The sequence below is a fragment of the Lontra canadensis genome, unplaced genomic scaffold (assembly GCF_010015895.1).
Source record: "Lontra canadensis isolate GAN:19392208 unplaced genomic scaffold, GSC_riverotter_1.0 scaffold72, whole genome shotgun sequence".
In the NCBI taxonomy this organism is placed as follows: Eukaryota; Metazoa; Chordata; class Mammalia; order Carnivora; family Mustelidae; genus Lontra; species Lontra canadensis.
In genome coordinates, this window is record NW_022631066.1 from 6262818 (window position 1) to 6334906 (window position 72089).

Genomic DNA, 72089 nt, shown 5'->3' on the forward strand with positions numbered 1-72089 from the left:
AAGGACATTAGCTGAAAGCTGATCAAATCCTAAACTAGCCTGTAGTTTTGCTAAGAGTGTTGTTTCAATGTTAATTTCTTGTTGTAATCATGTATCACTGTTATGTAAGATGGCTAACATTAAGGGAAGCTGGGGGAGAAGTAAAAAGAGAACTCCCTGTGCTAATTTTGTAATCCTGTGCATTTAAAATTATTTTAAAATGAAAATGTTCTTTAAAAGACTAAAAAAAAAAAATCTAGCCACTTAGTATTTTACAGTGGGGAAAAAAAAAAAAAACCTTCAATCTCCTCTAGCTGCCTCAATACTACTTCTCATCATTGTGTTGTACGTTCCTTGTTAAAACATCTAATTCAATTTTTTTTTATTTGAATTATTGACCTAGGTCACGAGAATGAGAAGACACAGACTTAGAGAAATATTTGCAAAAGACATACTTGATAAAAGATTGCTCTCCAAAATATACAAAGAAGCCTACATCTCAAAAATAAGAAAACAAACTGATTTAAAAATGAGCAAAGGAACAGGCACCTTACCAGAGAAGATGTATAGATGGCGGGCACCTGGGTGACTCAGTGGGTTAAAGCCTCTGCCTTCATCTCAGGTCATGATCTCAGGGTCCTGGGATTGTGCCCCGTATCGGGCTCTCTGCTCAGCAGGGAGCCTACTTCCCCTCCTCTCTCTGCCTCTCTGCCTACTTGTGATCTCTGTCTGTCAAATAAATAAAATCTTAAAAAAAAAAAGATGTATAGATGGCAAATCGTCCTATGAAAAGATGCTCAATATCATACATTATCAGGAAATTTCAAATTAAGCTACAATAGCACACTACTATATACCTATTAGAATCACCAAAATCCGAAACACTGACACCACCAAATGCTGACAAGGATGTGGAACAACATGAACTTGTATCCATTGCTAGTGAGAGTACAGAATGGTACACCCACTTTGGAAGACAATTTGGCAGTTTCCAACAAAACTAAATATACTCTTACAATGTAATCCAAGAATTATACCACTTAACTCTTTACCCAAATGAATTAAAAACCTCTATCCACACAGAAACCTGCACACAGATGTTTATAGCAGCTTTACTCATAATTGCCAAAACCTTGGAAGCATCTGTCATTTAGAATATATAAGCGTAAGTTAAGATCCCAGAGGAGAATAAATTACCTTAACGGAAGATACAGTCCTCCCTGTCCAGGGGGAGTCCTAGCAGGTTTAATGTGGGGCAAAGGGAAAGGCTAGGTAGGGCTGACCCATTGCTTTACTGAAAAGCATTCCTTTAATCAGTGGCAAAGAGAAGGAAGGAACAGGAGAAGGAACAACAGAAAGAAAGAAGAAATAAGGGCTGATTTTGGCCCTATTTATTTGAAACTTCAAGCGCTTCTTATTACCAGTAAAACGAGCTCCAGTCTTCTCTCTGGCTCTTCCTCCAGCAATCACGAATTCCGAGGCTGCAATTGCCGGGCATGACTCCCTAGGTTCCAGTTCCATAGACTCACTCAAGTTCTCCAGACTCATTCTTCCCCTTTCCAGCCTCTAAGGCTTTCCTCACCTATTCCCACACCTTCAGATGTCCTCATTGAAGATGGAATGCAGGGGGGCCTGGCTGGTTTAGTCATTGAGCGTCTGACTCTTGGTTTCAGATCAGGTCATGATCTCGGAGTCATGATCTCAGAGTAATGACTGGGGGGGGGTCCCTGCTCAGCAGGGAATCTGCTTGAGATTCTCTCTTTTCCTCTCCCACTTCCCCTCCCCCAGCTCGTGTTCTCTCTCTCTAAAATAGGTAAATAAAATCTCAAAAAAAGAAGGAAAAAAAAATCGAATGCAAAGGCCAAGATGGCTGAAAGGCTATCCCAAATCCTATTTCATTCTCCAGCTGAAATTTTTCTTTTCTCTATTACCAATGCACTTGATACATACGTAAGAGTATGTATCACATCCTATCTAACGCAGCCATTAGCTGAAACTGTCTTCTCTCCACTGCAGGTCTGTAATCTGAGAGCAGAGACCACATCTCTTCATCTGTACTCCCCAGCACACCTATTGCAATGCCTGACATATCAAAGAATCCAGAATCTTAAACTCAGAGTTGGAAGGACTCTCAAAGATGAAACAGGAAATGTCATAAGGTGTCAAGACGTGTTTGAGGGGAAAGGTTGGGAAAAGAAAATTAGAAAGGGCAAGAGGAATAATAAATATTTCTTGGGAATTTGTTATGAGCCACATAATTCCAAGCCCATTGTATATGTATTCTGTCATTTAATTTTCACAACAGTTTGACAAGGAAAATGCCATTATCTCTCTCTTTCTATCGGAGAAGCAAACCGGGACACAGAGGTTAAACCAATTGCTGAAGTTGAGCAGTTAAGGAATGATGGAGCCAGAACGCCAGCCCAGGCAACTGGGCTCTAATGTCTACTTGTCAGCAAAATCAAGCTGGGCATCACGCACATACCACAAGGAGAAGGAACCTTCAGGAATGGGTGACTACGATGTACTTTCCATCCTGCTAACCTCGGGATGCCCACACCGAGTACACCGTGTGTGATTATCTTGAAGTTAAAAACCTTACCCAAAATGGTCAGCATTCACAAAATATTATAAAACATTCATATAATATGACATTTTAAGAAGGAACCTTTCTGTGATTTTTAATACGCAAATCCCCACAAAGGGAGCACATTTGGTAACCAGCCCAAGCATTGTAGCCACAATAGAAGAAACTCAGTGAATTTAATCAAAAGCATGTACCTAGCCACCAGGGCCCCTTTGGGAATGCTTGCTAGAAAAACCACATGTAGCTTTCAGTTTCTATCATCTGGCCCTAACACAGCCCTTGTTTTTACTGCTTAGTAATAATTCAAAGCAGGTTGCCTGTAGGAACAATTTTTAAAAGACTTATTTTTTATAACTTCAATGTTACACATTTTTTTCAGAATTTCCCATTACAATCAAAGCTTAATGAAATATTTATGAACTACAGAGGTTGATGGTTTGTTAATTTTCATTTTTTAACCAGAATGGGATAATACCGAGTATCAATTTCCCATACATTCTCTGTGGTCACATGGACAAGTTGTTAAGTCTCTTGGACTTCAGGAAATAAATGGGTCAGTTCGGGTGGCAGAAACCTCCTTGAACTCAGCCCGGTGTAAAAGAAGGGCACATTTTAAAGTTGAAAAAGGAAATGCCTTGGAAACTGCTGTAAGAAGTCTTTGACAAAGAAGCAAAATATGCTCTCAGTTCATCTTCTGTTACACACACACACATGCACAAGCACATGCACACGCAACCCCAATTTCCTGCCCACCGCAGTGTTGGGTACTTCTGGGGACACCACTCACATTATAGTCTAAATAAATGCTCCCACCTGATGTAGTTTTGGAATATACATGAGGTTTGGTGGGGCGGGGGGTGGGGGGGCATCCAGAGCCAGCAGCCAAGAAAGAATTCTTGAGACATCTTTGGTGCAAAAAGGTGGTTTTATTAAACCACAGGGACAAGACCCATGGGCAGAAAGAGCCGCTGCACTGACTATATACTTGGGAGTTGGAGAAGGTAAGGAAAAGGGAGGTTTCAAAAGGATTTTGAAATCACAGGATACAGAAAACCTCGCCATTGTCAACTTAAGGTTGTTTTTACCTCTAGCAAGGCATTAACATTAAGACAGTTGGGAGCCTCTGGGAGGAATATCACACAGATCCTATCCAGGAGTGGGAAGACAGGCTTGCTGGGTGTGGGCTTGGGCTTTGTCCTCAGCTTGCCTTCTGCTCCCTCATCACCACCCTGTGACCCCCCCCCACCCTTTCTTGCCTTAGTCTCTTCCATTCAGTGGCCTCACAATGCCCCCATATCCTGGAAAACACAAATCTCTTACCTTTCATTCACATTATACAAATACCACTACTTATTTAGGGCTTAAAGATCTCACCTTCCTACATTTTAACAAGAAAGAGGAAAATGCTCTGGCAGGATTAAAGCCTAATGTTTGAGGCTTTGGAATTTCAGGCATCGGTTAGCAAATAGCAGAGAATATCTGGGGATAGCCAAGCAGCTCGTCCTTAATACACCACATGGACGAGCACCTTGACCTGCTATATAATAAGCTCGCCCTTCTTCCTAGTGTTCCTGATACTTTCAGGATCCTTCATCCCCTGTGTTGCTGTTGGTGAGCTGGAAATGTGGTGTAGCATAGAGATGAGGGCAGAGAAGCAGGACCCTAGGGCTAACATCACGGTCCAGCATCATGGTCCTCAGCAGCACAGCATCAGCTTCGGCATCCTTGGGCCCTGTGTGCGTCTTTGACTTCTGCAGCCCCTCCCTGTTGACGGAGTTCCAAAGGTAAAGGGACAATGACAGTATCCCTTCTCACAGGGCTGTGGTGAGCTTTCAGCAAGGTCGCACACGTCAACATTGAGCCCAGTCCTTGCGGCACTCGGTCAACCCTAGTTGGTACGGTTAAGCAGCTCTAAAGTTACATGGAATCCAGTCCCTAAAGAAATCGACCCCCCGCCCCCGCCCCAACGTGTTGTTTAACAGAAGCTCGCATTCACTCTTCCCCGGAATGAAGCCCGTCTCTCCCACCAAGATGACAGGGCTCCAGATGTTGTTTCTCCTTTCCCAAATTACATAACACCTTTGATCCCTCACTTTCAATCAGAACTAATAGGCTCTAATTGCAGACATTATCAGTGCGAATGGTGCTGGTTGCTGATAAATGAGCTGCAGGCACAGTTTGTTCTGCCACCGCGGGTAGATGAGCGTGGGGAAAGCAGTGTCATTCCACGAATCTCTCAGCACCTGGGACTCAGGCTGATGGCACCTGGCAGTCTCATTTCAGGGCACCCGGCCTCGCCTGCCACTGACTAGCATCGAACAATACGCTCTAATACTATTCTATGGTTTGCTTTTAAAAAGATCCTTCCTAGGGGCGCCTGGGTGGCTCAGTGGGTTAAAGCCTCTGCCTTTGGCTCAGGTCATGATCCCAGGGTCCTGGGATCGAGCCCCACATCGAGCCCCACATCGGGCTCCCTGCTCAGCAGGGAGCCTGCTTCCTCCTCTCTCTCTGCCTGCCTCTCTGCCTATTTGTGATCTCTGTCTGTCAAATAAATAAACAAATCTTTAAAAAAAAAAAAAAAAAGATCCTTCCTAGACCAGGCCAACTGATTCATTTCCAAGCCGCTGGCAAACATAATCACCTAGTACAGGCAGAATAATGGACCATTTCGGTAGCTCACGTTTTCCAGGATACAATCAGGAAAAATCAAAGATCGGGTTTTAACTAAAGTTTGAGAATGAGAGTTTCCAGAGTCAGGGGGTAGACAGACACACAGCTTTATAGCGGTATTTTTTTTTTTTTAAACAAGGATTTTGAGTGACTCCTTTGATTAACATTTGTACTGTAAATGTAACATCATCTTTACCACAGAATTTATTCTACAATGGTTTAAAGCCTCAGGCTTTAATCTCTCAGCTTCCCCAGTATGTTCATATGTCACAGATGATGCCGAAAAAATAAAATGGCCAGGAATGTACTTGGCTTGAGCCAAGTACCCTAAAGTCAACCATCAGTGAAACTTGAGAAAGAAAAAAAGAAAGAAAGAAAGAAAGAAAGAAAGAAAGAAAGAAAGAAAGAAAATAGTGCATTCAATCAAGTTCATTTTATAGAACATGGACAATATGGAAGAAAGCAGTCAGAATCAGAAAGGAAAAAACTTTTCTTATTTTCCCTGTTGAATTTGGAAATCCTTTCTGCCAAGTTTCTCCAACTATATGATGTATTATCAAGGTTAGGCCCTGAAAGACCCAGCTACCTCCAGCCACACTGGTATGATTTCAGTTCCTATAATTAATTCATCCATTTTTTGCCTCACCTTGGAGCCTTTACCTTTGATGTTCTTTCAGTGCAGAACTTTCTCTACACCCTTCCCTCCCGCTTACCCTTCAATTTCAACTTAAATGTCACTCTTCTCATTCCGGACACTGTGTCCCCTTGACCCAGGTCTCATTCCCTCACACCCCCAACTACCACCTGTTGCCCCCCCAATGCCTTTGGAATGCTCTTCATGTAACGATTCCTCAGCATAGCTTTTTTCCTGTGGCCTCTACTGTCCCTGATGACTGAGACCAGGTCTTCCTTATCTTTGTGTCCCTACCACTTACCATGAAGCCTATCACATTTTAGGTATTCGATACATACTTCCTGAATTAGTTGATTAACATATGAATGAATAACAGGCATTCTGATTGGCACCAGGAGACTGTTCCTTTTTGAAACATGACATCATAGGGATTTCAGAGTCTCCATAATGTATTTCTTTTTTTTTTTAAGATTTTATTTATTTATTTGACAGAGAGAGAAAGATCACAAGTAGGCAGAGAGGCAGGCAGAGAGAGAGAGGAGGAAGCAGGCTCCTTACCTAGCAGAGAGCCCAATGCGGGTCTCGATCCCAGGACCCTGAGATCATGACCCGAGCCTAAGGCAGAGGCTCAACCCACTGAGACACCCAGGTGCACTCCATAATGTATTTCATGTCTAGAAACAAGGTGTTTACATGTGGCCTAAAAGATAAAAGTAAAGCCAAAGGGCCACCATTTGTCCTGGGCTGTTTCCACACCAATCAAGACTAAGAAATTGTGGGGTGCCTGTTGGCTCAATTGGTAGAACATGTGACTATTTATTTCAGGGCCCTGAGTTCAAGCCCCACATTGGGCATAAAGATTACTTTTTTTAAAAAGACTAAGAAATTGTTCTTTATTAAAACATTTCTTGGGACGCCTCGGTGGCTCAGTTGGTTACCTCGGTGGCTCAGCTGGTTAAGTGTCTGTCTTAGGCTCAGGTCATGCTCCCAGGGTCCTGGGATTGAGCCCCAATTTAGGCTCATTGCTTAGCGGGGAGCCTGCTTCTCCCTCCCTCTGCCTGCTCTGCCTGCCGCTGCCCCTGCTTGTGCTTGCTCTCTCTCTCTTTCAATCTCTCTCTCACAAATAAATAAAATCCTGAAAAAAAAAGTTCTTTATTAAAGCACGTACTTTTCCCATTTGACAGTTTCTTTTTTTTTTTTTTTAAGATTTTTTTAAAATTTATTTGTCAGAGAGAGAGAGAGAGAGAGAGAGAGCACAGGCAGACAGAGTGACAGGCAGAGGCAGAGGGAGAAGCAGGCTCCCTGCCGAGCAAGGAGCCCAATGTGGGACTCGATCCTAGGACGCCGGGATCATGAGCTGAGCCAAAGGCAGCCGCTTAACCAACTGAGCCACCCAGGCGTCCCCATTTGACAGTTTCTAAAGAGCTGAAGGAATCTAAGAATATATCTATATCCTTAAAAAAATGAAAAAAAAAAAAAAACCCAACCAAGCACACAAAACACTACCAAAAAATACATAAGTTTCATATACCAGTAACTCAAATGCAACAGGAGTGAAATATGCAAGTGGCACTGACCTCCAGGACACAGATCGCATCTAGGTCCCCTCTAGACTGTGTAAACAAACCACTGCAGAAGAGGAGAAATGTGTTCTCTCTAAGGGAAAAAATAAAAATATATTTCCCTACAAATTAGACAGGAGATAGTGTCTCCAGTCAGGATATTTAAAAACTGTTATTTCAATGGACATGCTACACTTTACATTGTAACTATTGCTGGATATAGTAGCCAGGGTATGATAGGCTACACCATGGTAACAGATAAAATGTGAAACCCTAGTAGCTTAATACCACTGAGTTTTTTTCTCCCTCTTGCCACATGCTCCTTCCATCTTGGGGTCTCACCATCCTCTGGCTTCAAGTTGAGCCAGGATATTGGGGGAAGAAATCAACCAGAAATAGAACAGTTTACTTCAACTTATGTTCCACTGGACAGACCTAGCCACCTGGTGAATCCAGCTGGAAGAGAATCTAAGAAACGAAGAGCTGCACATGACTGAGGGTATAAACAAGTCGTTTGGTCTTAACAAGTAATTCTGCGTTTTGACACATGGTCTTCATGATTTAGCTAAAAGGACTATTTCCTTTATGATAATTGGATTCAGCCCAGACATGTTTAAAATATACTCTCAGAAGCCCATTGTTTTGCATTTATATTCTCTGGCATTGTGCTCCAGGATATACTTAAGGTATTATATTATTTATTGCCATATAACAAATTACCTCAAAAGTTAGCAGCTTGAGACAGACAACATTTATTATCTCAGCTTCTGGAATCAGAAATTTGGATGTGGCTGGCTGAAGGTCTTTCCTGACCTTGCAGTCACACTGTTGGCTGGAGTAAGGACACATCTGAAGGTTTGTTTGGAGAAGGATCCACTTCTTAACCCACTCATGTGATTATTGGCAGGATTCAGTTCCTCATGGGTTGCTGGACTGAGGACGTCAAGTTCCTCACTGGCTCACTGGTTCCTCCCTGGCTCAGTTCCTCACTGGCTGTGAGGAGACCGCTCTCATTTCCTTGCACAGGTACCTGTCCACAGGGAAGCTTCCAACATGGCTGCTGGCTTCCCTCTGACCAGGTGAGCAAGAAAACAAGAGGGAGAAGCCAAAGATGGAGGCCAATCCTTTGTAATCTAATCCAGAAGTGGCAGTGATAGTTGTCATCTCCATTCATTAGAAGTGAGTCTCCAAGTGCAGTCCACATTCGAGGGGAGGGGATCATGCAAGGACATGAATACTAGGGGGCTGGGATCATTGGGGGTCGTCTCAGAGACCACTTAACCACTGAGGTTCTTCCAGGACATCTTAGGTTTGGTCATCCTCTTTCAACTGTTTGTTCCTTATTTTGTTTTCAAGTTTTGATTGATAGGGTTACTTTAGTGGTAGAAATCAGATAAGATTTAGAACGGTGGCTTTGGTATTCTTCTCAGGCTATGATGGTGAAGATGGCCTATAGATGATGGAAATAGTGAACAAGCAATTTATGAAAATTATAGTCGATTCAAGTTGTACAGCCATCTAAAAAAGGACAAATATAGCCTTTCTTCAGCTATCTAGTACTACTTGTGTTGTGTTGTGTATACTTTCCTAGTTAATCCTTTATAGGACTAGCTAGTTTTTAAAATTCCAGCTGATACTGCTCTGTCAATTAAAATATCTTTGGAGAAGTGAAATGGACGTACATGGCTCCCATCCATGAGGCGTCAGGAAGTTCAATTTTTTCACATGCCCAGAGTGGGGAAGAACCAGAAATATTTGCAAACGACACTAATCGCCCTCCCCTCTTAACCTTATCAAATATTACTATGAGGTGGTCTCAGGGTCCTGGGATTGAGCCCCGTGTCGGGCTCTCTGCTCATCGGGGAGCCTGCTTCCCCCAACCCCCCACCTGCCTCTCTGCCTACTTGTGATCTCTGTCAAATAAAAAATTAAAATCTTTTTAAAAAAGTACTATGAGGAAATCTCTTTATTTCCAAGTTGAAGGGTAAATAATCCTATTTCTATATTCATATTTGGGTTTGTAATAATAACAATTAATATTCTTTCTTAATACCCTATATATTCTTAGAACTTCCATCCAAACTGCTTGGACCTTCAGGTCCCCAAATACAGGTTCTGATGAAGCCTAGATATTGTTTGTTTGTCACCAGTAATCTCAAGCTGAGCATCATTGGTATTTGTGCAAAATCTGGTAGGTTGGGCCCTGGATGTTTCTTATGTGTCTCTTAATATCTAAATTCAGAAATCACTGATTTTTATATGTTTTCTGAATTCTAAAATGTTATATGATGTATAGATATTTGAGCTATAGTGTATTAAACAATATAAGGGCTAACTAGTTTAGAATTTCTTTTAAAATACATGAAGTTTTAATCTCTGAGAATTTTGATAATTATATATAGTTTCATAAAATGTATAAAAACAAAATATATTGTTTTATAATAATCTTTATCACTCTTTACAATAGAGTTTTATTTTCTGGTCTTCACGCTTAATCTAGTTCTCTCCTTGGCTTATACTCTATCAGTGTGAATATTTTGTTTTTTAAAGATTTTATTTATTTATTTGAGAGAGAGACAGAGAGAGAGAGCATGAGAGGAGAGAAGGTCAGAGAAAGAAGCAGACTCCCCGTGGAGCTGAAGCCTGATGTGGGACTCGATCCCTAGATTTCAGGATCATGACCTGAGCTGAAGGCAGCGGCTTAACCAACTGAGCCACCCAGGTGCCCTCAGTGTGAATATTTTAACACGAATTGAGATTGTATCATTGCTCTGTGCACAACCCTCCAATGTCTCCCAAAAAAAACTTTGAATAAAAGCTGAAGTCCTTACCATTGCGGTGTATCTGGCTGTATCTCTAATTTGTTCTCTTACCCCTCCCCTGTGGTATTCTGGGGCTCAGTGGTTGAATCCATGGCCTCCTCAGGGGGCGCTGTGCTCATCGAGTGCAAACCTCATGACCTTCTCTCTGGTTTTAGCCTTCTCTCTCCTCACGGGACTTCACAAAGATCTCCATTCATACCTCTGAGTCAAGCTCATGTTTTGAACTTGTTTGTTTAGCAAATAAAAAATCCACAGCGAGAACTTCCCTGACCAGCCTTTCCCTTCCTATTACGTTCTTCTGCTATCCTTTATGACACGCATGATTGACATTATACTTGTATATTTAACCGAAAGTTTCATGAAAGTCAGAACTGTGTTTTAGTCACTGTGACTGGCACAGCACCTAGAATACCAGCCGGCACATTCTGGGAGTCAACTGGACTTCAAAGGTCCTTCCAATAAAGTAACTTTAAAGAAACTCAAATCTGAAAGGATTCCCCAGGACAGTGAGAATGTTCTTTCCCCCAGCAACTTAAACCCCGTCCCTAACACAGTGCCCTGCTCTCTAATATCTGTAGGGGAAATGAATGAACAAATACCTAAATTGAAAGGAATCAGTGCTATTGCTTCTTAAAATGTGTAATAAACTAGTTTTTCTCAGCTAATATCCCAATGCATGCCCAACCAAACCAAAACAAAACAAACCATTTCAAAAATATGTAACTGGAGAAGGTCTGGCAAAGCTTTCTGAAAGGCATCCCTGAAAAAGCCTTCTTAGGGAAACTACTCTAATCCTGTAGTACAAAAGCCACATATCACTGAATTCCCTTGAAGAAATGACCCTGAGATCCCTCTGACATCACAGTCAGAACTCAGAGGAGAAGACAGATTCCTGGGGTGCCTGCCCTGCTTCCCTGTTCTTCTACCATGACAGAAAAAGCTCATCAATCCCAGGGTCTTTCCTTCCGCAAGCAGACTTGTCCTCAGAATCGTGAGCAAGGCTGTCTTAGAAGCCCCAGATGCCCATCCTCTAGGCAATGGTTATTTGTCATTGTTGCTTGGAGTCATCATTCATAGTCAAAATGACCAGAGACAGAGAAAGCACAGACTTCATCACTTTTGTCTGCTACCTAAAACAAAATATACAGACCTTGCACCTCATTATAAGCAACCCTAAAATCTAGATATTGGTCTTTGTTACTTTCTCCATGTTAGTGGATACAGTGGTCTTCATTTTGGAAACATGCGATCCAAGCTTTTTGTGGGGGAAATGTGATCCCTCTCAGATTCATCTCTTGAGATGTTTCACATCCAAGTTCTGACGGTGACCTGTGTTCGAGTCCATTCACAAATATTTACTGAGTGTCTGCTCTATGGAAAATGTATTCCCTGGTAGGAATCCGTACTAACAGACGGAAGAAAGCTAATAGAGCCCCCATGGCGATTGTGTTCAGAGATGACTTTCCATAATATCATAAACTCTTATAAATGATGGTGTAAGGGGCTAATGTAAACCTCATCTTTCAGATGTGACCAATCCAAAATTCCTAATAACTAAGGCAAGTCTATTCTAAAGTTTGTTTTTGAAATGTCTTTGGGAAAAATTATGTTAATAAGCAAATTTGCAACAGAAGGGCAAATGTAACAGCATTTTTAACCTATATAAGAGAATACTCTTCAGGGACTCCACTCCAGCAACATTTATTAAGTAGCAACAATAAAGGTCAATTAACAACAGGCCTTGTCTGTCCATTAAAGCCAGTCTTGCAGGATCTACATTTTGGCAAAATAATAAGGAGTTTATTCAAAATAATTTAGTAAGTAGCTTAAGAACACCAAATATTTTGGATTTAAAAAAAACTCATTGTTCAGATTTTCTACTAATGCACCTTGATTCTTCTTCTTGCAACTTTGGATTGGTCAACTTGTTATCTGGACAAAAGAAATTTTTAGACATATATTGAGTCTTTCGGTTACAAAATCACTAAGAACTTTCTGCAATAGGAAACCTTCAATTAATGACTAAGAGGCTTCAACAGTGCAAAATGAAATCCTGTTCTGCCATCTAGAGGACACATACTAACTGCTAGAAAATATTTTAAATCATTTTTTGAACATCTTAATTTTATTTTTTTCAGTGTTCCAAGATTCATTGTTTATGCACCACACCCAGTGCTCCATGCAATATGTGCCCTCCTTAATACCTACCACCAATCAAAACCACATTGAGATATCACCTTATACTAGTTAGAATGGCCAAAAATATTTTCAATCTTAATGGCTCCTGAAGTTTAAAATACACAGATACTCTGTTTAAAAGAAAGTGGGTGGGGGGAGAATTGTGAAAGAGATTGTTTTTCTCTGAGACACTATCAGATTTCATTACACAGAAAAAATAATTTGTTTAAAAAGCACTTTTTAAAAAACTGTTGATTAGAGGGGCACCTGGGCGGCTCAGTTGGTTAAGCATCTGCCTTCTGCTCAGGTCGTGATCCCAGGGTCCTGGGATTGAGCCCCACAACGGCTCCCTGCTCAGTGTGTGTGTGTGCGGGGGGGTCTGCTTCTCCCTCTCCTCTGCCCCTCCCACACTCATGTGTTCTCTCTCTCTTTCTTAAATAAATAAAATCTTTAAAAACAACTACTGTGGATCAGCATCAAGTTGACATGTACACCTTGCCAAATGCGCTTGGTCCCATCTAGCTTCTAAGGCCTTGGCCCCCTGCAAATGCAGAGCCCCACCTTGGGTACATCTTCTAAGAACATGGCCCTGGCCAGTCATTGTTGATGCATCAGCTAAAACTGAAGCTTTTTAGTGATGGTTTCCACTGAAATTTTTAGTCCCACATTTTAAAATTTTCTAAATTACCAGACCTAATATATAAACCGAGCATTAAGCGGTATTTTAAATTGCAGAGTGGCATTTTATAGGTACAAAGTATTTGCTTTTCAGAGTTTATTACAACCGAATATATACTTTCTTAAAAAATCAGGGAACATGGGGTCCTGGGATTGAGCCCCGTGTCGGGCTCTCTGCTCGGCGGGGAGCCTGCTTCCCCCTCTCTCTGTCTGCCTCTCTGCCTACTTGTGATCTCTCTCTCTGTGTCAAGTAAATAAATTAAATCTTTAAAAAAAAAATCAGGGAACAGGTGGCCATTCATATAATCAAAGAGCTTCGTAATTAAAGGGACAGTGAAGATAATCTTCAATCTCTTCATTTCCAGTGGAAGAAACTAAAGTCAACAAACATTCTATACTCTGTTCGACATCATACGTTGGTTACTGATGCTTTCACTCCTGCCCACATTGCCCAATCTAAGTCCAGGTTTTTTTGTTTTTGTTTGTTTGTTTTGTTTTCAGGTCATTTATCTATTCATTCAATAAATATTTAATACGTGCCCACTATGGGCTAAGCATTGTGATAGGCACTGAAGGTGAAATGCCACATGAAAGAGACAGAGTCCTTGCTCTCTACGAGCTAATAGTCTGCTAAGGACGAAACATTAATCAATCATATAAAATTATAAAAATACAGGGAACTAAGGAAAAGTTTACTGGAAGTAGGACTTGGTCTAGTCATGAGATTAGGTATGGCTTCTCTAAAGAAGTTATTCTATGAGAGATCCATGGAGCATCTGGGTGGCTCAGTTGGTTAGGTGACTGCCCTTTGCTCAGGTCATGATCCTGGAGTCTGAGGATCGAGCCCCACATAGGGCTCCCTGCTCAGTGGGAAGCCTGTTTCTCCCTCTCTCACTCCCCCTGCTTGTGTTCTCTCTCTCTCACTGTCTCTCTCTCTCTCTCTCTTTGTCACATAAACAAACAAACAGAGATCCAAAGGATAAGCAAAGCAGAAAGAAAGAGCATTCCCAGAAGGGTGCACAGCACTGGCAAAAGCCCTGGGTTGGAAGGAGGTTTCTTGTGGAACTAAAGATTAGTGGGAAATGGGTATGGCTGAGTGTGCAGGGGTTGCCTGGGGTCTAATCATCTGGAGACAGATGACAGACAATGAGCCAGTTATGAAGAGTTTCAAGAAGAGAGAATTAATCAGATTTGCGCTTTTGAAAGACTAGTCTGGGTCCAGTGAGTGACAGAGAGAAAGGAGCCAAGAATGGACCAAGCACAAGACGCCTCAAGACGCCACCTGTGACAACAGTTTGCTGTACAGCAGTGTCACGGCAGAAGACAAGTCCCATGGGACTGCAGTCTGGGTCAGCAGTGTCTCCTGGAGCTGGGCAGCGGCCTCCGCTGGCGTACTTCAGTCCTGGGGGAGGGAAAACAGGTAGTGATATAGACTGTGCCCCTCCCCCCAGAATCACGTAATGGTTTAAGGAGGTGGGGTCTTTGGGAGGTGATTGATCATGAAGATGGAGCCCTCAGGAATGGGATTTGTGCCCATTAGGAATACCAGAGCTCCTGCACCCCTTCTACCACTCAAGGACACAGCGAGAACATGCCATCTGTGAACTTGCAAGTGGGTCCTCAACAGACGCCAAATCTGCCCGGACCTTGGTCTTGGACATTCTGTCTCTACATCTTCGAGAAAGAAATATCTGTGTTTCAGGTCACCCAATCTATGGCATTCCATTATAACAGCCTGAACGGACTAAGACAGATAGGGACTTGGTCATCCCAAATGGGCGTAAAAGGGTGTTCTGGGTTAGCATCAAAATGACCTTGAATTGTCCAGCTTTACACCTAGATAACTGGGCCATTCACTAAGATGAAAAATCTTCAAGATGTCCTCAGAGACATCTGGAATGTACTGGAATGGTGGACACATGACATTATGCACTTGCCAAAACCACAGAACTGTGTGACACAAAGAGCAAACCCTAATGTAAACTACACATTTTAATAATAATGTATTGATACAGGTTACCGAATTGTAACAGAGGTACCACACCAATGCAAAGTGTGTAGGGAAAATTGTGGGAGGTGGAGAAAAAGACTATATAGGAACTCTACTTTTGGTTCAATTTTTCTGAAAATCTGAACAATCTCTAATACCACGGGATCCAGGAAATAAAAGACACAGACGAGAGATTAGAGCTTTTTCCCTGACACAATACTGTAAAAACCCTTCTCAGAGGAGTTCTGTGGGTTCTTTAGGGGAGAATCAGTCACAGCCCCAGGTCCAGCCTTGAAGGCAGAAGATGGTCTTGAATACATTCAATGACAGTGGTACCCACAACCCTACGAAGGTGGCCATTTTCAGGGAGGAACACTGCATAGACTAAGAAGACAATGACTTACATAAGTTACAAATTCACAAAAACAAGGAAATTATAATGCCAATGAGGAAGGAAGGAACAAAAAAAAAAAACAGGTTTCAAAAAAGAACCACTGTTTTCCTTGTTTCTACTTCTGTTTCATTTTTAAGCAGAGAAATTTAGAGAGTCCTTATGTAGTTCCGTCAGGCATAGAGTTAGGACTACCCCCAGGATGAGAATCCTTCTTCCAGTCTTGTCTCTTCTGAGCACAGGATCTATGTTCAGAATCCAAACTCTAGCCAAGGAACTTCCATGATGTCTGTGCCTCCTTATCAGGCAAAGCATATTTATAGGGAACGTTTCCATTTCCCTTTCATTCTATTATTAGGAGGAAAGGAAGCCAGTGTGAAAAGCTTCTAGAAGTTTCTCCATGACTGTTAACAGCTTTAGAATGACCCATACCTGTTTTGAATCCTGGTTGTGCCACTTACTAACCTTGTGACTTTGGGCAGGTCACTTCACCTCTCAGAGTCTGCTTCCTAACTGTGGAATAGGAATAAATACTTTTTTGCCTTCGTAAGGTTGTTGTAGCAAAATGAGCTAATATAATAGAGTGGTTAGCAAAGGGCGTGGCATGTGGAATGCTCAAAATGGCAGATGTTATTTTAACTCATGACAGTTACCTGGTCCTCTCAAACACATTCTTAAAAACTGTGGCTTCCATCTCATCCATCTACCAATTCCCCAGTAACTGTCTATAGGCTTCCCATTTCCCATTGACTCAGCAACTGGATCCAGTGCCAGAAGCAATCCCATTTTTTAAAAATGGGCAGAATTCGGGGCGCCTGGGTGGCTCAGTGGGTTGGTGCCTCTGCCTTCGACTCAGGTCATGATCCTGGGGTCCTGGGATCGAGCCCCATGTCGGGCTCTCTGCTCAGCGGGGAGCCTGCTTCCTCCCCTCTCTCTGCCTGCCTCTCTGCCTGCCTCTCTGCCTGCTTGTGATCTCTGTCTGTCAAATAAATAAATAAAATCTTTAAAAAAAAATAAATAAAATAAAAATGGGCAGAATTCAATCAGCTGTAATTTAAATAGAACATGAAATTAACTCAGAATAGAATCAAGCAATAAATAGATTAGACAATTCCTATCAAGTATAGAGTTTCCTGACTTCAAGTTATAAACAATGCCATCTACCAAAAAAGTAAGGTGCTTAATGAGAAAGAAATGACAGAATAACCAACCTCGTTTGGAAAGTATGGGTTCTCTACCACGGAATTCATGTTGTATTTGTTTCTGCACCAGAAGAATCCTCTTGGGTAACTACAACACCAACTCGCAAAACCTCCTCAAACATCTCAGCCCACTAACATGAGAAGTCAACTTTGCTTAGGGCTATAAAATTGCTTTCTTAGTGCGAAGCGCCCTTTTTAAACAAAGAAGGGTCTTTTAAACCAAGAATCAATAGACAGGGGTTAAGTAAAACAAACCCATAGTATAATGCTTTTGTGTGAGGTTTAAGAAGAGCCTATGCCAGGGCGCCTGGGTGTCTCATCGGGTTAAGCCTCTGCCTTCAGATCAGGTCATGATCCAGGGTTCTGGGATGGAGCCCTGCATTGGGCTCTGTGCTCAGCAGGAGCCTCTTCCCCACCCCCCAACCCCCACTCTCTGCCTGCCTCTCTGCCTACTTGTGATCTCTTTCCCTCTGTCAAATAAATAAATAAAATCTTAAAAAAAAAAAAAAAGAATAGCCTATGCCTACTTAGTATGTAGAGTACGTATAATATTTAAGATTTGTCGTATTAAATAATCTAACACACTAACTTACAATTCTAATGTAAACTACATGAATGGATAAATGATTTTAGATTTGTTGGTTTTAAGTTAAGAAGTTATAGGAAAATTTGCTAATATTTAAGAAAGAGAGGATCTATTACATTTAATACATTTGTTAGATTTACTAGAATTATCTAAGTACATGGGAAGGTTTAGTCAGATTTGAAGTATTTAAAATGTCAAAGCTATCTTTAGATACACTGAAAAATTGTTAAGATGATTTAATTATGTATTTTTAAAGATTTTATTTATATTTATTTGAGAGAGAACAAGTGGGTAGGGGGTTGGGGGGAACGGACAGAGGGAGAGGGACAAGCAGACTCCCCACTGAGCACTGAGCATGGAGCCCAGCTGAGAGGTGGGCTCCATCCTGGGACCTTGAAATCATGACCTGCGACTAAATCAGACGCTTAACTTGAGTGAGCCAGCCAGGCACCCCTAATTAACTATGTTTAATGATCTCATCCATTGATGAAATAATAGTTTCCTTGAAACCAACTCTTAGAACAATGAACATTTCAATGGTTATTCAAAAATGAATTTAAGATTATAAATTGAACTTATGAAGGTAGTTCAAAAGGTACAAACTTCCAATTACAAGATAAGTAAATGCTGGGGATGTAATGTATATCATGATTCCTATGGTTAATACCGCTGAAGTGTATATTTGAAAGCTGCTAAGACAGTAAGTTCTAAAAGTTCTTATAAGAAAAAAACTTTTTCCTTTTTTTTTTTTTAATATCTATATAGGATGACAAATGTTAACTAAACTTATCATGATAATCATTTCATAGTGTATGTAAGTCAGGTCACGATGTTGTATACTTTAAACAATTACACAGTGCTGTAATGTCAATTACATCTCAATAAAATTGAAACAAAAAAAGTTGAACTTAAAAAATGTAAGGGGGGGGCACCTGGGTGGCTCAGTGGGTTAAAGCCTCTGCCTTCGGCTCAGGTCATGATCTCAGGGTCCTGGGATCAAGCGCCCCATCAGACTATTTGCTCGATGGGGAGCCTGCTCCCCCCCTCCCTTTCTCTGCCTGCCTCTCTGCCTGCTTGTGATCTGTGTCTGTCAAATGAGTAAATAAAATCTTAAAAAAAAAAAAAAATGTAAGGGGGGTGCTGCGCCTGGGTGGCTCAGTCAGTTAAGCCTCTGCCTTTGGCTCAGGTCATGATCCGAGGATCCTGGGATTGAGCCCCACATCGGGCTCTCTGCTCTGTAGGGAGACTGCTTGTCCCTCTCCCTCTGCCTGCTGCTCTGCCTACTTGCGTGCTCTCTCTCTCTGACAAATAAATAAATAAAATCTTTTAAAAAAATGTAAGGAAAAATTAGGTTTTAGAATTGATAAAGCTCGACTCATTGAATACCTTAATAGTTTTTTTTCTGTCTGGAAGAGCCACGCAAACCACACACACTGAGTCTCCCAAGTAAAATCTCTGCTAGATTTTCTCTAGTTTCCTGATCTTTAATAGTTTGGGAAAACACATATGGTCCTGTCATCATTTCCTCCTGCTGATGTAACAAATTATCATGGATTTAGTGGCTTAAAAGAAGAAAAATATATTCCAGAACTACAGTTTAAAATCCAGTTGCCAGCGGGGCTGCATTTTACGTGAAGGATTCTGGGGACAATCTTTTTCTCTGCCTTTCTCAGCTTCCTGAGCGAAAGGTGTCCTAACCCAAAACCATCTCTGATGCTGACACATGGCGGTTTCCTGAATCAACTGTAATATGGGGCAAGTTCTGGGGAGCTACCAAACCACCGCCCAGAGAGCGCTCTAGTTTGGTTTCCCAGTAGCTGTGGGTTGCTGAAGATTGTGGGCATCATTGGTCTGGCTTGAGCCGTCCTGGGTTTTGAGAGGGCAAAGTCAGAGAGCCTGTTTTGCACTAGTTGGATATTTATACTGCATTTCAACCTTTTCACCAAAAATGTTCTGTCCCTTGGTTGGCCGATTCTCTTCCCCATAGCCAACTTTGTATCCCATATTTCAATAGGCCAGGGTTTTAACAAAATAGAAAAAAAAAATTTTTTTTAATCCAAAACTCAGAAATAAGGCAGAAAGATTACTATGCTCTTTCAGTCTTACTAGGGCATTGTCTGCAAGTCTCTGAAGGGACCATCCAACTTTCTACGAGGTGATGCAGCTCTGTTTGATCTCCTAGTTACGAAGAGTTAGGATCCAGACTCTATATATAGTTAGTTGGAAACATGTAGCCAGTGTAAATTCTTCTGATGTGTAATCCTTTGAATCAGATTTATAGCCTGCTGTTTCCTTAATTACCAACTTAAATGAATCTTTGACAAGTGCTCACTTTATAGTTTACGAGAGAGTTTTGTACTTTAAAAAATATACTTCGACATCAGACTTTTTTGGTTTAGAGAACAAACAAAAAACTCCACTCCAATGAAGCATGTGCCCAGCAAGCTTAGGCTAGGGATGAGAAAATGACATGGATATTAAGAGAACTACATATAAATTGTACATGGAAGCTACAGAGGATTGTTAAGTCAGTTTAACCATGTGATTAACCTGAACTCCCTTATTGATGCCTCTGTATTTGGCTCATCTATAAATGAGGAATAGTTGGGCACCTGGGTGGCTCAGTCCGTTAAGCGTCTGCCTTTGGCTCAGATCATGATCCCAGGGTCCTTGGATCGAGTCCACATCAGTCTCCCTGCTCAGCGGGGAGTCTGCTTCTCTCACTCCCTCTGCTGCTCTGTCAAATAAAATCTTTTTTTTTTTTTTTTAAGATTCTATTCATTTATTTGACCGACAGAGATCACAAGCAGGCAGAGAAGCAGACAGAGAGAGAGAAGGAAGCAGGCTCCCCACTGAGCAGAGAGCCCGATGCAAGGCTCCATCCCAGGACCCTGGGAACATGACCTGAGCCGAAGGCAGAGGCTTTAACCCACTGAGCCACCAAGGCGCCCCTGTCAAATAAAATCTTAAAAACAAAACATATATATATATATATGCGTGTGTTTGGTGATGTGTATATATATACATCATGTGTATGTATATATATATATGTGTGCTACTCTTCATATATATATGAGGAGTAGCAGTAAAAACAGAGTGTTTTAAAAAGATATTGTTAAGCGGATGAAAAGGCAAGCCTTAGCCTGGGAGGTAACTTTATTTTTTATTTATTTATTTTTTGGGGGGAGGTTACTTTAAATAACATATCTAATAAATGATTTATAGGCAAACTAAACAACTCTTGAAACTCAGTCATAAGAAAATGCAATTAAAAATGAAGATTTGAGGGGCGCTTGGGTGGCTCAGTGGGTTAAAGCCTCTGCCTTCGGCTCAGGTCATGATCCCGGGGTCCTGGGATGGAGCCCTGCATCGGGTTCTCTGCTAAGCAGGGAGCCTGCTTCCTCCTTTCTCTGCCTCCCTCTCTGCCTACTTGTGATCTCTCTCTGTCAAATAAATAAATAAAATCTTAAAAAATAATAAAAATGAAGATTTGAACCAACACTTCACCAAGATATAGGGATGGCGGACAAGCACGTGAAAGATGTTCGTCAGCAGTCATTAGGGAAATGCAAATTAAACTCACAACGAGACAGCGAGAATGTCTAAAATCCGTGACCAGGCCAATAGCTGGCATGAATGAGAAGCAACTGCGATTCTCATACACCAAGAGTGGGGATGTGATCAAAGGGACGAGGACTCTGAAAGTGTGGTTGTTTCCTAGGAAGTTCAATGTACACTTACCATATGACCCTGCCATTCCATTCTTAGTTTTTGTGCTTTACCCAGGAGAAATGAAAGCAAATGTTTCTACAAAGACTGATCATGAATGTTCTAGCAGTCTTGCAGCTAGCTTCATTTGTAATAGTGAAAGACTAGTCGCACCCAGATGTCCCTAACAGGGAGAGGACAAACTGTGATCTATATCGACACACACAATGAAATATTTCTCAGCAGAAAAAGGAATGAACCACTGATATATACAATAAAATGAGTAAATCTCAAAGTAATTGTGCTGTGATGGTATAAAATTCTATGAAAGCAACACAAAGTAACTCAGAGGTTGGGATTTGAGCAGAAGGGAGGAAGTAAAAAGGACAGTAGGAATATTGGAGTGATAACCAAGGTAATTCATTATCTTGATTGTGGGGATGGTGTCATGAGTGTATACACATCAGCTTTGCAAATTGTGCACCTTATACCTATATAGTTTATGTGTTAATTGTACCTACATAAAGCTGTTAATAAATAGGTTACTGATTTTGGTGTTTCTCAGTAGAAATTGGAATGTTGGAATGTTTGGCTAATGAAGTCCTATAGAGTAGCATAACTCTTAAACTAAGGCATCCTATGTTCCCAACCTATACAACATTTGTAACTTTGTGTGGATTGGAGAACAGAGGCAAGAGAAAAAAAATTAAATTTCCTTTGCAGCTATTGATAAGTATTTAAGATAAGCACGGTGAACTACCTCCAGAAATTAAACTGCTTCAATGTTAATACTTGGCTAAAGGCAAAAGGCAACCTTAGCTTGACATTAGCCTGACCTCCAGGATGCTGCAAATCTTCCTTAACATATAAAAATCCTTTTGGAAACTTCCTTTTATCTCTACTCTCCCCCGCCCCCACCCCATATATGTTGGAATCATCCTCCAAGCATATGGCCCATTGATGTACATCTGAAGGGTCTCATGACTAAGGGTTTACTAGACATATTAAATGACACCTTAAGGTTCTGGAAAACTTGCTTCCAAATTCCTTAGAGACCTTTGCTTGAAAGTCTTGAAAGCATATAGTCACCTGTCACAACACCAGTGCAGCTCTTTTTGCCCATGGGTCCTGTCCGTGTGTTTTACAAAACCATCTTTTTTCCACTGAAGACGTCTCAAGAATTCTTTCTTGACTGGACCCCAAGATTTTATATCAGTATGTATGTTCAATTTTTCAACGCAGATATCTTGAATCACGTTCTCAAAGAAGGCTTTGAAATAAGGAGGAAGTCTACTTTCGAGGAATGAATATAATTAATTAATATAATGAAATTGAATTAATGAATATTAATGAATGTAATGAAAAGTTATGAATATAATGAAAACTTAGATCTTATTCAAGTTGAGATTATATCTCAACTTTTTAAAAAAATAAGAACACACAATGCGTAGAAGATCCCAATTACACTTCACGGTGGAGTACACACGCAGGTGTGTTTTTCCAACACCGCCAAGCAATTCCAATTCTCAGCAGACACTGACTTAGCTGTCCTAAAATTTAGCTCAATTCTGACACTATGCACGTGGAGAATGGGGCAGACCCCACAGATTAATGGCTCACTCCCAAATCTGCCCCCTTCCCATTCTGCTTCAGATGCCAAGTCGATTGTCACCTCTATCTCTGACTGGCTCCAGACGTGAGGTTCCTTGCAATCTCTTTCTTGGGTTTATTTGCTAGAGTGGCTCACAGAACTCAACCTTTACTTATATTTACCAGTTTACTATAAAGGATACAGAACAGCCGGATGAAGAGGTGCATAGGGCAAAGTCTGAAAGGCTCCCCATGGAACTGACGTGTACCACCAACCCAGCATCTGGATGTGTTCAGCTTATCAGTCTTGTCCAAGAGTTTTCAGAAGGGTGCCTGGCTGACTCAGTCAGTGATGCACGGGGCACTTGATCTCAGGGTTGTGAGTTCAAGCCCCATGTTGGGTGTAGAGATTAAAAAAAAAAAGGTGGGGGAGGCGCCTGGGTGGCTCAGTGGGTTAAAGCCTCTGCCTTTCGCTCAGGTCATGATCCTGGGGTCCTGGGATCAGCCCCACATCGGGCTCTCTGCTCAGCAGGGAGCCTGCTTCCTCCTCTCTCACTGCCTGCCTCTCTCCCTACTTGTAATCTCTGTCAAATAAGTAAATAAATAAAATCTTAAAAAAAAAAAAAAAAAAAAGCTTTCACAGAGGTTGATCAGCAGCACCCCTCCTCCATCTTCCCCTTCCAGAGGCTGGCAGGCAGAGCTGAAAGCTCCAACCTTCTAATCATTTGGTATTCCTGCAGACCAGCTCTTCTTGAGTCTGTCAAGAAGCCCACTGAGTCACCTCATTTACATGAGCTAAAGAGCCTCCTTATGAATGACAAAAGACACTCCAATCATTCAGGAAATTCCCAGGGTTTGAGGAGCTTTGTCTCAGGACCAGGTTTCAAAGACTGAATATATTTCAGTCTTTGAAATATATAATATATAAATATATTTATACCACACACACCCCTCTTGGATTGCTTGCCTATAGTCCAGGGATTCCCCTTCTCTAGTAAGTGTACCTTCCTCCAAACCCCAGCTGTTCAGACCAGAAAGAGAAACTGACCCACTGCAGGGAAAGGAACAATGTTCTTGGGGAATATGAAACTGTAACTGAAACCAATTAAAAGCATAAAGCTGAAAAAAAAAAAATGGCCATATTAAGGTCATGGGCAAGGCTCAATTTTAAACTAAGTAACCTTTTCTTCTCTTCCACACCCCTTCCCCCCTCCCTTCTTGGTCTTTTGTCTCAGGAACCACGAACCACCCTGAAAACCTGACCAACAAGGCTGGCAGTAGGTAATCTTAGCCCGACCCCTAGAATCCTGTAAGTCTTCTTTAACATAAAAAAACATTCCTTTGGAAACTTCCTTTATCTCTACTCCCCAAGATACATGTTGGCCATCAGCCCCCAAGCATATGACCCACCTATCGATATACATCTGAAGAGTCTCAGGACTGAGTTTTTACTAAACAGTAATAAAGGACCTTTTCCTAATGGTAGCTAGTTCCCGCAGGGTCCTGGAAACCTTGCTTCCAAAATACCTGGGTGGCTTAGGCTCTCCCTAATCCCCTCCCACCTTGAAAGTGTATAATGGGCCACTCCTCATGACAGGGTTCCCCCAGCCAATGCAGCCTTCTGCCCATGGGTCCTGTCCCTGTGTTTTAATGAAACCACCTTTTAGCACCAAGTTGTCTTAAGAATTCTCTTCTTGGCCATCGGCTTCAAACCCTAACATCTTTTCCTACATCGTTGTTGTTCCTGTTTATCCTAAACTCCGTCTTCGCATTCTATTTTGACTCCAAAGCACGGAGGTTGGTTTTCAACACCGCAACTAAGAACCTAATGATGATCTGATTTCTTATTTGTACAAAGATAAAACTATGGTAACTATTTGGTTTGGACATTATCTGCCATGTGGACTTCCTAGGAAACAAGTGAAAAAGAGATGAGTGAGAAAAAGAGCTTTTTGGTTTCTCCTCAGTATCCGGAGTCTGGGTCTCTGGCCCTAGCCTATCCCAAAAACCCAGTTGTATCCCTGACTTCCTTGGGTTCCATTAGAACCCACAATAGGACCTTACTCTTGTAATAAATTCCCATCACTTTGTTAGCTTAGGTAGGTTTCTATTACTTGCAACAGATTGTTAAGACAGATTATCTTTAAAGGAAACCACTGGGCTCGTGTCATATTGGAAAAGTAATTATTTATTATGACAAAAATAAAATTGTTGACTGAAAACAAATGAATGTTACACTGTATTGCACCATGATTGCAAATGAGCCAAAACCTGTCTAAAAGATGAACATTCCAGAGCAAACAGCATCCTTTTTACTTGTGTGAGCAGGCATGCAAGCAACTCATTATAACATAAATGCAGAAATAAAAAAATCCGTTAAGTACCAGCAACCTAAACTTAACATATAAAAGAAGCATTTTATGACAGTAACAAAGCCATTAAGAAATTTAAAACATGTCTTTAAACAGCCCCACCATTAGTAGAACATGCTTTGAACCATTTTCAAGAAGTGATGATGTAAATGCACTAAGTAATTGGTTTGCTCTTTTTATTAATGCTATATATTAGACCATTCACACACATTTCAGTTGCTTTGTTGGGGTTAAGAAGCAGTTTGTGGCATGAAAAACATTCTTTTTTCCCTTCTATGCAATACCAAGGGACCCACAGAGAGATCCAACTCCTAATTTTGTCCATATTAACACCATCTATTTTGACCAAGCTGATTAGCAAAGATACTGTTACAGCTTTTGTAGAAAGCCTGAAGCTTGATGGATAACAAGTTTGTATTTCAGCCTTAAGAAATGAACATAAATATAAATACACTTTAAAGTAGTTTTACATTCTGAGGCAAGAAGTATATTTTACAGGGCCTGCTGTTTCCTCTTTAATGCTCTAAAGCACCAATTTATGTGAAGATGGCAATGTGTGATTATAACCATTATATTCTGCTTAGGAGAAATCCAGGGACAAGGCTGTAATAGCTTTTAGTTTTTGTTTTTCTTTTTAAAAACCATACTCTGTGCAACAGATATAGAGTAAAATGTAATACTATCACATAATTGGAAAAAATCAGAACCATCATTTTATAATTCACGCTTTTAACGAAATAGCAGCTAAACTTTTTTAAAATTGAAATTAAAAATTTCATAACTACACTGAACAGTTTACTCCAAGAGAATAAAAGAGGGGCTTGTCGAGTCCCTGAACTTCCTGAGGGAAAACATAAGGAGGATTAAAATAATCACTTATGAATAGGGACAAAATATGCAAAGAAATTAGGCACAACTAAGATCAAATGATAGTCATTTGACATCCTCCCAACACGTAATGAAATATGGTCACAGTATAATATAATTGATCAACTTTTAGGGTTCTTCCTTGCCCTTATTTGATTTTTTTTTTTTGCCCTTATTTGATTTTTAATGAAATGAAGTAAGTACTGACTGAGCACTTGCCTGTATGCTTTAATGAAGACAGTACGTGAATCTGCTATACCATGCCAGCCCTGCCAGCGGCAACCAAGAATAAAATGAAATAGAATCTCCAAACAATGCTATCCCTTACATGTGAATTTTGCATATTTCAAATACAATTGGAGTGAAGGGTGAGTATTTATGGGTGTAACATCCCACAAGCTTCAGCAAAGCACCTTATGGACTGAAAAATGAGGTAACTTCTTAATTAAGATTTTACAAGTTTGTGCAAGAGAACATTTCCATTCTTCTAGAACTCTGTCATCTATTCCAAAAGATATGTACGGCACATTTTATTATTTCTCCATTTCTAGGAGATGATGCAGATTACCAATTTAAGAAAAAAATAAAAAAGATGTGACTGACAACACTAACAAATTCTAAAAACCTGATCAGTCTTTGGTCGTTTGGCCATTTTAAAAGTAAGATATCTCGCTCTACAGTAAAGAGACTATACTTTCTAGCAATTTTAAGTGCCTTAAATGAGGGAAATTCACTGTTTTCATTCACATTTTGTCTTACTTAATATCCTTTTGAAGGTTTTTCTACCTCATGTTTATCTTTACTACCAAATGCTTCTACTTCATTTCTAGGTACGACTCTATACCCCAAATTAACCTTTCCCAAACATTTTACCAAATCATATACATTTAAAAGTGATTTTGGATCTGTTGAACACAATATTTTTTCTACTTTAAATGGAGAATTAAAAAAAAATAAATGGAGAAAAAAAATTTTCTTAAATTGATCTTCTCTATTTACTTTTGGCTACCTGGAGTTCTTTCAAAAATACTTTCTGGGAACCTTGGATTTCAGGCTTCACAGTAATGCTAAATGAGTAAGGATGAGACATTACTGAAGGAACCAACCTTGAATGTAAACTACTCTCAGATTTACAGAGACGTTTAGTAAAATATTGACAGCCTGGCTACACGCTCCTTTCAATACTGAAAAGTCAAACAGAACTGGGAGTTTGGGGAAGCATCTAACGCCAATAGACTCTGAACAAACTGACCACTTCTAATTAATAAAAGCCAGGAAAATAAGCAAGATATTCTCTGAAAGAGAGTACTTTAAACACAACACTGGTGTTGTATTATCAGCAGCTTAAAATAATTTTCTTAGCAATATGGCTTATTTTTTCTTCTGCATTATCATTAGCTCTTAGCTCAATTTAAGCTGAGTAGCAGTTACTAGTTGATACTTTGTTTTCTTATTTGATTGTATTCATGAACTAAATGAAATGAAAATGAACAAAGAACAGACAAAAGTGAATTTAATTTCATATTACATGTCCCTTCCTGGTATTTTAACTTTTGGACTTTAATGTAGTATATAAGGAATTAGGACTTTAAAACCAAGATAATGGAGTTCTAGTTGGCTTAAGTTTCTCAATATGGGAGAAAACAAAAAGGCTGTGAACAGTAACCATCTAAGGTCAACTAGACAATTAATGGCCAAATTAAGATTCAAATCCACCTCTTTCGACAGCCAGCACAGTATTCTATTAGATACAAGTTAACAGACTACATCCTGAAGTGACTTTATCCCAACAAAACATAAAATATCCTCTTTTAGAATTGAACTGAATAGGAAATATTTTAGATCCAAAGCCACAGAGAAAACTTTAGACTCAGGAACTTGGTCTTCAAACATAAATGTCAATGGAATTTACCCATCCACAGGCATAATATCACTACATTTATCTACTGATATAGTTTTCCATAGCTAAGAATTAAATGAGTGCTAGTCACAAGCAATCCCATGTCTAAATTTGTCCTAAGATACTACACGAAAAAGACTTTTTAAAAATATAAAGATTTATTGATTTCCTTAAAACTTTCTTTGCTGACTCCCCATAGTTCTTCAGAGATTATTGTTTACAGCACTGCCTGTATCACTCACCATTTCATAGGAAAATAATTTTCTCTTTATGCTATAGAAAATAAAAGTTAATTTATGCTTAAACAAAAGGACTTTGGCTATAAAGGTAAGTGCCCATTAAAAAATTATTTTTAACAATAAAACTTGAATTTATTATCTTTCTTCTAAGGAATATAGAATAAAATTATACCTTGAAGCACACCTAACTCAGAACCTAAAAGCAAAAATTACATATTTAACCATGAGTTTTCCAATAGATTATATATATATATATTATTTCAGATTTTAAGAAATTAAATTACACTAAGAATACAAATTATGTAGTATATTCCCATATAAAGGGGCCTGTTAATTCTAAGAGTTCCCAAATGCGCTGCAGTAACAACAGTGGGTTTAAACATTAAGAATGTAACATGTTCAAAATGGAGAAAAATACCGTATTTGGGTGGCAGTTACATTTCAGGTCTAATAAAATATTTAAACTTTCATTGCTTCATCCTCAAAATAAAAATAAAATCTAGAATAATCTCCCAAAAGTAATGTGGGTGGGTCCCCTGCTTTCCACTTTGCTAGGCAACTGAAGGGTTGGTGGGGAGGTGAATCTTGAATTATTTCATTGTCAAGTTAATCAGCTGTTAATCTGACTTCTAGAGAACAGGTATAGTACAAAACTGAGAATTCATCTCAAAATGTGAATAAAGGCACTAATTACAAATTTACATTTTTCATCAAACAATATTTTATAGTTGATTGACAATGAATGTCCTATTCAATGCTTTAGTAGGAGGTACCCGCTTGGGTCAAACAAAACATTCTCTTGGAGTAAAGGATAATCAGTTTTCTTATCAATGTAACAGGAAATCTCTAATGAGAACCTATAAAACACCTTTAAAAAGTCTTACATGAATTTTCTATTTAAACTCTTCCCAATCACTGCCACAAAAACTAGTGGGATATCGATTTCATTATCAACGCAGCTAACATAAACCATTTCTAATCCCAAACTAACAAAACGCTTTTTAAAAAAATTTAGAAAATAAAATAAATTGTATTTAAAAAAATTAAATAGCAAACTTGAATCTATACTAGTAGTTGTTTGACAAAATACAATCAACTAATGAAAACACTTTCAATATAATGCTGATGTGGTAATATAAAAAAATAACCGTATAATTTGATAGAGAAGAAAACTGAGCCAGCCAATCTTACTAGATATAAGAAGATAAATTTCATAATAAGGATGGATACAAGGGTATAAATACATTTTCTCAGGATGGAGCTAAGAGAATTATCCTCAGTATTTATGGCTGAACTCTACAACCAAGACAGAAATTCTAGCAAAGTGTGCTTTAGGTAAATGGTTGTCTTCATAATTCTTCCTGCTCCCTGCCCCCAAGCACATTACACGAAGCATCCATATTGATTTATGTTTGCTTTTTCTCTCATGTTCTAGATTATGGATTTTATTAAAAACAAAATTTACCCTCTACCTGGTATAGAATCACTAAGAAAAAGGTTCAAAACAAGGTTAATAGACCACTAGTTCCCAAAGTCCAGAAAGCTTTCCTCTGGCCATTTTTCAGTTCTAGGGTATGCTACCACTAAATAGAAAGAAAATGTTACCACATTCAATTAGACTAAATATAATAAATCAAGTATACCTGAAAACAGAGCAAAAGTAAAACCAATTTACAATAAAAATATTAAAATTAAAATACCACTTTTGAACAGGTATTTTGAAATTCTTATGAACACTGAATCCTATTTTTGACCCAAATGAAAAAAATACTGCAAAAATGAATTATTATTCTCTAAGTATGCATTTTATCCCTTTCATTATAGCAAAATCACACATTTGAAATAAAGGATCAAAATTATAATATTTGTCCTCCCTCTAAAGTATGCACTATTTATATTACTGTTCATATTAGACAACTGCCTTGAAACTTTTCAATGATATGTAATAAACTTCTGATAGCATATGACTTTTTCTTCCTATTTTTAAATTTATAAGATGTTAGTGTTAACTTTCAGTCTCCTAGTAATACTTTAAAAGCCAGGATTAAATTCAGCAGTTTCCTGTAACCCAGCAAAAGACTTTAGAACATCTCGTTCTATAAAGATGGCAACTGTTTTAAGCCTATTAAACTATAACCTCAGATAGATTTAAGGAAAAGTCATATGGTTTTCTAAGTCTAATATACTGCTGGTGGTAGAAACACTTCAAATTCACACACAATTTCAAATTTTTAAGAAATGAAATGTTTATACTCTGCTTCAGCTATTGCCCAAAGCAGATGTGCTCTTCCTTGCAAATGGAATAGTTGAACTTTCTGCTGATAATAAAAGTTGCTTATAATTGATAGTAAAATATATTCCAAGTGCCTTGTTTTGATAGTAGTGCTGGTATGCTTTAATAATTTCTGGTAGTTAATTTATCTGTTGAATAATATGACATTTTTAAAATATCAGATTTATCAAAATATTTACCATCAAAGTTGGGCTTTCAAATATTTTTCCTTGATTAGTTTTCAGTAAAAACTAATCTCGTGTTAGAGGCAGAAAAGTGAATTTAATTCTTTTAGATAAACAGCCTACTTAATTTCCACGCTAATAGTAAGTTAAAATTATTCCATGACTTGCAATAATGTGGGAGAAATTAACTTAAAGGCAGTTCTCATGATGGTCAGTCTTCCTTATATGTAAGTATCTTCCAGGTAGATTTCTTTCTCTATAGTAAGTTCTGTTCAAAAGGTAAGTGGTTTGAAGAGGCAGCAAATATTTAGTGCTAGTTAAGTTTGCAAGCAGAACCTGATGATTTCCACTACTAGTATGTCAAACCAGTAATTATCTGGTAGGGAGAGGGGGTGGTCAAGAAATGAAAGAAATTGGTCATTAAAGTTATTACAATACTTCGGAAAACATTAAACATATGACAAACATTTCTTACAAGGCAGTCATTGAATAGTTAGAATCAGCAGTCAGAAGAATTATGTTGCTGAAAACATAGTTACACATTATGTTCATCCAACTGAAGATTAGTGCATTAAAAAAAAGTTAAGAAAAAATCTTTTATGTTCCAGTTCAGCTGCACTTGATTCAAGTGATGCTCATAGAGGTTTGTGTTGTTATAAATTAAACATGCTGCTGCCTTAGCAGCCAAAGGTACTAGGAAAATGTTCATGTCACAGAATAAATAGAGCAGTCTCTTTTCAAGCAAAAAGTTATCTCACACCGATCCGGGAGGTCATCCACTCTAGACCTTGGCATAACCTGAAACAAAAGACAGAAGTATTTTCAAAATGGAAATACTTACAATTGAAAGCATACTTATTATTTTTAAGTCTTACCCAAATGTTGATACTGCGGTAATGATTTATATAGGCAAGTAAAATATGTAGATAACACCAGAAGTGCAATTTTTAGCCTTTTAAAAAAAAAAAAAAAGATTTTATTTATTTATTTATTTGACAGACAGAGATCACAAATAGAGAAGCAGGGAGAGAGAGGAGGAAGTAGGCTCCCTGCTGAGCAGAGAGCCTGATGCAGGGCTCGATCCCAGTACCCTAGGATCATGACCTAAGCCGAAGACAGAGGCTTTAACCCACTGAGCCACCCAGGTGCCCCCAGAAGTACAATTTTTAACTGGAAGATTCACTTAGACAAAATGATGGGACCAGATTAGTTGAGTAATTGGGAAATGGTTTCAGTCTCATCTTGAAGATAACCCAGCTCTACAATCAAGACTGCAAATACTCCTCTCCCCCTTTTAAGATTAAAACTGAAACCACTACAGAAAGACAACAGGAGCTCTCCCCTACGCACCTAAATTCTAAAGAATGGAATGCTTATGGCCAGTCTTAGGATAGGTCAAAAAGTCTACATGGAGCTATTTTATTACAAGCTATTTCCAATAGGAGCATAACAAAGAAGGTCAGGTTGATCAAAGGACAAATAAGCTCCTGGAAATCAACTAGATAAGTCACGTGTAACACACTGGGTTTTCTTTGGACTACTCCATCCAAATTCAAGTTCTTAGGAAAGAAGAATAAGCTATAGGAAGCAGTTATCTCACATGTTTCCTCTCTCGAAGTATGTCCCCTGAAAGGATTCCTGATTAGAAAGGAGATGTACTCTTGTGGAAAGCTGAGAGCTCATGCTTTATTAAGGCTTTACAGAAAATCTAAAATTGCTTTGAAGCTTCCTCTTTAATTCAGGTTAACTGTAATGCTGTATGCAAAAAATGAAACAGCAACTAAAAATCTGTATTGTGACAACTTCATCCAGACATTTGTGATTGACTTTTTTGCTAAAATACTTTGTTTATATTAAAAACTACAAAAAATGTGTTAATAACTCTGCTAAAGTATAAATTAACAGTAACGGACTAAAATTATTTCTACCTTAAATAATTGAAATACAATACGAAAACTATCTTTAAGAACAAAAAAGGGAATAGGATCAAAGAAGAAAAGTTGACAGAAATTTGAAAGAAGTCATAGCTCCCCTCATACCGTTTAGCACTTACCCTTCTCCTGTTAAAGCACAGCAGGACTGAATGTGCCACGGATGATCCTTAATTGAACTAAGGGTGAGGTATTTAGAGATTTCAGCTGCTGTCATGCACCCTTTCATATCCTGTTTATTTGCAAAGATAAGGACTGCAGCCTTCCGTAAATCCTGCAATCAATATGAAATATTTCTAATACACGAAAGACCACAATTCAAATTAAGCTAATGCATCAGGAAGGTCAGATATGCCTAACTGGACAGTTATAATGAAATCCTTCTACTTTAAAATGATTAGGCAGTAATGTTTAAATTTAACAATTTTACTGATAGGCACCTGGCTGGCTCAGTCGGTAGACCACACAGCTCTTGATCTTGGGATTGTGAGTTCAAGCCCCACAGTGGGCCTAAAGCTTACTTAAAAAATAAAAACTAATAAATAAATAAATAAATAAAAGTTGTACTGAAATGAAAATAAATTTCCTCAAATAATAGTAATTTAATGATTGACTCTGACAAAGATAGGCTTATTAACTATAAGCTAGACAATCAAAAGTTATTTTATATTGTTGGGCCAAAAGTAAAATAAACATGCATCTTAAACACTGATTTAAAACTCTATGAGCAATGATACTCTAACGGGCAAATATGGTAATATGTTACCAAATACTACAGAATTTCTCCAAATATAAAGAGGAGGACTGAGGGTAAGAGCTGCGTAATACTTATCTTACTTACTAATATTGGACCAGACTAACTGTATTTCATTAATGTTCACTGTAGAACTGTTCAAACTATCAAACTTTATTATTTTGTTCATTAATAGAAGAACAGATCAAAAAAAAAAAGGAGAAGAAGATCGATCAACTGTGGTTTAATCATACAGTAGGACTCTACAGAGTTGTCAGAAAGAATGAACTAGAGCTCTATGTATGGACATGGATAATCACAATATTGTCCAAAAAAACCCAAAACTGAGTTACGAGGAAAAAAATAATCTTTTTTTTTTTTAAAGATTTTATTTATTTATTTGACAGACAGAGATCACAAGTAGGCAGAGAGGCAGGCAGAGAGAGAGAGAGGAGGAAGCAGGCTCCCCGCTGAGCAGAGAGCCCAATGCGGGGCTCAATCCCAGGACCCTGAGATCATGACCTGAGCCAAAGGCAGAGGCTTTAACCCACGGAGCCACCCAGGCGCCCCGGAAAAAAATAATCTTGATCATTATATAAGATTTTATGAACAATGAAATGTAATATTTCGTACAACTGACAAAAATGTAGGGAAAATATAAAAATATACATGGGATTGATAATCACTACTTTTAAGATAATGTAATTCTCTCAGAATTCTTTGACAGAAAGGAAGAAAATGAGATTGGTGGGTCACATAAGACATTTCATATCTTAACACTGAATGGCTGATGGACAAATGTGTTTTATTTTCTAAGTCTTCTGTATATCTGAAGTAGAATTCAGTGAACCCAGACTATTCACTAAAGGCTTTTCAGTCATAAACTCTTGGGGGAAAACACCACTTACATTTTTGTCTTTCTTGCTTTAATTTATCAGGCTCTTTAAGGCATTAATAAGTGGTTTAAACTTTGAAAAATCTTGTCAGTAACAGTAAGAGTCCACAAATTAATGTACTGAGCTTTTCCAAGTTTGAAAATGTTATGAAACTTTTTGACTTTAAGACTTTCATCAAAATATAAAATTCTGTTAATGATGAAATAACCAACAGCAAAGCCCAGAATCTTTGTAAAAAAGCACAACCAGTACACAAGATACCTTACTCCATGGTTTATGTTTGCTTTCAAAATTTACCTCATGAGCCAACATTCTGTATAGTTCTTCTTTTGTAATGGCTAGTCGTTCCCTGTCAATGCTATCAACAACAAGAATGATGAACTAGAAGACAACCAAAAAGAAAGAAAATTGAATGAAACCTTGAAGTTTTATGCAAAACTACTCTCAGTGAGAGTACTTTCTTCACAAGACATCATCATTACCATAAAATGGTCTACTGCTTTTTCATCATAAGGAATTTATATTCTACTGTAAAATCCAAATGTTAATAAGAAAATAACTCATAATTTCAACAGACAAAGGTTATATCCGAAGTTTATTCTGAAAAGGTGATCTCTTAAAACATCAAACTCTGTAATACGAAGATTTATTTGTAAATGCACGTAACAAAAAATAAATTTCAAAGGGAAAGTCACAGTAATTTAAATAACTTTTACTAAAACTTGAAAATACTCGACGACTGCTCATTTGGCAATCAGTAATTATTTATGTTTCAGACAGTCTCCCGCCCACTAGAAAGGAGCACACAAGTTTTAAAGAAAAAGAGAAGCAAATTTAGAAAAAAAAACAACAACCGATAAACAAGATGTTTTAACACAAGATCAACAATAAGAGCCCCAGAAAAAAGTGCTAAATAGAAACATACCTATTTAGGGGTTAATATGCTAGAGGGGATGGAGCTGAAATAAAGAGGGGTAAGCACAGAGCACTGGAGAAAGCGAAAGGTGGGTCTTACACATTAGAAATAAAAGGATCTTTAGTAAGAAAAATAAGAAGATACAGTGCCAAGGGCCCCTAATTGAATATCTCAGAAGAAAAAGTTAAGAAGTGAGATTAAGCAAAGCTAAGGTTGTAACAGAGGAATGACGCAGAATAAATGGAGAGAGAGGGAGGGTGACACCAGATTGTTCAGAAAGAGACAAGGAGAGTGATCTGCATATACAATGTGAAGGGCTTCACAGGGGATAAAAGGGAAGAGACTAGAAGGAAGAAATGTAAAATCAGTGGCAAAATGAGCAGGGACAGAATACGGGGAAGGGACACTAATGACAGAAGTTGTCAGGAATCTGCCAACAGCTGAACTCCTTGCATTATGACGGAGACCTTCGGCTTTTGGAGGTCTCAAGGTAAGGAATTTAAGAAGGTGACGAGGGTGAACAAAGCCAGCAGGGAAACACCACACAGACAGGATGCCCACCTGGCATCTAAGATCACAACTGCTAGGTGCTGCGCTGGCGTGCTGCGGGAAAGGCCAGAGGGTCTTTGTGTACCAATTTTGAAATTCTTACAGAAAGAGTTTATTAAAGAAACATTCCATACAAGTGGTGTCATTAATAACATATTTCTTTCTGGACCACCAACTCTAACCTACTCATGAGAGCTGTGGCTCTCCTTCTCACACCTGCAGTCACACACACTGAGCTCTGCCACTTAAACACAGGTGAACAGCATGGGGCTGACTGAACAGATCCCCTTCAATGAGATTTTTTTAACTGTGTAGCCAGTGCTGTACATACCTTTTCTCTTATGATTTTCTTAATAACATTCTTTTCTCTAGCTTACTTTATTGTCAGAATATAGTATATAGTCTGTACAACATACAAAATATGTGTTAATCCACTATGTTATCGCTAAGGCTTCTGGTCAATAGCAGGCCGTCAGTCAAGTTTTTGGGGAGTCAAGTCATACACGGATTTTGGATTGTGCAAGTGGGTCAGTGTCCCTAACCCCCGCATTGTTCAAGGGGCAACTGCAGTCATCATAAGAGATTGTTTATCTCTTACTTCCCAACGTGTTTTCATTTCAGAATGTTATTTTATGATAGAAGTATGTATTAAGCTCATTTTTGCCCTTTAATACATATTTCTGTCATAAAATAACATTCCAAGAATAGACACTTCTCCAAAGAAGACATACAAACGGCTAGCAGACACATGAAAAAATGTTCATCATCACTAGCCATCAGGGAGATTCAAATCAAAACCACATTTAGATACCACCTTATGCCAGTTAGAATGGCCAAAATTAACAGCACAGGAAACAACATGTGTTGGAGAGGATGTGGAGAAAGGGGAGCCCTCTTACACTTTTGGTGGGGAATGCAAGTTGGTGCAGCCACTTTGGAAAACAGTGTGGAGATTCATCAAAAAATTAAAAATAGAGCTACCCTACAACACTGCAAATGCACTACAGGGTATTTACCCCAAAGATACAGATGTAGTGAAAAGAAGGGCCATATTACCCCAATGTTCATAGCCGCAATGGCCACAATTGCCAAACTGTGAAAAGAGCCAAGATGCCCTTCAACAAATGAATGGATAAAGAAGATATAGTCTATATATACAATGCAATATTACCCAGTCATTAGAAAGCATGAACACCCAACTTTTGTATCAACATGGATGGGACTGGGGGAGATTATGCTGAGTGAAATAAGTCAAGCAGAGAGTCAATTATCATATGGTTTCACTTACTTGTGGAACATAAGGAATAACACAGAGGACATTAGGAGAAGGAAAGGAAAAGCGAATTGGGGTAAGTTGGAGGGGGAGACGAACCATGAGAGAAACAAACTGAGGGTTTTGGAGGGAGTGGGAAGAGAGGTGAGCCTCGTGGTGGGTATTAAGGAGGGCACGTATTGCGTGGAGCACTGGGTGTGGTGCATAAACAATGAATCTTGGAACACTGAAAAAAATAAAATTAAAAAAAAGAAGTACATATTAAGCTAATCTATAACCATATTTGCTAACCATCCTATCTTCCCCTGCAAATAAAAAGAATTAAGTGCTGCCACCACTGCTAAAAATCTACGATATGTCATTTGGTTCTGTCAGTCACAAACTGCACTGGAATATATCCACAGATACTCATGTGATTGCAATATCATCTCAAGGATTTATCTTAAAAAAGAATCATTCAACAAAACTTCCTTACATTTCCCACCTCCTCAGCACATCCCCTTCAAAACACTCACTCAATTTTTAATAGGCTTCATTTTAGAAAAAAAAAGTTGGTTAGATGTACCTGTTTGTAAAGAGAAATTATGGGTGCAACTGTACATTAGTGTACTCAAAGATAAATCTCTCAATAGCACTGCATTGGTTTAAAAAAAAAATCTGCCTCCAACAAGAAATAAAAACAGAAATAGAAGCTAGTCCAGACTGTTTCCCAGGTTGGGTCTGAAGTAGTAAAATAATGAAATAACTGACAGAGAATTTGGGGGAGGGAGGGACTATAAATTCATTTTTTAAAACTAAAATATAATCTCACCAAAGATTTGAATTTTGGAAATCCTGTGTTAAATTATGCTTAAAATATTTTATTCCTCCCCTAACCAGAGCCTCATCAAGCTGTGAGATCTTGAGACAGATTATCTGATTGATCCCCGTCCTTACGTTCTTCAACAGTAGTGCTGTGACAGTATTGCTGTGAAGAGGAACTCACAGACGCGGTACAGCAAACCCACAACAGTGAGAGTTACTCTTTCTACTGGCCTTTTCTCTTCTAATTGAAAACCTCACATTCCTTACAGAACACGATCTTATTGAGAAGCAACCGTCAATATGCCTTCATGTACAGCCTATCTCTTTTCTGTGCTGACTCTTTGGTTCTTTGTATTAATATTCGTAAGGCAACTTAGATACCTCTGTGTTTGAGTAATACGTGTTCCAGGATGAGCGCAGGGACTCCTGACCACCAATATCCCACATGAGAAAATGAGTGTTCTTCACAACTATTTCTTCGACGTTGCTTCCTATGGTTGGAGATGTATGAACCACTTCATTCATCAAGCTGTTAAAAGACAGCATAAACAAATCTTTGGTAAATCTTGAGAATCTGAAGGAAGTTTTATCTATTTTGAGAATCAATCACCCTTCCTCAATTGCACCGATGATGGTAATCATTAACATCAAAACCTTAGAGCACATTTGTACAAACAACTATCTAGACAAAGAACAACTCCTGAAGTTCAGAAGACTTTTTTTTTTCTTTTACTGGAATAAATTAAAGCCTTGTTTGGAGAGAAAGGAACACCATGGTGTGAATTTGTATTTCTGTGGCCAAGATTCCAGTACCACCATGCCCTGTTATCAGAGCAGTGCCCAGTGCCTCTTCCTGAAAGAGCAAGTTTCCTGGTGACTGTGACATCAATATTTGCAAAGTAGCAACCACTGGCCAGTAGGTTATGCTATGTATAATTGTGAAGATTGTTTAGGTGAGAAAATTGAGACTCAGGCCTGTCCACCTAAACTACACCTTTAAAAAGATAAGGCTATAGACAAATGAAAATTTTAATTAGAGTAACTATAAATACGTTTAGAACACCAATGCTCATACCCACATATATTATCATAATTCTTGGCTAAGAGAATTAGTTTGTTCAACAAATACATACTTGCCTATAAGTCAGTACTTATAGGCAAGTATGACAGAAGCCTATAACTGCACTGTCTCTTGGGTTTTATGTATATTTTTGAAGTTATGTGGAAAATTATTTCAACAATTGACAGGTTTCTGAGATGTTTATATCTGATGTTAAAGGCGAAATCATATTAAAATACATAATGGCCAATGAATATTTTAAAGTAAAATAAGTAGTTATTCGCCTCTAAAACAACAAGCCACAAGTTAGGAGCTTTTTAGCAAAGTTGCTGAAAACTACATCAGGCATTGCGTAAGTGAAGTATTTCTGGAAAGTCGTCAGCTGACACACTTAGCACGAGGTGGAAAGAGAAGAACCCGACCACGGTGCACTGTTATCTAATAACTACTTGTTAAAATGCTTGGGACACAGATCCATTTCCACTGCTTAATGTAGATTGTTCCATGAACACTGGAATGATAACGGGAGCTACTCTGACAAGCAGATTGATGGGATGTTAAAACTCCTCGCAAGTATTAATGTATTTCTCTGGAAGTCTCAAGCCTTTCCCTGCTGCAAGCTAGAAAAGCAGTACTTTCCAGGGTGATCTTCATTTCTTTGGATTTGACAAGTCTGGCTACATGCAACAATTCAGAGCTATCAATCAGGAGAGTAGCAATAAGCTTCCTCTATTCACATGAACTGCAGATGCAGGAAGAATTAAGTGAAATGCACTTTATCACTTCACTCCAACACTATTATATGTACTTTATTCATTTTAGTTTAATATTCTTTCTTTCAAGGCCAGAATAAGACAAGTGTCTGTGAAGGCTCTAGCAAACACACAGAAGTTTTATTCACTTTTTAAACACATTTTATGTTTGGTAAAATACGAAACCTTATGCTGGAGCTTTTCTGTTTTATTACAATGGCACCTTATTAATTACATAAAACTAGTTCTAATAACTAAAACAACAAAAACTGTTTAAGTAAATAACTATACTTACAATTGGTAAAGAATGGTGGTTTTCCCTGCATTATCCAGTCCCACTATAATTACTTTGTGTTCTACAAAAAGAAAACAAACCATAAACATTTAACACTACTGCATACTACAATTACATGCTTTCAAAATGATTATTAGTTAGCTTTCTAATGAGAATCATCCACTGGATACTTATTACTGGATTCTTAAAATACAGAGTGAAGAGAACTTCATGGTGTCAAGGTCACCTGCGTTAAGTGAGGCAGTCTGGTATGATGTTCTCCACCTGGTTGTCTTGTAAGAGACTGAGCTATGGGTAGGAGGGAAGTATAAGAGAACCTGCTCACAATACTGTTTGGGAGGAAAAACACAAATTCTGGTCCTGACAAGGCATTATGACTTAAAATGTAAGTTTAAAAAAAAAATTGTTTTGGGGCACCTGGGTGGCTTAGTGGGTTAATCACCAGACTCTGATTTTGGCTCAGGTCCCCATCTCAGGGTCCTGAGATCCCACTCTGCATTGGGCTCTGCACTCATTGGGGAATCTGCTTGTTCCTTTCCCTCTGCACCTCTGTGCCCTCCTCCCCCTCAACTAAATAAAATCTCAAAAAAATTGTTTTACGCATCTGCTTGTCAACTCTGCTAATCAAATTAGCTTTTTATCAAGTTGTTTTTACACCAGGAAATTCTTCCACCTATATATAACCAAGATTTCTTTCTTCCTTTCATGAAGAAATACAATTTAAAACATAAAATTGAAAAGGTTTCCCTGTCACTAACAAGACACACAACATACTCTCTCAGTTTCTTATTCCTTCCATTAATCAACAGATAAATAAGCATTTACTTAGTCCACAATGACTGTTTAATCTGGATTTTATAAAAATTTTTTAAAGATTTTATTTATTTATTTGACAGAGAGAGCACAAGCAGGGGGAGTAGCAGGCAGAGGGAGAGGGAGAAGCAGGCTCCACATGGAGCCCACCCCATGGGGCTCGATCCCAGAACCCTGAGATCATAACCTGAGCCAAAGGCAGACACTTAACCGACTGAGCCACCTAGGCGCCCCCAAACTTGTTTTTTTTTTTTAAAGATTTTTTTTAAAAGTTTATTTATTTGACAGACAGAGATCACAGGGAGGGAGGAGGAAGCAGGCTCCCCACTGAGCAGAGAGCCGGATGCGGGGCTTGATCCCAGGACTCCGGGATCATGACCTGAGCCGAAGGCAGAGGCTTAACCCACTGAGCCACCCAGGCGCCCCCAACTTTTTTTTTTTTTTTTAAAGATTTTATTTATTTATTTTGAGAGAGAGAGAAAGAGAAGAGAGTGTGTGCAAGCGAGAGAACAATGGTAGGGAGGGGAAGAAGCAGAGGGAGAAGCAGAATCCCCCCCTGGGATCATGACCTGAGTCAAAGGCAGGTGTTTAACCAACTGAGCCCCCCAGGTGGTCCTAGATGTTACAACTCTTTTGAGCAGGTACTATCTCTGCTCTTCATGCAACAAAAACTTCCATCTTCTTCTGGTGCCATGCACAGAACAGTCACTTGTTTCATAAATTTTAAAGCCCACCTAATTATTCTGTTAAATGGTACATAATCTGAAACCTCCTTTGAACACACTTGTGAGAAAACACTCTAGAATCATCTTTTCTAGATGTTAACCTTTACAGAAGATACCTCTCGTCCCCAGGGCAGAATGCTTAAAAAACTACTAGTGAACCTCCGAACCACAACACAATCGATTTATTTTTAGCCAATGATCTGACAAATTTCCCATCACAACCCTGCTCTTCTTGTTAAAATTTTGGTTATACATTTCATCAAATATCATCTGGTATTCCTACTCTAAAGTGTTTACTTTGACTGTATCAGTCAAAAAGAGGGGCCATAATTCACAGACAAGTTCCTAGGTGACAAACCATGTTAGTGCCTTCCAATGACCTGAACACCCTCAGTACTGCCTATAATACTGCAGGACAAATGCCATGGTCCTCTGGAAGGGCGTTTTCCCACTACGGCAGAAACTGCTCTACAAAAAAAACAAAACTTGTTTGCTTATTGTAACTTACCATCATTCTCCTTTTTTGACTCTTTTGGTTCATAACCCCTATTTTCTAACACAGCCAATCTTTAAGTGTCTCCCTATCTTTCTCCCTTCTGGTACAAGAATGAGAACCGTCTTGTTCGTGGAAGAACAAGCATTCTAAATTTTGGTGACAGCTGGAAACCACCTGCCTGGCATCTGGAAGCCATGGGGTCCCTGCAGGAGTAAGAAGGAAGCCACTGGTGTGGAAGGAGGCTACACTGAGGGGCAGATAGGGGAACAGAAGCAGTACCAGGTGGCTGGTCCACTGCTGAGGCAACTGAAGTGAACCAACGCCCAGGGCCATTTTCAGAGTCCTGCTCCCTGCTTCACATTTTCTATTATGATGATGATCACAATATTTAAGGCACATGATGGCAAAACTCATACACAGTGCATCATTTTGAAAGACTGGTGCCCAATGTGAACTAAGTCAGAGGTGACAAGCTTTGAAGGGGGACAGAGTATGAGTTTTGTTACAGTTTCAACTGCATGATTAACTTAAGGTCTTTTTCAGATTCCCTCTCTCCCCTCAGTGACAGGGAATTCTAGCAATTAAGACAAAACACAGGGGCGCCTGGGTGGCTCAGTGGGTTAAAGCCGCTGCCTTCAGCTCGGGTCATGATCCCAGGGTCCTGGGATCGAGCCCCACATCGGGCTCTCTGCTCAGCAGGGGGCCTGCTTCCTCCTCTCTCTCTGCCTGTCTCTCTGCCTACTTGTGATCTCTGTCAAATAAATAAATAAATAAAATCTTAAAAAAAAAAAAAAGACAAAACACATGGACATCTGAGTGGCTCAGTTGGTTAAGCAACTGCCTTCAGCTCAGGTCATGATCCTGGAGTCCCAGGATCAAGTCCCGTATCAGGCTCCCTCTTGACAGGGAGTCTGCTTCTCCCTCCGATCTCTCCCCTCTCAAGCTTTCTCTCTCTTTCTCTCTCTCTCAAATAAATAAATAAAATCTTGAAGGAAAAAAAAAGACAAAACACACAATTTCAACTCTTACAATGAAGGTATTAACATCAATCCTTCAGTTAAACCAAGGCCCATCTTCTGCCATTATCATCAACTTGAGTCTATATAACAAAACACCAACAGAAAAAAGCTAAATGCTTTTGAAAAGCATCAAGTAACAGCATTTATTTTAAATCTTTTCCTTGAATTTAAAAAAAAAATCTCTTAAACATTATCTGCACTGTAGGAGAGAAATCAAGTTCAAAGGGCATTTACTAAAAAGCCAAGCACAAAATAAGAGCTGTTTGTATTCTGTGGCATAACTGTAATTCCTCCGTCTTCCTTCAAATGCCTCCATTGTCCTTAGCTGCAACTGGAGTACGCCAATGACCGAAAGACTTTGGTTCCCAAATGCTAGTTAATAGAGTTTTTTACCTATTCAAGGGACAACGAGAAAAACAAGGGACAATGACACATGCTTGTTGTAAGCAGAAAAGGAAATTAATGGGTTGCTTTAAATGACCACCAGTGGTGTCTAGATTAATAAAGTACAAATCATGTGGTGGTAGAAGATATTGGTTGATGTTAAAAACATGACTTAAGGCGCTTGTTCTGTATCACTGTCTTTTTGCTTTTGGGCAGAATCAACAGGTCACATACAAATCTTATGTACTGAAAAGGAAAAATATCAACTGAACTATGTTAGTGATTTCCTACAGTCAGGATAAAACGGTTCCCTTCACCTGTCATAGTTAACGAAAGCAGATGTAAGGAGACGCTTGTAAATTTGTACTAGTTATATCTCCAAGCAATAATTTTTATTATTTGTTTACCTAATAGGTTAAAAAAAAACATTCAAAATATATGATCATAGTTCAATTCAGTCTTGGTTAAGGTAAGAAAGAATGATCCTTACGGTCAGATTTTTGAATTGCTGGCAATCAGATGAGTACTAGCCATTTAGCATCACTTTTACTTACAGACCCACTGAAATGTCTCAAGGTGTGAGGGGAAAACTAATCAACTGTATACTTTTACAACTTCAACCCGTCCTCAACATGCACACATAAGCTGTAGATTCTTCTAACTCCTCCAATTACTCTCCATGAAAATGAAATGTTTAGTTGATAGGCTGAGACACAGTCCATTCTTATGTAACCTTAAATAGGGAAAACTATGAACAGGGATACAAAATTCTTTGGTTGGAATGAATTTTGCTGATTTAATTATATAAGTTTACCTTTTTTATTTTATTTATTTATTTTTTTTTCAGTAGCATTATTAAAATCAGTTTGGGAACAGAGTAGAAGCTGCCCATGTGTGGGGGCAGAAATGTTTATGTTGGGGATAGAGTGTATACAACTCAAAACTTTCGCGGATAGCCAAGTAAAGTTTGGGTTAAGACACTACCATAAGTAGCAGAGTTACACTGAATCCAAATGGGTTTGTTCGTTTAAGTATTTTATTTTTCAGTAATCTCTATACCCAACCTGGGGCTTGAACTCATAACCCTGATATCAAGAGTCAAACACTCCACCGACTGAGCCAGACAGGCACTCTGAATCTCAATGTTTGTAAAATGTGCCTGCACACCACGAGATAGTCACCTTGCCATCATACTTCACCAGAAATCTCTTCCAGGAACCAAGCCCCACCTCTTCCCACAACACAGGTCTGAGAGAGGAGCACTTCCAATGTTACTAATCCCTGCATCTCCAGAGTCAACACAAAGCATGTTTATTTATACTAAATGAAGGTCCAATTGCAGAGCTTTTGTTTAATTTTGACCAAGTGTTTACACAAAAGTTTCTCTGCACTCTTGGCTATGGTATTTGCTCTCTTGGATGTCCTTAAAAGTTGGTTCTGGGGCACCTGGGTGGCTCAGTGTTAAGCATCTGCCTTCACCTCAGGTCATGATCCCAGGGTCCTGGGATAAAGCTCCACATTGGGCTCCCTGTTTGGTGGGTAGTCTGCTTCTCCCTCACCCTTGGCCTGCTGCTCCCCCTGCTTGTGCTCTCTCTCACTCTGACAGATAAATAAAATCTTATAATTTAAAAAAAAAAAAATTTAAAAAAAAAGTTGGATCATACTATTTTGTAAGAAGGGCATAAAGACATAAAGCCTATACAGAATGAGGCTTCAAAAGACAATTACTAAGAGCACTTGCATGAGAACAAGCACAGGTAAAAGATGGCCAAAAGGAAAAAAGATGGAGGGGCACCTGGGTGGCTCAGTGGGTTAAAGCCACTGCCTTCGGCTCAGGTCATGATCCCAGGGTCCTGGGATCAAGCCCCCCATTGGGCTCTCTGCTCAGCGGGGAGCCTGCTTCCTCCTCCTCCTCCTCCTCTCCCTCTCTCTCTCTGCCTAATTGTGGTCACTGCCTGTCAAATAAATAAATAAAATCTTTAAAAAATAAAAAAAAAAGAAAAAGAAAAAAGATAGTAAAAGGAACTTTAAAAAATAAGTGGAAGAAAAATCAAAGAAAACCTTTTCACTTTCCCAAATTAAAAAAAAAATGGTAGTTTTTACACAGAATACCAAATAATTCAAATTGATAAACACAAGAGAAGAAAAATATTAGAAAAGCACTATATATCTATAGTGCCAATAAAGTGGAAAACTGTGCTAACATTTATCATGTTAAAACTGGATATTGTTAAGATGTGATAAAATGGGGATGCCTGGGTGGCTCAGTTGGTTGGACGACTGCTTTCAGCTCAGGTCATGATCTCGGAGTTCCGGGATCAAGTCCCGCATCGGGCTCCCAGCTCCACGGGGAGTCTGCTTCTCCCTCTGACCTTCTCCTCGCTCATGCTCTCTCTCACTGCCTCTCTTTCAAATAAATAAATAAAATCTTAAAAAAAAATGTGATAAAATGATCAACTTTTAATTTTAAAATATAAGAAAGCCCCAAAACAGCATCAAATCGGGATCGTTACCTTCTAGATAGAAGAGGAGAGCCTTATATGAACACAAGAGTATGTAAACAACTTCATAACAAACAAAAATGCCCTTTGTCAAATTTGGGATTTTGTGTATATAGAAAATGAGTTTGAATTCTTCCAAGGGGTAGGTATTAAAAAGCTGGAAGATATGATGTCACAATCTGTCATGTTATGTTTACAGATTAGGAAATTAAGGTCCTAACTACTGACCTGGTTGTTTTCTTGCTTATGTTACAGATTAGGAAACTAAAGGTCCTATGAAGTTAAGTAATTTGTTCTACTAAACACTGATAGGAGCCTGCATTTGTTTTCCTGCCTTTTTTGCTTTAATGTATTAACTCCCCTTACAAATTCTTCAGTCTCCTCCCACTCCCACCCTAGTCCCCATATTCATAGATACCTAAATTTTGCTAAGAGCAGCTATGTAAATCTGAGGATTCAACAATTCAGTATTTATTGAGTTCATTTTATGCCTGACTTTAACATTTGTGATGAAGACAAACAAGGCAAGCTCTCTCTACCCTTAAAAATCTTACAGGCGGGTATGGAAATAAGCACTTACAGTACAGCACTATTAGTACAAAGCAACAGATATGGAAGTATCTTATGGTAATATTCTCAAGGAAAACTGAGATTTAGAATCCAGCTCTCAGGGAAGGAGATAAATGTCAAGGGTAAACAAGAATATTACAGAATTTCAATCGGAGTAATTTAAGTGCACTGTGAAAGTTAGTGCTCACAATCATGCCATGAGAAAGGGGTGGTATTCTTCATTTTACTGAGGAGGAAATGGAGTCTTAAGTTAAATAACATGCTGGAAGTTTGGTTAATGGCCTCCCAGTGTGATGCCTCCCCATCGTTATGACAAAATGAAGTCTTAATATCGAACAATAACAAATAAGAACAGCTTATTGGATAGAACAAAAACACTTTTCTGGTAGATAAGGGAAAAAATACAGATTTAAAAAAAGAAGAAGAAGATTAAAGAGTTTAAGTAGGTAGAATACTCTAAGGTCCCAGTACAGAGTGAAGTGAAGACCAAAGACCACCTGTGCCCCCACCACACTCACTAAACAAAGGAATGATTAGAAAGGCTTCAACAGGAAATACTGAAACTGATTTAACTCAACACAGTTCTCTAGAGAATTTGAATGTTGCCCAGGGGAAGGTTACAATGGAAAACAAATGTTAACGGGCAGAGACAATGCATGGTTTTCAAACTTGTTGTACCATGACCACGGTTATATTTACACAATATAAATATATTTTGCATTATGACCCAGGACACACACAACTGAAACCAAAGTTTCACACAATGATACCTTTACTCACTGAGATACACTGTAATAGTTTCAAATTTAGAATGTTCATTCCTTTTTTTTTTTTTTAAGAGTTTATTTATTTATTTGAAAGACAGAGATCACAAGTAGGCAGAGAGGCAGGCAGAGGGTGAGGAAGGGAAGCAGGCTCCCTGCTGAGCAGAGAGCCCGGGTCGATCCCAGGAGCTTGGGATCCTGACTTGAGCCCAAGGCAGAAGCTTTAACCCACTGAGCCACCCAGGTGCCCCTCATTCCTTCTTTGATTTGTAGTCCTCACTAAATTGACTATAGAACGGGTTATACTGGACAATTTGAGGAAAAATTGTATTTGAGAAATACAAGTGAACTGGGTGAGTGCAAAAATATACAAAACTTGCAAATATAAGAAACTCAGCAAACTCCGAACAGGATTAAAAAAAAAAAAAAAAAAAAGCAAAGCTAGGTTAGATCACGGTCAGTCAGCTGAAAACTAAAGATAAAGGGAAAATCTTGAAGGCAGTAAGAGAAAAATGTCAGGCTATATAAGGGGAAGTAAAATATGAACGTTGGTTGACTTTTCACAAGGAAAAAAATTGGGACGTCTGAAGACAATGGAATAACAACTTTAAAGCACTAAAGAGGGAAAAAAATTGACCTAAGATTCTATATTCAGGAAAAATATACTTCAAGAATGAAGGCAAAATAAAGACACTTTCAGATAAAAGAAAACCAAGAGAATTCATCACCAACAGGGCTACACTACAAAAATGCTGAAATTCTTTGGCGTGATGGGAAATTATACTAGATGGAAACTCAAAACATCAAAAACAGTAATGTAAGTAAATATAAGAGAAAATTCTACCCTTTATATTTATTCAGGAACATGTGATTCTTTGTAGCAAAAATATAACTATATTGTACAGTTTATAAATAATATAGATACAATTTTTTTAACACTTTACTTATTTGTCAGAGAGAGAGAGAGAGAGCGCGCGCACAAGCAAGGGGAGCTGCAGGCAGAGGAGAAGCAGGCTCCCCGATGTGCCGGCAAGGAGGCCAATTCGGGGCTCAATCCCAGGACCTGAGCTGAAGGCAGACACTTAACCATGGGAGCCACCCAGGTGTCCCTGTAGATACAATTCTTATAGCATATAACCTGCATGGTTGTAAAGGACTAAGGGAGGAGAGGGTATACTACACAGTTTCAAGGTTCTTCCACTTTACAAGTGTTACATTACTAACTCTTAAGTAGACTGAGGAAAGGTAACAACATATGTTGCAATCCCTAAGGACCATAAAAAAAATGCAAAATAATGCAAATCATTAAAGTAGCCAGTAAATAAAATAAAATGGAATTTTAAGAAAACAAAGAACCACCCAAAGCAAAGTGGAAAGGAGGAACAGAAAACAACTAAACAAAACAAATGCAGATGGGGCAAAAAGGAAAGAATAAAATAGCATACCTTGATATCTGACTGTATCATAAATTGAACCTCATCAATAAATTTGACTAAACATTACAGTTAAAAGAGAATTTCATACCAGATTAAGAAACACAAGATCAGGGGTGCCTCGGTGGCTCAGTGGGATAAGCCTCTGCCTTGGGCCAGATCATGATCTCAGGGTCCTGGGATAGATCCCCCGCATTGGGCTCTCTGCTCAGCAGGGAGCCTGCTTCCCCCCCCCCCCTCTCCCTGCCTACCTCTCTGCCTACTTGTGATCTCTCTCTGTCAAATAAATAAATAAAATCTATTAAAAACAAACAAACACAAGATCACACTGTATGCTCTCTAGCAGAGATATACATTAAGATATAGAATATCTGAACACCACTAACAGAGTGGCATAACCTTAGCCTACAGAGTTTAGCGTATTGCACGTAATTGCAGATAACACATTTTTGTCAAGCACAAAAGGTACATGCACCAAACGGACCATTTGGATAGACAATAAAAAAGCCTCAAAAATCTGACCAGGGCGCCTGGGTGGCTCAGTCTGCCTTCAGCTCAGGTCATGATCCCAGGGTCCTGGGATTGAGCCCTGCCTGGGGCTCCCTGCTCAGTGGGAAGCCTGCTTCTCCCTCTCCCACTCCCCCTGCTTGTGTTCCCTCTCTTGCTGTGTCTCTCTGTGTCAAATAAATAAATAAGAACCTTAAAAAAAAAACTGACCAAAAGATGAAAATCTTAGAGTATATTTCTGACCACAATGTAATTAAATTAGGAATGAATAGTAAGCTATCTAGAAAAATAAATAGAAAACTAAACACTTAAAAGTAACCCATAGGTCAAAAAAAAAATCACAAACAAAATTTAAATATTTCAAACTGAATGAATGACATACAACAAATTAAAATTTGTAGTGAAGCTAACGCAATTCTTAGGAGGGACACTTTTAGCTTTAAATTGTTCCATATGAAAGGAATAAGAGACAAAAACAATGACAGGCCCCCCACCCTTGAGAATAGCCCACCCTTGAGAAGACGTGAGAGGGGGATGTAAAGTAAGCCCAAAGTAACTAGATGGAAAGAAATAAACAGCAGGGAATTAGTAAAATAAAAAGCAGAAAACAGACAAAACAAAAATCTTTGAAATGATCAACAGACATGTTTGACTGTCTCTTAGTCCAATAGTCTAACAAACACTATTAGACTTCAAAATTTATCAGGAAGTAATACAATAATCAAGATAGTGTAGTATGGTATTGGGATGGACATATAGGAACAATGCAAGAGAAAGGTCCAGAGATGAGACTCAGTATTTCAACAAAGGCTCTAGGGCGATCCCTTGGGAAAGGAAAGTCTTCAGTAAATTATGCTAGAACAAGTAGATGTCCATGTAAAAACAAACAAATAAATAATGAATCCCAACCCCTGACTCACATCATAACTGCAAAATAATCTGAGATGGCTCACAGACCTAAGCATAAAAGCCAAAGCTTGTAGGTGAAAGGAATAGGACACAAAAAGCAATAGCTGTTAAAAAAAGTTGAAAAACCAGAACTTCACCAAAATTAAAAATTTCCACTCAGCAAAAATAGAATTAAGAAAATGAATAAGGAAGCACAGACTGGGGGAAAATATTCACAAAACACGTATCTGACAAAAGACTCATATCCAAAAGATATAAATAATTATATATATAATTTTATAGATAAAAGAATAATTTAACAGGAAAAGGATTTGAACATTTGAAATACAAATGGCCAGCCAGCATGTGAAAAAGTGCTTATCATCCAAAAGTCATCAGAAAAATGCAAATTAAAACCAAAATGAGACACTGCTACTCATCTAACTGAATAAACTAAAAAGACTGGTGACATCTGTAGGTAAGGATGTTAAAGCATAAGTCTAAGGCGTGCCTGGGTAACGCAGTCGTTTAAGCCGCTGGCTCTTGGTTTGGCTCAGGTCATGATCTTATTGGTCATGGGACTGAGCCCAGTGTTGGGTTCCACACTCAGAGGGGGGTCTGCTTCTCTCCCTCTGTCCATCCTCCACCCCTCTCCCCAATTGTGTGTGTGCACCTGTGCTCTCTGTAAGGTAAAGGTAAAAAAAAAAACAAAAAAACTCAAAAAAAAAAAAAAAAAGTGGAGGTCTCCAACACTGCTGGTGAGAATATGAGAATGGTGTAACACTTTGGAAAACAATCTAATAGTTTCTTATTAAACTAATCATATATTCAGTCTATGATCTAAAAATTGCACTTCTAGATACTCATCTAAGAGAAATGAAAACATGTTTACAAAGGTATTCACATACTTGAAAGTATTCACATATTATAATTCATCATGATGCAAATTAATAAACTGTGGCATAAATAGGATAGTGGAATCAAAATATTCAATAGGAAGATTAAAAGACAAAGGAAATACCCCAGAAAGTACTGAGAAAAAAAGACAGTAAAATGGAAAAAATGCTAGATAATCAAGCAGCACAATACAACGGATAAGATTTCCAGAAAAGTAGAGGAAAACACCTTAAGCGAAATGTAATTAAAAAAATTCTTAGAACCAAAAAACGTCCAACTTTCTGTTGAAAAGGTCCAGAAGGCCTAGCACAATGAACCAAAACAAGACACATTACAAGGCACACACCTCGCATATTTAAAAACCCCAGGAATAAATGAAAAATTCTAAAATCTACTAAAAAGAGAAAAACTCAGAATAAGAATGATACTGGTCTTAACAACACTGGAAGCTAGAGGACCATGACAATATCTTCAAATGCCTGCTGAAAGAAATGTTTTCCAACTCAGAATTTTATATTCAGCCCAATTATAAATCAAAAGCAAAGTGAGACCAATACATTTTCAGGCATTTGGAATTGAAAAAAAAAAAAAATTACCGCTTTGGACATCTTTGCAGGAAATTTTGGTAGGATGTGCTTCAAAAAAACAGGGCACTTGGGTGGCTCAGTGGGTTAAAGCCTCTGCCTTCAGTTCAGGTCATGATCTCAGGGTCCTGGGATTGAGCCCTGCACCTGGCTCTCTGCTCAGCGGGGAGCCGGCTTCCCTTCCTTTCTGCCTGCCTCTCTGCCTCCTTGTGATCTGTCTGTCAAATAAATAAATAAAACCTTAAAAAAAAAAACCCAAAAAACAAACAAAAAGTAGTGAAGCAAGGAAGACATATGTTCTAATAAAACAGAAAAGCAAAGGAAATTCCTGGCATGACTGCACAGACAAGTCTGGCACAGCTGTGGAGCAGGCAGAGGGAAGCAAGCTCAATTAGGAACAGAAGCAAATACTGAGGGGGTCAGGAGAAGGGATAAAACATCTGATTAAGTGTGATGTGGGGAAACTTTGTACAGAGTTTTGGGACAGAATGAAATGGCTTAATCAAACACACAAAGAAAACTAAGGCAATGAGATGTTGTAATTATTTACTCTAGGGGGAAAAAGTTGTAGGAAAAAGGGGAACATAATTCTAGCACTGGAGTAACTAAATTTTACGGTCACAATAATGAAAAGACTGTGTTAAAGCAAAACACTATATTTTGGGATGATAAAGGAAAAGGGCATAAAAGTGTTAATTTCTCTTCTACCCTAAGACAAATGATTAGTACACCTGAAACAAATATGCTGTATGTCAATTATATCTCAATAAAAGACAAATGATAATGTTTAAAATTTCCACATATGCATACAATTAAAAAATATGGAAGTATGTTCTGTAACAGATATATTCATAAATTTGTAAAGATAATCAGATTGGGGGCGCCTGAGTGGCTCAGTGGGTTGAGCCTCTGCCTTCGGCTCAGGTCAGGATCTCAGGGTCTTGGGATCGAGTCCCATGTCGGGCTCTCTGCTGAGCAGAGAGTCTGCTTCCCCTTCTCTCTCTGCCTGCCTCTCTGCCTACTTGTGATTTCTCTGTGTCAAATAAATAAATAAAATCTTTAAAAAAAAAAAGATAATCAGATTGGAAATTATTTCCTTCATTGATAACTGCATCCAAGTAATGTCTTCTAGCTTATAATTAAGTAATACAAAATTGCTGAGATTGTATACTTTGTCATAGTTTTACTTAGACAACCACACTTTAGCATACTTATTCCCAGAAAGGTATCAAATTTATAAGAAGATGCTTTGTGTTGTAAAATGCTACAGGAAAAAAAGATAGGAGCCAAATAGTGAAAAACAGATGAGAAGGAATAAGGCGATATGGAGTTCTCAACTCTGACTGCAAATCTGAATCATCTAGGCAGTGACGCCCAGGCCACCCTGCCCCATTCATTTCTAATTGGTCCGAGATAGGGCCATGGGCTTATTATTCTAACATGCAACCAAGACTGAGTGATTTGAGTATCTCTGGATTAGTTTCATTATAGTGTGAAAATGGAAAATGCTGAGAATGTCAGTTAATTTTGTTGATATAGAAAGGAAAAAATACAGGATTGAAGTATCAGTCTGATGACATTATTCCCCAGCTTAAAAAATAACATACTATGAGCAATCTCTTCAACGGCTCTGTACAGTTTAATGTCTTAGTCGGCTGACACACAAGACCCTCTGTGATCCGGTTCCAGGCGCTAGCTACCTCTCCAACCTCAACACCTCTAACTCCCCCACAGGCCAACTAAGATACAGCCAAACTAAACTATCCTCAGCTTCCTGCAATGTACCCAAGTATTTGATTCCTCTCCCATTTGCATATTAGGAGTCCTTCAACCTAGAATAATATGCCCCTTCTACTCCGTCTGCTTAGCATGCCCAGAAGACTCCCACTTACAGCAGAGTACAAGTGTAAGCATACCTTTTTCAGTAAAGTCTTCCAAGAACCACGTGAGAAAAACTAATCACTTGCTTCTTGGTGATCATCAACACACTTTTGTACATACCTGTTAAAAAAGTTACCACACTGGATATCTCCCCATAGGTCTCATTTGCTGATCTTTGAGTACTTTGTGAGTAACTATGTTATCTTTTCTGTTTGTTTTTCATCTTTGTATCTCCAAGCCTAACTGAAGACTGGTGACCACCTTTGATTAAATGTTAGCTGCATGAATGAATGAGGATAAAAGGAGAGCATAACCACTGGGTCTAAATTTTCAACAAGAAAGTTAAAGGAAAAGAAAAATTCTAAATAGTAATGGGGATTTAGAAGGCCTGAACAATTATGGGGCTTTAAGCAGCCCATGAATGTTTTCTTCATCTCCTACATCCTCTGTTCCCTTCTAGTCGGATTTAAGGAAGGCTCAGTAATAATAATAATAATAATAGAAAAAAAAAGAAGTACAAGAAAATAAAACAACAGTAATAAAACGAGAGAAAGAGGAATTGGATGGGTAACACAAGGAGAAACAGACTTTGGTAATGTTTTGTTTCTTAAACTATGGGAAAAGCAGATAATAACTGTGTTGATCTTTATATTTTTTAACATGTTAAAATACTCCTTTACATATACTAGTGAATTCATGTAATGAGGACTAGAAAATATAAACTGAAAAAGCATGTATTAAATATGTATCAAAGAGATATATTTAAGAAGTTAAACTCTGAAATCACGTTAAGCGTGATACATGTGGTAACTGCATATATACATATAATTGCATATATATGCATATTTATATATGTATATACATATATCTGTGTTTATAAGTTTGGAAAAGACGATTTTTGTGTTCTGACCTATGGAACAAATGAACTAAAGCCTTTTCATTTTCTTCACTTCCCAAATCCCGCAAAAAACAAAAAACACATTGGCAGTAACAATTGCTGTCATTGCAAAACACTGGTTTTTATTATGTAGGGTGTTAAATGAAAAACGAAACTGAATTTTAAAAGTAGATCCAATTACTAAGAAAGAATTCTGTTCAAAGAATGTCTAAAACTTTATTGCCAGACCCTTTTTTGTCTGTGTATTTTCTCTCTTCAAAAGACGTGACATCTCATTCTCTGACTCAGAACAGGTTTTACAACTTCTTGGCCCTTTGGACTTCCAACTTCTAAATGTCTCATAACCCGTCCTAGACTAATTACGGACACGCAATCTCCTATACAGAACCCAAAGCATTTAGTTCTCATTATAATACCTAGGAAAGGAATAAAAGGTTTAGGATGCAGATTTCCGGAAACCCGTGCATCTCACAGAACAACTCATTCCCGAGTCCAAGGAAGCAGGAGAAATCAGAACGTGAAGGCGCAATGGCTTAAAGAACAGTGTAGAAAAAAAAGCAGCACTACTAAAAATAATTTTAAAAAAAAGTTGATAGGTTTCTGGGCGGACTTATCTTGGGGGAAAGCCACAGGATGCTTAATTAGAGAGAGAAAAGACCCTCGAAATGCTTCCAGGTATCACTAGGTGCTTTCCGCTCTGCTTCGCTAAAATCCAAAAATTCTTAGTTCGGACTCTGGGCTCCCGAATGCCTCCTCTTTTCACACCTCATTTCTCCCACACATCCAGTCTCTCCTGCACCTTCTCCCAGCCTAAATTACCGAGTTTCTACCCGCCCCCTCGAGAAAATCACTTCTCTGCGTCTCAGAACATTTGCGTCCACCGACAGCCCTGCCTCTGGCTGTCCCCTAAGGCGACCGGACTCTCCCGCTTGGAGTCGAGCCGTTGCGCAGCTCCATCCTTCTCACCTTGGTTACAGAAGAGGCTCCACAGTTTAGCGAAGATCAGCCCCATCATGAGCCACCTGGGCGGGCCGCGGGGTCCCTCAGCAGCAGGTGCCGCTGTGCGGGGGCCCCCCACCACGGCGCTGGCTGTAGGGAACCGAGGAGAAGCCTACTGAGACCGCGCGGTGAGGGTATTGGTTGGCGGAGAAACCTCGATGGACCGCTCAGCTACCGGTCAGAATGCACCGCGCCGAGTCCCTACCGGATAGTCCTTTGTTTCGAGCCCACTGAGCCAAACGCCGACCCGTAGTCCCCTCGGTCTGAACCCACCAACCCACCAGAGCTTCAACCACCCCCAAGCCCCGCCTCCGCTCCGCCTCCCGAATCCCGACCACCCATCGCCGGAAGGACGGGACCTGACGTCGGCACGCTTACGTCAACCCACGCTTTCGACGTGGCGTTTCCTCCGGCTTCACTTCCGGTGGGCGGGTTCCATACTGCTCCGCTGAGTGGGAGGTTTCGGGGAGTGGGTGTCGAGGAGTTTCCCTCCGTGAGCGTTTGGACCGGTTACTGTTTGCAAACGTTTGCCACGTTCCGGTTCTTGAGTCTCTGTTTTTGGGCAGGTGCGCCCCTGTGCCCTCAAAACCTAGGGGCAACTGCAGTTCCTCCCACCGAATAGCCGCCGTTTGCTGCCCTGTTACCGCAGGAAAGTAAGGGGTGGTTCTCCTTCAAATGTCACCCCTGGGCAGGCAGGCAGGCTTGGGGTTCCGCGGTGATTCGAAATAGAAATCCATGGAATGCCGGTAGCCACGGAGTTCAGTTATGTGATTAACTTAAAGCCTCCAAGTTTTGCCATGCATTCGAATTTTCATGGAGCCCAAATAACACGAAATAAAATAACTTCCTTTAACTGAAATGGGATCCCAGTAATCTCTTCAGTTCAACAAAATGGAGGGGAAAACATGCTCTACCTAGAGCAAAGAAACTGAAATTTTAAGGGAAAAGGTCGAATTAGGCAATTAAAATATGTATCTAATATGCCTTAGAAGGAACTGGCTGCGGCTGTAATTGATTTATTACCCAGCTAACGTTTTAAATCCAAGAGCTAATCCCCTACCTGTGTCCATTCCGCTTTATAATTTAACTTTTAATTTTATTTGAGGATAGTTGACACAATGTTACGTTGGTTTCAGGTGTACAACATAGTGAGTCAACATCCCTATCATGCCATGCTCACCGCAGGTGTGGCTACCATCTGTCATGGTACAACGCTATTACACAATTCTGCTTTCCTTTCCAGGTTAGGTTCCATGTTTTTTTGATAAGGTTAAGTTTGAAGCACCAACAAATTTTAAAAGCTTCACAGCCTGGGATGAAGCCTAATTCACAGTTAAGGAGAGAACTTAATTGAAAAGCTATGGACTTTGGTCAAGTGGTAGATTTTAACCCAGACAAGAGCGGCCTTTTAATATGCTAGACTATTTTATTACCTTTACAAAGAGAAGTGTATGACTTATGAAGTCCTCCCAGGGTGATGATTCAAAGACCTTTAGGACATATATGGGATAATGTGCTCCAATTTTCTGACATTAAAGACAAGTTATAATCTCCCACAAGGAGGGAAAGGTATGTGCTGAGACTACATAAATTAGTTTATCTTTCAGACCATGAATTGGCTCAAATATAGATGATTTTGTGCTTGGGTAAACAGAGGCTTGAAGGGAAATTTCTAGTCCTAGTTTCATTATTTATATTAAAAAAAAACTTTACATTCTGTAACTTAGCTTCTTCAATTGTTAGACATAAATATAAACCACATTCTATTTTTTTTTTCTGGGTTTCAGATTTCCAATAAACAGTTTCTGAAATAAAGCAGTTTTTTTTTGCAGATATTTGAAGCCAAAAAATTACATATTTCTTAAATATTTTTATGATGGTCTAATGATACTTTAGAAAGTAAATTTGAAGTATTTTTTTGCTTTTAGTTTTTTTAAGATTTTATTTATTTATTTGACAGCAAGAGACACAGCAAGAGAGGAAACACAAGCAGGGGGAGGGGGAGAGGGAGAAGCAGGCTTCCTGAGGAGCTTAGAGCCCAATGGGCTTGAGTCGAAGGCAGATGTCTAACGACTGAGCCACCGCGGTGCCCCATTGTTTCACTTTTAATTAAGTGGAATGAATATATTTGAGCAGGGCATTTAATATTTCTATTGATTCTACGCTTTCAAAAGAGTCTGAAACTTTTTTTTTTTTTTTTTAAGTAAATCTCTACACCCAATGTGGGGCTCTAACAACCCTGAGATCAAGAATTGTATGCTCTGCCAACTGAGCCAGCCGGGTGCCCCAAAATATTTGAAACTTTTATGTTGAAGAACTGTTCTAATTTTTATCGTCTCTTCTACAATTTACCTGACAACAGGACTGTTGTAATATTTTAAAAATATTTTTTACATTAGAAAATATTATTTGTAGATTTAGGAATTTGAAATTTTTACTGACTGGAAGGAAAGAAAACTAGTCACAACTAAAAATATAATTAACAAAATATAGCTGTGAATCATCTGAACAGAAATCACACTGATATACCATAATTATTTTTTTAGAAAAGATAGACTTCAGTTCATATTGTACATTTGTATTATATATAGTAGGAACACTTGTTAAGAATTTAATCAAATTAGAGAATTTTGAGTAATATACTTTTTAAATATAGCACTTAAAACACTTCTATTCATTTTTTTTCTGAAAACATCCCTTTAATTTTTTTTTAAAGATTTTATTTATTTATTTGACAGAGAGAGATCGTAAGTAGACAGAGAGGCAGGCAGAGAGAGAGAGAGAGGGAAGCAGGCTCCCTGCTGAGCAGAGAGCCCGATGCGGGACTCGATCCCAGGACCCTGAGATCATGACCCGAGCCGAAGGCAGCGGCTTAACCCACTGAGCCACCCAGGCGCCCCCCTTTAATTTTTTTTTAAAACTAATTTCAAAAGATCCAAAGAAGGAAACACAGTTCTATGAAATGTTACTACTTGAGTATAAATATATTTTGAATTTGTGAAATAAGAAAAAAGTCATAAAAAAGGAATATAATACTCGTGTTAGGATTATAACTTATTTTCTTAAGTGTTAACTGAAAATAACTTCCTTTAAAATGGAATGCCAATGCAACATATTTTAAGAAAAAAGATAAAAGTGTAATGTATTTAGAGCAAAACAAATTAAAATTTCAAGGAAAAATGAAACATTGAACTAGGGAATTAAAAACAACAAACTATATCTATTTCTTAGAAGGAACTAGTTATCAACTGACCTCTGAAAATACTTAGAAGAATTGCCTACAGCAGGTATTGAATTCAATTTGTTACTGTTAGCTAAGATAAATTGCCTGCATGGCTTGAACCATGGGAACCATGGACAGCATGTTCTGCCAACTAGGAACTGAATTTACTCTTTAAAACCAACTCTCCAGGGGCGCCCGGGTGGCTCAGTGGGTTAAAGCCTCTGCCTTCAGCTCAGGTCATGATCTCAGGGTCCTGGGATCGAGCCCCACATCGGGCTCTCTGCTCAGCGGGAAGCCTGCTTCCTCCTCTCTCTCTCTGTCTACTTGTGATTTCTGTCTGTCAAATAAATAAATAAAATCTTTAAAAAAAAAAAAACAAAAAACCAACTCTCCAATGCATTTAAGATTATCTCCACTTTGACTTTTGTCTCCAGATGAGCTGAGATAGAAGGTTTTCATCTTTCCTAGACCTTTTTTCCCTAATCCCCTCATACCTTCTTCATGAAAGTAAATATTTTGGATTTTTTTTTTTTTTTGATAAGGTTAACTTTGGAGCACCATAAACTGAGATTTAAGATTATATCTAAGATTTTTTTGCTCCACCACACTGGGGGCCATATCGCTCCACTGAGAAAATACAACCTAAATGACACTTATAGGGTGTATTCCTATAGAAATCTTTGTTTGGACAGTTTGCACTATGCCAACTTCAGATTTGTAATACACTTTTCTTGAACCCAACCATGGAACACCAAGAGGTCTCTTTGTCGATATAACTGTCACTACAATAGCGTTCTAGACAAGAACGGTCTAATTGTGCTCAGCACTCTTCATGTGTGCTTAATTAGTGAACTAATTTCCAGCATATACATGCTTTATCAGCACTTTCTTTCTCTAGTTCACATAGATACCCATCTATCTGTTCACCTAGTCATTTAACGTTTAAGTGCCTATTACATGTTAAGGCAATGGGTATGCAATGATGAGATTAAGTCTACCCTCATGGAATTTACAATGTAGTCCAACTTGTTCCTTCTTCTCCCTTTTCTCCTAAATACAGATTCCAACCATTATTGGTGCCATGGGCAAAATGTTGAGGCTGCAAAAATTCCTTTGCAGGGGCGCCTGGTGGCTCAGTGGGTTAAAGCCTCTGCCTTTGGCTCAGGTCTCCTGGGGTCGAGCCCTGCAACGAGCTCTGCTCAGCTGCAAGCCTGCTTCCCTTCCTCTCTCTCTGCCTACTTGTGATCTCTCGAGTGTCAAATCAATAAATAAAATCTTTAAAAAAAAATTCCTTTGGAAATGCCTGATCTAGGTATTTTCCTAATCACGGTTTGTTTTGTTTTGTTTTGTTTGTTTTAGATTTATTTATTTTTTGTAGAGTGGGAGAGAGCATGCACACAGTGGGGAGGAGCAGGGGGAGAGGGAAAGGGAGTCTTAAGAAGGAGACTCTGGGCTGAGAGACTACAATGCAGACCTCAACCTGGACGGTGAGATGAGGACCTGAGAGGAAACCATGAGTCGGAGGCTTACCGGCCTACCCATCCAGAGGCCCCTTGACATCTTCCTGATCACTTTTAATGATTTTGCCATGGAAGCATCCCATCAACTTACTGGAGAAGCATGGCATAGTGAAAAGAGTTGGTACTTAGAAGGCAGGTGGCTGTGGTCTTTATTTTCTTTCTGTGAGGCTACAGACTTATTTCAGCTGTGGGAGCCGTTTCACTCTTTCATAAAAGGGATATAACCACATTACAGGGTTGTTGTGTGGCTGTAAGTTAAAATATTTTATACAGAACCTGGTCAGCGTATCATACAAAGTAACTGCACTTTTTAAACACCTCTGTGTGAGATTTAGAAAAAACCTTTTCCTACAGTTAACACCGTGAGTTGCAAAAACAAAAACCTAAGACAAAGAGACAATTATTTTTAGTTTCGTATTCAATCATAAAATGCCCGACTTTCGTTATGCATCTTCTTTTGAATCTTTACCTACATAACTTAGGGTAAGAGTCTCGGAGCCTTAAAGTGCAACTCAACTATAATACAGATAACCGTTAGCCTCATTCAACTAATTTTGAATATGCGGGTTTTTTGTTTTTTTTTTTTTTTTAGTTTTAACTGATCATTAATGGGTTTTTAACACACCATTAACCCAGCTTTCACAAATTTAAATAACGGCGATCATTCACAGCTGAAGTCAGATGAGTACGCCACCGAGGGGCAGGTGTCTGAATCAAAGGGCGGCTTTACATTCAAATAAACTCTGGCTTCCTCCTTCCGTTGGAGATCAACAGGCAGGTGAACTAACTAGACCTCCAGTTTACTCAAGCCACTTCGATTTCATCCACACCACTTCCTCCTTCCTCCTGGAACCCACCCCAGGCGCTAAATCAGGCAGTTCACCCAAGTGGCCTCCCTTCCCTCCTCTGGGGTCCACAAAGCCACCCACACGTGGAGCGGCCTCCAGCCGACCTCGGAAACTCCGGCGACCTGACCTACGGCGGTTCGCGGTTGCGGATTGGGGAACCGGGGAGGGTGGGACGCGTCGCCGGAAGTGACGTAAGCCGGAAGCGGCTTTCAGCAGGGAAATTGGGGGCGCGGTTTTGAAACGAGGTCTGAAGGCTGAACGTGAGTGAACAGAAGCCTGAAGTCAAGTCTGTTTTCCAGGCGGGTTCACAACGGATTGGATTGTCAATTTTTTTTTTTTTTTTTAAACCTGTGTATTCTCTGCCACACGGGGGACATGACCTCACAGTGATTTCCGTGAGCGTCTCTCAAGAAGCACCAGAGGCGGCTATGGTGGAGGCGAGGAAGCGGCCCTAAACTGGCAATGCCGGAGAAAGCGTGGATGTACCTCCGCAATCCCGAGTTTAACTTGGAAAGAGCGGCGCGATTTTCCCGGCCATCTGGTGGTCCCGGAGCGTGTGGGTGGTTGCCCATTGCCAAGACGCTGCTCACTGTTAATTCGGAAAGAGAAAAGTCACCGTTTTCCCACATTTTTCTTGGAGGATAAAACAATAGGAAAAATGTCCATGTTCCCTAAAATATCGTTGAGACATGAGGTTGAAAAGTATCTGAAAGAGGGTTTTGTGAATAAGGAGGTAGGTCAAACCTGTTATATGATGCTTGCAAAAATTCAATGTTTACACACGCTGGAGAAATAGGAAAAAAAAAAAGGAAAACCAAAAAAGCCTAGAGCGAGACCTAATCTTTACACGGTTGTTTCTTATTACTCTTTTTGGAATGTGAAAACTGCCAGTATCTTCTTGCGGGCATTTAATGCTTTCGAGATAGGAGGTGAATGAGGTCTATGTTTCAACACTTAACGAATGTGAACAGAAGGGAAGGGAAAAGAGCGGTTATGTGAGTGTCAGTAGGCATGGCACTGATGGGGTTACAAGAATGAGGGGAAAAGATTCCTGTTCTTGAGAATTTAAGTCCAGTGGAGAAGATACACCCGTGTTCTTAGAGCGCTTGCTGTGGTTCTCAGGTGAAAGGGATACTATAATGTGTTAATGCCTCTTAAATGCCGCTAGTTGTGCTAGCTGATTTGCAGACCTTTACATCTTAATATTAGAAATTTCTTTTTTGCGGGGGGGGGGGGGGGGTAGAGATTTCTTCTGCATTTTAATAGGTGAGAGAGCTGAGGGTCCAAAGAGTCCTGTAGCTGACCCAGATTGACACCGCTATCAAATAATAGGGCTGAAATCTGAAGCTGAAGAGCTCAGATACAGTGAAAAAATACAGATTTGGCATCCCAGGTCCTTGATGGGTGCCCCTGTGCTTTGAGTAAATTATTTCATACCGTTTAACCTTGATATCCTTTTCTGTGGAAACTGAGGATGTTAAAAATATTTACCTTACACGGTTATTTTAAAATATTAACCGTAAGTGAATGCAGCTGGTATTGTTCTGGTACATTAGTCCTCAATAAATACTCATTCCACGTAGTGTGAGCAGTAGCTGGCACAGAAGTCCTCAGTGAATGTTGTCTTTGTCAGGCTTGTGCTCTTTACATTTTACTTCGTGCCTCTAGGCAACTTTGTATTTTCTAAATCTTTGCTTTTCTTATTCAGAGTAAAATCTAAGACTTAAATGTGATTCGTGTATGAAGATAACTACTGAAGCTATGACTTCTTAGATTTGATTCCTACATTTTATTTCCAAAGATTAGATTAAGGGATTAGAGAGTATGGAAAGAGAAAATACCTTCTCTTGACTTCAAAGAGCTAAAAATCTAAGGAGCATATTAAGAGAAATAGAGGCATTCAGCAATTTTTCTTAACTATTTTTAAAATGGTAAATATTGTATTATAGAAGATCCAAATATCTGTCTCTGACACCATCTCTGTCTCAAGCCCGCTAACTGTAAATGATTTTAGAAAAAACCATTCCTTTGTATAAGTATTGGAAGTAAAGGTATATTCAGTTTTAATAAAAACAAACTAAACTTGAGAAAGTACTAATACTTTGAGGCTGGTGGATGAGTACTCTGGCAGGTAGTTTAAGAAGATGCTGTGAAGCAGGGTACAGTCAAAGATGACAAAAATGGGAAAATACGTGTCTCCCAAAGCTTCAGTTAATCACAGGGGAACTTGGTTTTTGTTTTTGTTTTTATCTTTAAACCTCCATTTCTGACAGGTTATTTTTGCTACCTGTCTTTTTGGGTGATATTTGTTACATTTTAAAAATACCATATTCGAAAGCTGATGTGGATGACCTTTAGATGACAGTATCAATATCAGTATCAGTATCAGTATTCAAATATTGGTGTTTTCAAAGGCTGCTAATGAATTTGTTCTAGGTATGAGGCTAGCAAGTACGTAGCTCTACAGAACGATATAATATTTGGTATATTATAAATAGAATAAAATCATGAATTTATATGAATAAGCATAGCAGACATTAATATGTTCAAAATGTTAATAATGCTTTGAAGTTGAGGCAGTTTTTTCCAAGCTCTTTATGTTGGGCATTTTGTTAGGTGTTTATTACCACTATTAAACCCCAAAACCCTGTGAAGTATTACATTTGGTTAGTGTTACTAACATGCAACTAATATAGCAAAATGAAATGGAACTGAACAATTGCTGAAAGATGTTTCATTAGTTGGGTATGCATAATCTACTTAATATTTTTAGTTAATTCTTATAGTGACATTGAAACATTAACGTGTTGTTTTCCTCTTTTCAGGTTGTATCTGCTTTTGGAAAACAAGAAGCAGAAAGGAAATTTGAAACTCTGTTAAATCGCTTGTCACATCCTCCATCATTCACAACAGTAAGAGTAAATACACACCTAGCCTCAGTGCAACATGTGAAAGATCTGTTGTTTGATGAACTTCAGAAGGTATGCGCAAATTTTCTATGTCATTATATCCATAATTGCATTTCTACAGTCTTGTGGAATGTTGTAGAATGTTGCTCTCCAACATGGAGCCCGATCCCAGGACTCCAGGACCATGACCTGAGTGGACGCTTAACTGACTGGACCACCCAGGCACCCCTACATTTCAGATTTCTTAGTAGCCATCTGTTAGGTAAGGTTGGTCTGAAATCTCCTTTGCCTGGAAGAAGCAAAAGTCAGGAGAGTTCTTGAGATGGTAGAAATATAGATTGCTAAAATACAAATTTTTTCTCTCATCAACTTGGAAATAAATTGATTTTTTTTTTAAATTTTATTTTTTATAAACATATAATATATTTTTTCCCCCAGGGGTACAGGTCTGTGAATCGCCAGGTTTACACACTTCACAGCACTCACCATAGCACATACCCTCCCCAATGTCCATAACCCTACCACCCCGAACCCCCCTCCCCCCAGCAACCCTCAGTTTGTTTTGTGAGATTAAGAGTCACTTATGGTTTATCTCCCTCCCAATCCCATCTTGCTTCATTTACTCTTCTCCTACCCCTTTAGTCCCCCATGTTGTATCTCCTCTCCCTCATATCAGGGAGATCGTATGATAATTGTCTTTCTCCGATTGACTTACTTCGCTAAGCATGATACCCTCTAGTTCCATCCACGTTGTCGCAAATGGCAAGATTTCATTTCTTTTGATGGCTGCATAGTATTCCATTGTGTATATATACCACATCTTCTTTATCCATTCATCTGTTGATGGACATCTAGGTTCTTTCCATAGTTTGGCTATTGTAGACGTTGGTACTATAAACATTCAGGTGCACGTGCCCCTTCGGATCACTACGTTTGTATCTTTAGGGTAAATACCCAGCAGTGCAATTGCTGAGTCATAGGGTAGTTCTAGTTTCAACATTTTGAGGAACCTCCATGCTGTGGAAATAAATTGATTTTTAAGAGTTTATCTAGGTAGTATATGGATGCCACAGGGCAATGGAAATACCTATTATTGTTACTGTTCTTTCATATAGTATGTGAAAATTCATGATTTAAAATTCCTGGCCTACATGGCCGAGACTTGTTCTGAAATACTTGCATGTTGCTCCCCTAAGACTGTAGTATCCTTGCTATCCCTTCCACTATTCTGCTCTTTATTCTGATGAGTGTAATGCCCAGTTATTTTCTTCTGCAATAGTAGTGTTCTGGTACATATTGAAAAACCCACCTTCTGAGAAAAACAACCCTTTGTAGCATTTGCTGATTTCAGCGGTGTAAATACTCTCACTGCTGTCAATTTCAGGCTACCAGTGTGACCTTGAAATTGGACAGAGATGCACATAGTTGGTTCTCCTGAGACTGTGTGAGTTGGCCTTGACACCTACACTCCTGGTCATGCACCCATTTCCAGTTTGAAGACCAAGTATGATAGAGGATACTGAAAATCCTGAACTTTTTGCCAAAAAGCATTTATTTCCCTTAGCGAAACTGACATGGCATTCAGTATTGGTGGTGTTTAATAAATAGTATTTAATCATCTCAAACCTTAATGTCCTATTCAGAATGTTTCCTTAAAAGAGTATGATGTGCAATTCTATATTGGTTATGTGTTTTCAAAATAAGTCACCTAAGGTAAACATGGGTTGTCTTTATAAAGCCAACTGTAAACAAAATTGAACCTTATAAAGAAATCGAGATACTTCAGAATAAAACACAGAGAAAACATAATTGTTTTGAAGTCTTTGTCTTTTATAGTATTATGTGGAATAAAGCAACAATATCCTAAACCAAGCTTCATGCTCTGCTAGGTAATGACAATGAAAAGAACTGTAAGTTGAAATCTATCAATTATATTGATGGCTTCATAATTCTGTTTGTTTATTTTTAACAGCAGTTTAATGGATTAAATGTTCCTATTCTTCAACATCCAGACCTTCAGGATGTCTTACTTATTCCTGTTATTGGACCTAGGTTTGTAATTATTTTATTTTCAAATGAAATTTTTCTAAAAATTTGTCATAGGTTTTTTTTCTTACTGTTTGGTGATACAAAGTTTCTCTATTATTAGCAATTTCATATAGACAGACAATTCACAAATTCATAAATGCAACTTCGTATTCTGTCTTAGAAGATATTATAAAAGAGTAGGAATGGGTCCAGATACCTTGAAAGTAATGCCTTTGGGTCCATTTGGTGCAGTGATTGGTGGCTTTTCCCTCCTACTTAGTAAGAAACTTCATTTGTTTACTTATATGTATTAAGAGGTTCCAAGGCTAATTTAAAACTTTTTTTGAGCTGCCACAAAAATACATAACATTTTTCCTGCTTTCCTAGTTAATGTGTTTGTAAAATTTTATTCATTAATTCACAGTTACTTTGATTTACAATGTATGTTCTATGAGTAGAATAGGCATTGTTCTCATTTATGTATTTGGAAGACATATGTTTGAAAACTGGTTGGGGGGAAGTTTCATATTTTAATGGGAATAATGGGAGTTCAACTTCCAAGGAGTATTTTTAAATCCCTAATTGTGGTTTAATTTTTTATACCCCTAAGAAAGATATTAAATAGAAAAATGCTCATTTTGTTAAAGCTTGAGAGTAATTGAGTGGTCAGTAAAGCCGTAGTTCAGTAAATTATGGTTTATCGTCCATTGGAATATTATATGGGCTTTAATGAGGAAGAGTTATATGTACCAGTAAGAGAAGATAGTCACAATTAAGTATCAAAAAGAGATTGTTATGTATGGGATAATTACACTTTTTTTTTGCAATTACAAAAAACAACACATTTATGTATATTTACTTATATACAGAAAAAGGTCCAAAGGCTTTAACATACCCAGCTATTAATAGAGGTTAATTTTGAGTGGTTAACTCTGAAGAGTTTGGATTGGGAGAGAAGGGGTAAGAGATTTTCATTTGTAACATTTCTGTGTTATTTTTACTATAAGCATGTATTCCTTTGGCAATTAAAAAAAGATTTTGTGAGTTCCTTATTCTGTTTTTTAAGATGAACTCTGTAGACTCTATGAAATGAAGAGATTTTAATTAAGTGTACTTTGCTGAATTTCCCCACATTTGTATAGCTGTGTAGCCAAGACCTATCCCAATCAAGGTAGAAAGAAGTCCATAATTCTCCCTAATACTATATAATTCATTTCATTCTTTTTATTTTATTTATTTATTTATTTTTATGTGTTTTAAAGATTTTTATTTATTTGACACAGGGAGAGAGAGATCACAAGTAGGCGGAGAGGCAGGCAGAGAGAGAGCAGGGGGGCGGGGGAGCAGGCTCCCTGCTGAGCAGAGAGCTCTATGCGGGGCTTGATCTCAGGACCCTGAGATCATGACCTGAGCCGAAGGCAGAGGCTTGACCCACTCAGGTGCCCCTTTATTTTTTAAAAAATATTTTATTTATTTGCGAGATAGCACATGAATGGGTTGTGGAGCAGAGGAGAAGTAGAAGCAGGCTCCCCATAGTGGGAGCCGGACTCTGGGCTCAGTGCCAGGAGCCTGGGATCCTGACCTGAGCCGAAGGCAAACACTTAACCAACTGAGCCACCCAGTTGGCCCTATTTCATTCTTTTTAATATGTGCATACTTTTCAAACATTTATTCATCCCTGTAATATAAATAGGCATTTATTTTTTTTCCTGTTTTTCATTATTAACAACAGTAAATATTCTAAGGATGTTTCTTTGTAAACTTGCGTAAGCAGGTCTACAGGATAAACTGGTACAGCATAGAATCATTGGTTCATTGGACTGTGCATATTTTAGTTTTAATGCTTTCTATAAAGTTTTACCATTTAATGTTTCTAGCAGTATATGAGAGAGTCTCAGTCTTTCATTCTCACTAATACTGGCCATGCTAGTTCTTTTGAAGTATTTAGATGATTTAACTTTATTTTCTGAACCTAGTACCCTTTCATCCTATTTTTTGTAGTGATCTAGACACTTATTAGAACGTTAGTGAATTATAAGACACAAATGATGGGTTATGACAGGAAAGTTCAAAAATCATTTAGGATTATAGATTTGCATACCTACTATTCACTTCTAAAAGGAGCAAATCAGTTCTTTTTTGTTTTTAAAACTCATTATCACTATTATTATTATATTCCTTTCCATTATGAAAAATGAGGAAGTTCTTACACTTAATTTTTTAAAAATCTTACACTTAAATTTTATCCCCTAAAACATCCACCAGCCAATTTTTATTTACTGTGTTAGTTCTTTAAGCATTGCACAGGCTTATAACATTGTTATTCTAGAAGCACAATTCAAATGAATGCTGTGCTTAACTTTTAGTCCTAATAGTTCATTCCTGAGTTCTTTGTCTTGATTACTCTTGGTTGGTGATCTTAGTCATTTATCAGGTCTGCAGCACCTGTTTCCCGTCTCCAAAGTAAGTATTCTCATCTCCAAAGTATTTACACTCTTGCTTCAGAATTGCCTGTTGCCTTTATATTTAAACAATAGATCGGCCAATTATAGTACTTTCAGGTCCTATATTATTTCCCTTAGCACTTTGTAGACATTGCTTTCGGAATGTTATGTCATCAAGTGTTGCTGTGAAAAAAATCAGAGGCCCCAGCGAACAGCATCTTAATTTTTGCTTGGAGATCTACAGGTTCTCCATCACTGAACTTTAGAAACTGGGTTAGGATATAGCTTGATTTTTTTTTTTTTAACCATTCTTTCTTAGTTTTTTAATTAATTATTTTTATTAACATATAATGCGTTATTTGCCTCAGGGGTACATGTCTGTGAATCGTCAGGCTTACACATTTCACAGCACTCGCCATAGCACATACCCTCCCCCGTGTCCTTAACGCAACCACCCTTACATACACCCTCTCCCCATAGCACCCTTAGTTTGTTTTGTGCCATTCTTTCTTATTTTTTAATGAAACAGTATAACTCTTTAGTTAGGAGTCTTTCAGTATCATATTTTTCTGTATTCTGTATAAGAACACTAGGGGGCGCCTGGGTGGCTCAGTCAGTTAAGTGCTTCCAGCTCACCTGTGGGATCAAGCCCCATGAACCCCCTGTAGGACTCCCTGCTCTTTGGACAGTCTGTTTCTCCTTCTCCCTTCACCCTGTGCTCATGTGCTTGCTCACGTGCACTCTATCTTGCAAATGAATAAATAAAATCTTAAAAAAAAACCCACTAGGGCTATAGGTTGGATTTCCAGTGCAGATACCCCCTGTGTTGGGGTACCCCAAGACAGCCCCCAGGTTTGGTGATTGGCTAGAAGGACTCACAGGACTCATCATGTAATTGTGCTCATGGTGAAGATTTATTACAAGAAAGGACACAAAAAACTGCAAAGGAAAGGGTACATGGAGCAAAGGCTGGAGGAAGCCAGGCACAAGCTTCCAAGAGACCTCTCTTCCATGGAGTTACTAGGACATGCTTAATTCCTCTAGCGATGAATTTTGACAAGAGTTAAATAGGTGTTTAGGAGGGAAGCTTATTAGAGACTTAGTGGCAATTGTTTTATCGGGTGCTGGTCATGTTGGTGCCCTCTGCCCTGCATATACCAAAATTTTCAGCCTCTGGAAAGGAGAACAGGTGTTCAGAACAAAGCACATTGCTTGTAGAAACATTTAGGAACAATAATCCACTCTTATCATTACAGAAAGTTTTCAGTCAGTCCTGGGAACTGTTTCCCAGTCATGTTTGCAGATGCCAGCCAAGGGCTGATCTTACAAGCAGGCCTTTCTAAAAATAGCAGTCTCAAGCCTGTCGTGTTCTCTCTTATTTCCGAGACTTTCTTATCGTTTATTTTCCAGTTCACTACTTTTTTTTTTTTTTTAAGATTTTACTTATTTATTTGACAGAGATCACAAGCAGGCAGAGAAGCAGGCAGAGAGAGAGGAGGAAGCAGACTCCCCACTGAGCAGAGAGCCCGATGTGGGGCTCGATCCCAGGACCCTGGGATCATGACCTGAGCCGAAGGCAGAGGCTTTGACCCACTGAGCCACCCAGGCACCCCCAGTGCACTACTTTTTTATCTGTTTTTTCTTAGATTCCATTTTGAGTTATTCCTTTTCATTTGTTTTTGAAAATATAACGACCCATTTGAAATTGTTTTTCTTTGGGTTTTTGTTTTTGTTTCATTTTGCTACTATGTCTAGGTCCCGAGTTGAATGAATCCTTTCTGCTTCTCTAACTCACTGGAGGGAAACACTTAAATTCACATAGCTTCTTCGAGTATAATGATATAGAATGGTGTGAACTATGTCCCTATACAGCTAAACAGATGTATTTTAAAAAAAATGCTTTCACCGAATTTTTCCTAGTGGCACGTTTCTAGTCCTGGTGAGCATAGTTGATAAAGAGTGAGGTTCTCTGTGAAGGGTTCCAGCTCTCCGCATTTTTTTGCATGGGGATTTAATGATAGCTTCTGCTTAGTTGAGTCTGGTGAGGAGCGCCAAACTTGGTTGCTCTTTCCCTTCCCTTAGCTACTTTTGGGCAGTTTATCCAGATTTGTCAGGGAAGGCGCAGATGTGCTGATGACCCCGTTCCTCTTTCCGGTGTGTCTGCTGTGAGCGGGACACTAACAAGATCTTCTCAGATTCTCGTTTCTCAACCTGAACCCCCAGTCCAGGTTCTAAGTAATAAATACTTGCTTAGGCCTCTGTGAGATTTTTCTTTTCAGAGACATTTATACCCTGTTGAGGAACTAGGTTTGATCCAAATTTCTGTGTCAGACAGTTATTCCTCCTTAGTGGAAATATAGCTGTTGGTCAGTTTTATTATAAATGGCATGCCCTTCTCAGATTGTTGTTTCTTTCTTCCTTTCTACAGACCTGAGAAAAAGAAATACACTCTCAGTCTTTTACTGATCTTTTACTGTAAACTCAATATCCTGTAATTATTTAAAATACCAAATAGAGGTTAAACTGTATTTGTAGATAATGAACTATTTTAAAAGTAATTTCTCACCATAAATTCTGGTTCCCTCAGTTTACTTAATATGATACTTAATATGCTGATTAAATCTGTTTTAACATTGCTTAAGATTTTATCATTGGTAATGTCATGAGATTGAACATAAGGTTGTAGTGTAGAATTTGATGGTATCAACGTCAACATTATTTGAAAAACTTAGGAGAAAATTGAATGCCAGGCTTCTCTTGTTATGCGTGTTTTTGACATTCTACCCAAACATCATTTTTTTTTTTTAAGATTTTATTTATTTACTTGATAGATCACAAGCAGGCAGAGAGGCAGGCAGAGAGAGAGGAGGAAGCAGGCTCCCTGCTGAGCAGAGAGCCCAATGCGGGGCTCGATCCCAGGACTCTGAGATCATGACCTGAGCCGAAGGCAGCGGCTTAACCCACTGAGCCACCCAGGCGCCCCCCAAACATCATTTTCTAAAGACTGAATTTATACTAGTAGAATTTTTTAGGTCAACATTCAATTCATAATTTTTAAAGATCTCTGCATTTTTTTTAATTAGTGTACTTCCCTTTTTGACAAAAATCTTAGCAAAATATTTTCAACAGGTCAGAAAATTTTCTTTTTTTCCTTTGCAATGAATAATCCAGTAGCATAATTCTCTTGAGAGCCACATGAGGCAGGATTCACGCCTCTCGGCCTGCTTGATTTCCATCTTTCATCTTTCTTGCTAGTATCAGCACTTTAATATTTCAATTGCTGTTTGTGTATATGCAATAATATGGTAAATGCAATAGAATGTTCAAGTAATTGCACAAAAATGGTTGATTAAGTACAGATGGCAGGCCTGCTGAAAAAGAAATATTTGTTGGCATGAAATAATATACAACATCTTAAAATTATAATCATTATCTCCTATTTGGTGTAGAGTTGCCAATATGTGCAGTTAAATGCCAAATTGAGGGGCGCCTGGGTGGCTCAGTTGGTTATGCGTCTGCCTTTGGCTCAGGTCCTGATCCCAGGGTCTCAGGATTGAGCCCCGTGTCAGGCTCCGTGCTTAGTGGGGAGTCTGCTTCTCCCACTCCCTCTCCCACACCCCCTGCTTATGCTCAAATGAGAGCTTTCTCTCTCACGCTCTGTCTCAAATAAATAAAATCTTTAAAAAAAGCCAAATGGGTAAGTTTATATTTTTATATATATTTTAGTGGGACATTCTCATAATCCCACTCTTTAATTTGTAGACACCTCATTTTGTTAAAGCTATTTTACTAGTTTTTTCCTAATCTGAGTACGTTCATATGATTTTTCCCTCCTATCTGTATTACTGTACTATCAGAAGGTCCTCTTTCTTTAATGTTGTTTACTTCTTTATTTATAAATATTGCAATAAAAAATTAAACTTCTGGCATGTGTTATGGCCCTGCATCAACTCTTACATTTCCTTTTATCTTCGCTGCCTCAAACTTTCCCCTTCAGCAAAGCTGAATTATACCTTGATACTTGCATATTTGGGATCTTATGTTTTTATACAATTAGTCCTAGTGTTGAGGGATCCCCAAGACCACTCTAGGATGACTCACAGGATTCAGCAGATAGTAGTACTCGTGACTACGATT

General features: G+C 38.8%; 2 protein-coding genes across 4 annotated transcripts in view; one reads left to right on the top strand and one right to left on the bottom strand.

The window, feature by feature from the left end:
• Positions 1-27855: 27855 nt before the first annotated feature.
• Positions 27856-55305, bottom strand: ARL5B (ADP ribosylation factor like GTPase 5B). Of its 2 annotated transcripts, XM_032880870.1 has the most exons (7): positions 54948-55303; positions 39848-39909; positions 39622-39682; positions 37896-38043; positions 34270-34353; positions 32466-32617; positions 27856-31210 (listed from the first exon to the last, which is right to left on the bottom strand). In XM_032880870.1, exons 4-7 carry the CDS (start codon positions 38037-38039, stop codon positions 31162-31164), a joined length of 429 nt encoding a protein of 142 aa, XP_032736761.1. In that variant the 5' UTR covers positions 38040-38043; positions 39622-39682; positions 39848-39909; positions 54948-55303; the 3' UTR covers positions 27856-31161. The 2 variants fall into 2 exon arrangements, with proteins under 2 accessions (XP_032736761.1, XP_032736759.1); XM_032880868.1 differs by lacking the exon at positions 39848-39909 and having other exon boundaries at positions 54948-55305.
• A 5601-nt stretch (positions 55306-60906) lies between these two features.
• NSUN6 (NOP2/Sun RNA methyltransferase 6) overlaps positions 60907-72089 on the top strand; it is a 59433-nt gene continuing 48250 nt past the window's right edge. Inside the window, exons 1-3 of one of the 2 annotated variants that reach the window (XM_032880881.1) lie at positions 60907-61304; positions 63397-63552; positions 65453-65532. In XM_032880881.1, coding sequence (XP_032736772.1) covers positions 61230-61304; positions 63397-63552; positions 65453-65532 — 311 coding nt within the window. In that variant the 5' untranslated portion in view covers positions 60907-61229. Of the gene's footprint in view, positions 61305-63396; positions 63553-65452; positions 65533-72089 lie in introns of those variants that run through there. The other variant, XM_032880882.1, reaches the window with a different exon arrangement.

Coding starts and splice junctions, on each gene's coding strand:
- ARL5B (XM_032880868.1), bottom strand. CDS start 54,996: ATGATGGGGCTGATCTTCGCTAAACTGTGGAGCCTCTTCTGTAACCAA. Junction 38,044..39,621: donor ACCACCATTCTTTACCAATT/GTAAGTATAGTT, acceptor GTCTTTTAACAG/CTTGATGAATGAAGTGGTTC. Junction 31,211..32,465: donor TGTGCTTTAACAGGAGAAGG/GTAAGTGCTAAA, acceptor CTTTTGTTTCAG/GTTATGCCAAGGTCTAGAGT.